Below are 72,089 nucleotides of genomic sequence, written 5' to 3' on the forward strand. Positions count from 1 at the left end.
TTTCCTTTCAGAATCCCTTTTAATCTCAAAGGACTTCCCAATTCTGGAAAATTACAGACATTGACTACAGAGACTCAAAGTAAAAGTCAAATTATTTAAGGATAGAGTTAGGTTGCCCTATCAAAGAATACTGGACACAGAATATGTCCCAACCACTGGATGCAATTGCTTTAGAGAGAAGGCAGCACAACCCAGAAAAGAAGACTGAGATGGAGAGACCTGCCTTTCTTTTCAAACTCTGCTGTGTGAACTATAGCAAGTGTTTTGGCATTTCTTTGTTTACCTTTCACGCTGTGCACAATTTGAGGATTAGTGTTAATGAAACTGTACTCTTCAAACCCCAGGACTCTGTCAAGGGCTAGAGAAGCTTGTACTTCATGTGGGTGCAGCAGGATGAAGTGGGACTCCAGCCCTGCTCCCTTAACTCAAAGTAAGAAAGCTCTGTTTTTATCAATCATTTGCACTTAGTTTCCACATCTGAATCTGTTGAGAAATGAGGAGGAGGGAAGAGGTCAGTGTTGGTTTCAAGGTTAAAAACAAAGAAGCTCAAAACAAACAGTTTGGGTCTATAATAATGTCATTCTAAATGGCTCCTCTATAAGCTGAAATACTCATACTCTAATTTCTGTGCTTGTGAATGGGCAGAAGTCACAAAGACAAAAAAAATAGTGCTTATCATCAAGGAGTGTGCTAGTGACTGGAAACAGGTCATTCCACAACAAGATGAGGTGAACGAATCTTATTCTAGGCTCCTCAGTCTCTCACTTCTGGACTATCTTCTTACCTATATCTTTTTTAATGGTGGTCTCTACCTATTTTTCCTTTATGTTCTCTCTGTTCTCCCTTCTAGTCTTGCCACTTATACCAAGGTATAAAATTTTATAAGCCTTAAAACATGAGGGCTCCATAGTGAGACTTGCATTTCAACGAGGACCAAATCTTTAAATGAAAGGAATAAAAATTGAATATGAGAAACTACTATAGATTCTTTTTCATTTTTGCATATTAATTAGAGACTAATGGGTTTCACTGTGGTTTATTTGTGCATGCAATAAAATACATTGATTGCATCACCCTATCACCTTCTTACTGCCTCTTCTCCACTCCTTCCTTTCTCTAATATTCTCTGTTACTTTCATATCAACCCCGTGCCCCCACCCACCACACACACACAGCCTAGATTCTACATATAAGGGAAAACGTGATATTCACCTTTCTGAGCCTGGCTCATTTTGCTTAACATTACTTTCTCTAGTTTCATCCATTTTCCTAAAAATTACATGATTTCACTTTTTATGAATGTCTGAATTATGCTATACTTTGTATATATACCATATTCTTTGTTTATTCATCTGTTGATAGGCTGACTGATCCCATAACTTGGCTATTGTGAGTTGTGCCATGTTAAACATGAATATGTTGGCATCTCTATTCTGACTTTAATTTCTTATTAAATGAATATCCCCAGGAGTGGTACAACTTGTTCATATGGTAATTATTTTTAGCCTTCTGAGGAACCTTTGTACTGATTTCTATAGTGGCTGTACTAATTTCCATTTCTACCAACAGTGTATAAGAGTTCCTTTTCCCATACTTCCTCATCAGCATTTATTGTTTTTTATTTTCTTGATGATTGCTATTCTGATTGAGGTTAGGTAAAATATCAGTGTAGTTTTGATTTACATTTCCCTTATGATTAGAGTTCTTAAAATTTTTCCTATAATTATTGAATTGTTGGCTATTTGAGTATTATTTGTTCAGTTGCTTTACTGTCGGGGTTTCCAGGACCCCCAGCCTTGGGCATGGTCAAGATGGCGTCTGACGCTGAGCCAAAAGCGGCCAGCTATACAGTAAACAACCAGCGAATTCCAATGATTGGCTAGTTAACGATGTGACTAGAGCATGCCCCCCTCATGTACCTATCCTATGCTTGCAGCTGTCCGCGTTTACCTCGTGTACTCTCCCCTGATTGGTTGAAGTGTATATAAGCCTGGTGGGTGGGAGAGTAGAGAGAGCAGAAGCGGAAGAAGCAGCGGAGGCGGAGGCTGAAGCTGAGCTGGAAGCTGGGAGTGCGCGGAAGCTGGAAGAAGCTGAGAGAAGAGAAGCTGGGAGTGCGCGGAAGCTGGGAGAAGCTGAGAGAAGGGAAGCTGGGAGTGCGCGGAAGCTAGGAGTAAGAGAAGTGTAGGAGAGGGACTGTGCACAATAAACTTCCAAAGCTTCAGACGTTTGTCGTGTCTCTCTCTGCGGGCAGAGGGAGCGCGATAACTGGTGCCGAAACCCGGGACATGAAGGGAAGATGAAGGCCTTATAAAAGAAAACAAGGTAAGATATTTGAAAAATTTTTTTTGTATACAAGTTAAACCGGTTATAAAAAAGTTAAAGGGTATCAGGATACGCTATCAGCGGTCCTGGGGACACGCGGAGTGTGGTCCGGTTGAAAGGTATCGGGACGCGCCATCAGCGGTCCTGACGCGTAGAACGCGGGTTAAAAGGTATCGGGATCCTGACGCGTAGAACGCGGGTCAAAAGGTATCGGGATACGCCATCAGCGGTCCTGACGCGTGGAACGCGGGCTAAAAGGTATCGGGATGCGCCGTCGGCGGTCCTGACGCGTGGAACGCGGTCTAATTAAAGTGAAAGTAGAAACACGTTTGAAGCGGTCCAATTAGGGTGTAGGTAGTACGTGAAAAGCCGCTATAAAAATTCTAATGCACACTTGATAGTTTTCCTTTCAGTAATCTCGTTGCTCCTGGCAGCTAGGCCACTGTTTGTTATTGTAACTGCCATAACTAAAGCTATTCAAATTAGTAACAATGGGGTCTGAATGCAGCAACCCCTCAGGGAACTATTAAAAAACCATGAGACGCCATTATTCAGAATGCAGCAACCCCTCAGGGAGAAACACTGGGGAAGGACTAGAAAATAAGGAAACCACTGTATGATCATATGTTCAAACCCTAGTAGAAATAAGCCCAGGGTTTATAGAAGAAAAGCTGCTCAGTGTGCCACAAGGGGGATCTTCATGAACAGGATCTAATAGTAACAGAAAAGAACTCTTAAAGAGAATAAAGTGAGGAATAACCAAGTGGTAGTGAAAACTTAAGAACAAGGGAAAAGGTAGGAGAAACCTAAGCCTAATAGAAAGAGCTTCAAAATTTGTAGAACCTGCCCGTATTTGAGGAGCAAATGGAAATACCATCAACCATTAGAAAAACTTTAAAGAGGCAGTTAAGACTATTTGGAAACAGGTATGCAGAGCAGTGTTATCTGGAGGACAATGTCTAATTGGAGAAGCTCAGTAGCAAGAAATAGCTGTTGAAACTGCTTGCAGAAACATAGTGGCAAGGTTTCCCGATAGAAATGTTGAGATGTTAATAGGAGAAGGCCAATACGCTTCAATAGATGCACTAAATCAGCAGCAAGGAGATAACGCCCTAACAAAAGATAAGAGATAACTATAGTAAAATCTGTTACACCTTATGCCCCAGGGCTATGTCCAAGATGCAGAAGAGGAAGTCATTGGAATAGTGCCTGTCAGCCTATTAGAGATAGGGAGGATAATTTCCTAGGGTTGAATCCTAAACTTCAAAAAAATGGGAGACAGGGCCCTCCCCGGGGCCCGCAACAAATATACGGGGTAATTCAACAAGTTCCCCGATGGTGGTATCCTCCCACAGAGAAGGGGAGCGCAGAGCCACCTCAGGAAGTGCCGGATTGGACATCTGTGCCACCTCCAGACTCATACTAACCCCAGATATGGGGGTGCAGATGATTGATACTGATTGGCATGAAAAAATCCCACAGAACAGTGTAGGACTATTACTAGGTAGAGGTTCCTCAACACTAAAAGGACTTATAGTACACCCAGGGGTTATTGATCCTGATTTCACTGGACAAATAAAAGCCTTGGTCTCTTCACCAAAAGGAATTACGGTCATCTCTCCAGGGGATCGCATTGCACAAATGCTTATATTGCCCAGTCGACATTCTTTGTGGCCCAGTAAAAATACAAATAAAAGACAAGGAGGTTTTGGATCAACAGGAACCACTTTAATAAACCTTACTATGGATATGGGACAGAGGCCCCTCCTAAAATTAAAAGTGGGAAATATGGAATTTACAGGCTTATTAGATACGGGAGCAGACAAAAGTATTATTAGCGCAATGGTCTGGCCAAAGCACTGGCCATTGATCACAGCAGCTCAGAGCTTGAGAGGCTTAGGAGTAGCAGAAAGCCCCAATCAAAGTGCTTCCTCATTATCGTGGAAAGATACAGAGGGACACACAGGAATATTTCAGCCATATGTCTGTAATGTTCCTATTAGCCTATGGGGACGAGACGTCCTGCAGCAAATGGATATGAAACTCACCACTGATCAGACTTACCAAGGGACTCCTGTAAGAAATATGTTACAAAATATGAACTATGATGATAAAAAAGGATTAGGAAGACATAGTCAAGGATCTACCCAACCACTGCCTTTACTTCCACCAAAAAATGATTCTCATGGATTGGGTTTTTCCTAGGGGCCACTGATAAACCATCAATCCCTATAATATGGAAAGATGATAAGCCTCACTGGATTCCACAGTGGCCCCTAACAAAAGAGAAGCTAGAGGCAGCTCATAAGTTAGTACAAGAGCAGGTACAAGCAGGTCACTTACAACATTCTACCTCTCCTTGGAATACTCCAATATTCTTAACAAAGAAAAAATCAGGAAAATGGAGGTTATTACATGATTTAAGAGCCATAAACGAACAAATGTACCCTATGGGACCCATCCAATGTGGACTCCCTCTTGTCACTGCACTACCAAAAAATTGGCCTACTATTATTCTGGATTTAAAAGATTGCTTTTTCTCTATACCCTTACACAAAAATGATTGTTGGAGATTTGCTTTTACTTTGCCCTCTCTTAATCACACTCAGCCTGACTAGAGATTCGAATGGACCGTGTTGCCTCAAGGTATGGCTAACAGTCCTACTATATGTCAAATATACGTAGATAAAGCGTTAACAACTACTAGACAAAAGTTTAAGAGATTGTTGATTTATCATTATATGGATGACATACTTATTTGCCATCCAGAAAAAGAAGTTTTGTTAGAAGCATTACAATTTATAACTCAAGCATTAGAAAAGAGAGGACTAACGATAGCTCCTGAAAAATTACAATTAGAGGAGATCCAAGAATATCTGGGTACAAGGCTCACTGCTACTACAGTCAGACCAACAAGGTTGACCATCAGGACAGATCAATTGAATACCTTGAACGATTTTCAGAAACTCTTAGGTGACATTAACTGGATCAGATCCTATTTAAAATTATCCACAGGGGAATTAAAACCTTTATTCGATATATTAAAAGGTAATCCTGACTTGAATTCCCCTAGGAAACTTACTCCCGAAGCACGGATATCCTTACAGCTAGTAGAGAATAGACTTCAGCAGTGTTACGTTGATCGTTGTGATCCTACTCAACCATTAAGTTTAATCATAATCTCAGAGAAGCATACCCCTTTTGGCATAGTTTGGCAAGGAGGACCTCTGCAAAGTATAAATCTCCCTAGCTCTCCGGCTAAAACATTGCAATCATATCCCCAAGCTATTGCTCAGGTAATATTCAAGGGAATAGAATCTTGCATTACTGTTTTTGGAATCCATCCGTCTATTATTATAACTCCTTATTCCACTCAGCAAATTAAATGGCTAATTAATAATGATGATGATTGGTCAGTATTATATTGTTCCACTTCAGCTCAGTTCGATAACCATTATCCCCAACATCCCTGGATTCAATTCTGTAAAAATACTCCCATAGTTTTTCCAAAAGTGACTAGTGTCCAGCCTCTTAAAGACTGTGTAACCATTTTTACTGATGGCTCCAAAAATGGAGTAGGTGCAGTACTTATCAGTAAACAACTTCACACCATAATAGTTCCACCCAACTCCGCACAGGTTACTGAACTTGCAGCTGTAATATTAGCCTTTAAATTAGCAGATAATCAGCCATTCAATCTTCTATCTGATAGCTTATATATCGTTAACGCTTTACAGGTTCTTGAAACGGTACCCCATATTTCTTCCATGTCCACGGTAGCTTCTTATTTTACAACGCTACAAAACCTTATCCTACAGCGTAAACATCTATTCTATGTAGGACATATTAGAGCTCATTCTAATTTACCAGGACCTTTGGCCAATGCTAATGACTTGGTAGATATGGCCACCAAATCAATTTTTGTTTTTTCCATAGAGGAACAAGCAAAACTCTTTCATGAAAAATTTCATGTAAATTCCACTACTTTGAGCAGAAAATTTCCTATATCTAAATGTATGGCTCGACAAATAGTAAAAAATTGTCAACATTGTGCTCCTTTAATCCCAGTACAATCCTTTGGAGTTAACCCCAGGGGACTGCTGCCTGGTCATATTTGGCAGATAACCCATATTTCTGAATTTGGTACTGTTAAGTATGTACATGTGTCAGTAGACACTGCTTCAGGGGTCATTATGGCTTCCGCTCATTCTGGAGAAAAGGTAAAAGATGTCATTCAACACTGCCTACAAGCATTTGCTGGCTGGGGCATACCTAAAGTTATTAAAACAGATAATGGTCCTGCTTATACTTCCAAAAGCTTCCGGTTGTTTTTACAAACATTTAACATCCAATCAGTCACTGGCATTCCCTATAATCCTCAGGGACAGGGCATTGTGGAAAGAGCACATCTTACTTTAAAAAATTGTCTAAATAAACAAAAAGGGGGAATAGGAGCCTCCTACAAGTCTCCTAAAGATAAACTTAATTTAGTTCTTTTCATTCTAAATTTCTTAACTCTGGATAGGGACGGCCGTTCTGCAGCTGATCGACATTATAATCCCCATAATACTCCTCAAGTATGGGCAAAATGGAAAGATATCCTGACAGGTTGTTGGAAAGGACCGGATCCAGTCCTTCGTTGGGTCCGAGGGTCTGTTTGTATTTTCCCACAGGATCAACAGACTCCAGTCTGGATTCCAGAAAGGCTAATCAGAGTTTTACAGCATGCAAGTGATGCTGCTCCTCCTCGCAATGGCGAGTCTGAGCCTTCCTCCAATAACAAAAACTCAGACGGAAAGGCAAACCCGGAACCTATGGGCCATTGTTAGCCTGGCCATATTTTTCACTTCTAACTAACACATTTTTTATCCTTCCTTTTCTTGTTTTTCACCAATTCCTCTACAAGCCTGTCAATTCTACTGATGATTTTTCAGGTCGTGCTGTTTTTGGTGACAAGGATATCTCTAGTCTTTCTTTGCTTTAACAGGAGGAATTTCTGCACTTTGCCGTTGGAATCATACTACAAATCAGACTCAGAGTACAGCAACTCATTCTGCTGACCTTAGCTGTAATATTGCTTTTCCTCCCACGTCAGCTTGTGTATTTCCTCCCTTCTATGTTTCTACCAACTAACATTTCTAATAACACCTCTTAACTGTTCACTAACCGTGTGCTATCTCTCACAATGCTGGAATGGTTCTTTTGCCACCCGTGCAATTTGCACATTTCTATCTTCCTACCAGTCCTAGTTTCTGTTGCAGATGTAGAACTGCCAGTGCTATTATCAAGAAACAGAAGAGGCTTTGACATTGCAACAGCTGTGATCATTGTCATCACAGTCTTTGCAGTAGCAGCATTGACACAACCATAACAACGATCATTTGGTCGAAGATACAGCTGCAGCCTTACAGACCATAGAGACTCTATCAGAGAGTGGACTCACTATAAGAACAAGTGGATACCTTGCAAGAACTTTTGGGACTGGGATGCGTTTATTCCCTGAGAGCTGTTTTGTGTTGCCCGTATTGTAACTCTACTGGGATGTATATTGTTTCTGTATTTAATATGGCTATATGGTTTTTCTTCTGCTTATAGATTTGTCAAACAGTGGGCAAGCTTAGGAGCTATGGTGGTACTCCTCTGCCTCGGCCTCCTTCTCTTCATTCATTTTGGCATGCATCTACGAGCTAGCCAGTAGAGAGATCAAATTGTCTTTCATCAGGCCATGACCGCCCTGAAGGCCGACAGCCCCCCATTAGTATGGCTCTTGATGCTGGACCGGTAGTCAAAGACGAGTAATGAAGGAGGTGGCTGTGTACCAACCTAAGACAGGAGCTGCAGCATGCTCTGCAGGCTCTGATGATGGGTAAGGACATATGCTGACCACTCAGCCTAAGACAGACACGGTCCCGAGCCTTAGTTTAATAGTAAAGAAGGGGGAACTGTCGGGGTTTCCAGGACCCCCAGCCTTGGGCATGGTCAAGATGGCATCTGACGCTGAGCCAAAAGCGGCCAGCTATACAGTAAACAACCAGCGAATTCCAATGATTGGCTAGTTAACGATGTGACTAGAGCATGCCCCCCTCGTGTACCTATCCTATGCTTGCAGCTGTCCGCGTTTACCTCGTGTACTCTCCCCTGATTGGTTGAAGTGTATATAAGCCTGGTGGGTGGGAGAGTAGAGAGAGCAGAAGCGGAAGAAGCGGCGGAGGCGGAGGCTGAAGCTGAGCTGGAAGCTGGGAGTGCGCGGAAGCTGGAAGAAGCTGAGAGAAGAGAAGCTGGGAGTGCGCGGAAGCTGGGAGAAGCTGAGAGAAGGGAAGCTGGGAGTGTGCGGAAGCTAGGAGTAAGAGAAGTGTAGGAGAGGGACTGTGCACAATAAACTTCCAAAGCTTCAGACGTTTGTTGTGTCTCTCTCTGCGGGCAGAGGGAGCGCGATACTTTACCACTCCATGATTGGGTTAGGTTGCTTTTGTGTTTGTGTGTGCGTGTTGAGTTCTTTATATCTTTATATATTGTGAATATTAATCCTCTGTCAGAAGAGTAGGAGCTAGCAAAGGTTTTTCTTCTGTTCTGTAGTCTGTCTCTTCACAACATTGTTTTCTTTGCCCTGAAGAAGATTTTTAATTGGATAAGTTTCATTTATTGACTCTTACTCTTTCTTGAGCTATGAGAGGTGTATTCAGGAAGCCATTGCCTGTGCTATGTAAGTCTTAAAGATTTTCACCTATGTTTTCATCTAGCAGTTTCAAAATTTTGAGTCTTATGTTTAAATCTTTGATCCATTTTGAGATTTTTTTGTATTTGGTGAGAAATAGGAATCTAGTTTTAATATTTTACATATGGTATCCAGTCTTCCCAGCATCATTTTTTAAAGAGTCTGTCTTATTTCCAATTTATGTTTTAGACACTTTATCAAGAATAAAATGGCTATAATTCTGGGAGTTTGTCTCAGTGTACTCAATTCCATTCCATTGGTCAACTGTCCATTTTTATATTAGTACCATGACTGGTTTTCATTACAATGGCTCGCAAGAATATTTTGAGATCAATTTTTATAAAATCTCCTGCATTTCTATTTTTGTTCAGAATTATTTTTTGCTATTTGGAGTCTTTTTTTGCCTTCATATGAATTTGAGGATTGCCTTTTCTAATTCTGTGAGAAATGTCAATGGTATTTTGATGTGGAGAGCACTGAATCTGCAGAATACAGATTAATATGAATATTTAAAGAATGTTAGTTCTTGTGATCTATGAGGATGGAAGATATCCCCATATTCTGGTGTTTTTCTAATTTTCACTGTAGAGGTCTTTCACCTTCTTGGTTATGCTTATTCCTAAGGTTTTCTTTGACCTAATTATGAATTGAATTGTTTTCCTGATTTATTTCTTCATGGAATCATTATTGGTACATAAAAATTATTGATATTTGTATGTTGATTTTATATCCTGATATTTTGCCAACTTTGTCAAATCTAAGTCTTCTGTCTGTGCCTTAAGGTCTTCTAAGTATAGAATCACATCATCTGGAAATAGGGATAATTTGACCCCTTCTTTTTCTTTGCTATTTTTGTGCCTTTGATTTATTTCTCTTACCTAATTGCTCTGGCTAAAATTTCAAGTATTATATCGAATAGGAGTGGTAACAGTTGACATCCTTATTAAATTTCTTCTTTTAAAGGAAATACTTTTATTTTTCCCCATAGTATGATGTTAGCTATGGGTTTTAAATATGTAGACTGTATCATGTTGTGAAAAGATGTTTATTTACCATCATTCTTTAAGGACTTTTAATATGAAGGGATGTTGAATTTTGTCAAAGTTTTTATTTTTCTTTTTTCTCCATCTTTTGAGATGATCACATGATTTTTATCTTTGGTTCTGTTTATGTGGTGTGTTATGTTGATGTGAACCATCCTTGAACTCCTGGAATGAAACCAAGTAGATTGTGGTGTAATCTTTTTACTGTGATGCTGAATTTCAGTTTGCAAGTATTTTATTGAGGATATTTGTATCTGTGTTCATAAAAAACATCGGGTCTTCCCCACAACTTCAAAGACCTACTGATCATTTGAAAATGTATTATTCAATTTCCACATAGTCATATAGTTTCTGTAGTTTCTCTTGTTGATTTTAATTTCTTTCCACAATAATCTTATGAGATAGATATGTTGCTTTGTGATCTATTTTGGAGAAAGTTCATGAGTTATGAAAATGTGTATACTGCTATTGTTGAATGGGATTTTCTGTATAGGTCTGTTAAGTTCATTTCATCTATGTTGTACTTTAAATCTGATTTTATGCTAATTTTATGTTTTTATGTTGATATTTTTGTTTGACCTATTTGTGACAGTGGAGTATTGAAATCACCTGCTATAATTGTCGTGAGGCTTACCTGTTCCTTTATGGTAAGTAGTGTTTGTTTTGTGGAATTCAGTGCATTGATATTCAATGCATATATGTTTATAATTGCCATATCTTCTTTGTGGATTGTTTCCTTACTAATAAATAGCAACCATCTTTTCTAATTTTGCTTTAGGTTCTCTTTGTCAGATATAAATATAGATATTTCTGCTTATTTTTGGACTTCATTTGCCTAGAACATTATTTTCCTTACTTTAAGTTCATGTATGATTTGCTGGTGGGATGTGTTTCTTATAGGAAACAAAAGTTGATTATTGATTTTATATCCACTCCATCAGTATGTTTTTTTAATTAAGGTGATTTGTATTCAAGGTCATTATTGAACAATATTACTTTGTCATGTTGTTGTTTATTAGTTTGATTCTTTACTATTTCTCCTTTGAAAAGCTACTCTCTTATTGAGATTTACTATTTTTTGTGGACTTGTGGTTGCTTGTTTTTCTCTTCTATTTATGGAATTTCTTTAAGTATCTTTTGTGATACTGGCTTAATGGTCATGGATTCCTTTAATTTAGGCTTATCTTGGAAGGTCTTTATTTATCTTACAATTCTGAAAATGCCTTTGCTGGATATAGCAATCTAAGTTGCAGTTTTTTCTTTCAGGGCTTGAAATATATCATTCCATGCCCTCCTGGCCTTCAGAGTTTCTTTTGGGAAATCTGATATTATTTTGATGGATTTTCCTTTATAAGGGACATGTATTTCTCTCTGATGTTTTTACTATTCTTTCTTTATTACACTATATCATAGGGAGTTTCTTTTCTAGTCTATTTGGGATTCTAAATGACTCTACTGCTTGGGTGTCCACTTCATTCCTAATATTTTGGAAATTGTGTTAAATAGGTTTTCTGTTTCATTAGCCTATATTTCTAGTCTTTCCTCAAGACCTGCAAGTCTTAAGTTAGTTATTTTAATGTTGTCCCATAGGCCTTATATATTTTGTTTCTTTTTTCCTTTGTTACTATTTCATTCACAATCATCTTCAAGCCTTGAAATTCTGCCGTTTGATCTAGTGTACTTGATAGGCTTTCCACTGATTTTTTTATTTGACTTTAACTTTTAATTTCTAATACTTCTATTTAGTTGATTTTCAAAATATCTATCCCTGATTGAATTTTTCACTCATATCCTTTATTGTCTTCCTTAAAGCATTCACTCATATTTCTATGTTCTCTTGGAATTCATTGCTATTTTTCATAATCTTTAATTTGAAAAATTTTGTATGATACTTCATCCACTTTGATATCTTTGGAGTCAGTTGCTAATAAATTATGAGCCTTAGGAGGAGTAAGAGCAACTACCCTACAAATTCAAGTGCTGTGCTCAATCCCCTCTATCTTGCAAAAAGTGAGAAATGAACAATAACAATAACAATAAATAGCAGTGAACCAGATACAGCAATAAAGTAAAAGCCAGGTACCAACTAAAACATACTCAACACTCACAATTACAACAAATGGAATGGTGGAGGCAGAAAAATCCAGTTGTTTTAAAGAGAAGATAACAGGGATAGAAAGGCATAATAAACTTTAGAATGTTCAACAAGTGAGAAGAAAAAAAGCAGAAGAAAAGTAGAAAGTAAAAGTTGTGATTAGAGAAAAATAATTCTTAAAGAAAAATAAAAACAGAACAAGAGAATTTGAATATTAGAAGGAAAAGAATAGCCCACAAAAAATAATAAAAACAAAAAATGATAAAAAAGAATAAACATATGTGAATATATGTATGAACAAATCAGCAAACACAAAAAATGTCTTTATAAGAAATGAAAGAATTATATCCACTAAAGTGATCAAAACTGCAGACAAGAGTGACTATTCACTACCCATGCCAATCTACACTTCTTTCCATGTCCTTTGGGCTATGCACTATTTAGAGAGAGCAAGGGCTCTCTCATTAACCCTTCCTCTTATTTCATTGCTTGCCAGGCTGCCAGCTGTGTCTAAAGCTGGTTGAAATGGCTCTCAGCTTCCCTGATCACCAGCAAGGTGGTGTGGAATGGGAGCTACTAGAGTTTACTCTGGACAGATCAGATAAATACACTTCCAAGTCTTGGCTGATACTGAGCTCTGAACAGGACATTCTATTGGCTGACACTGGGTTCTGGATGTGTCAGGTGGAGTCTACTCTCCACAGGTTAGACTGATGAAATTCCAGGGCCCAGTTGACTTCTAAGTGTCTGGGTCTTGGTTGCCCTCAGTCCTGAGAATCCTCCTTAGAGGATAGGTCAACCAACTACCCTGGTAGGCAGGACACAGCCAGTCCTATACATGCTACCATCCATGACTATGGCCTTTCTAGGTCCAGTCCTCACATGTAATAATGCATGCCTGCCTTTAGCTAGTGATCTCAAAGGGAAAGTGAACTATACTCCCTTCCATATCATTACCTCAATCTCACTGCATGTAATCTTTATGTCTGCCTCAGTAGTGTTTTACTTGGACCACACCTGTCCTGTAAGTATATGCTGGTGGGTACAGCTTGGCAATAATTGCTGCAATATCCAGTAGCAAGCTCTGGTGTGACCTCTATAAGATGACTCCACCTCACAGCCCTCTACTTGTAAGTTAGGAAACAGAGAACATTTCTCAAGTACCAGCCTATTGCCCAGCTCCTGGGGCAGTTAAATTAAGACTGCATTTTTGTTCTACAGCTTTTTCTGTACCAAATTTGTCCATTTTATCTGTTTTTCTTTCCCCTTGTATTACCCCTCCCCTCCTCTGCACCTTGGCAATGTCACAACAGACTCAGTGCTGATGTAGTCTTTCTTGCCCTTCCATAGGCCAGAATTTCTGGATCTAAGTCTCTCAACTGTTCATATTGAACTTCAGTGAATTTCCTCATTCATCCACCTTTCTGAGAATCTATTCTGCTGATTTAATTCTGAGCCTTTGAGGGAGCTGGTAGTATAGCTTACAATGACTTTGCCATCTTGGCTCCTCTAGATTCTTCTTAAGGGGGAAGTTCCTGAAATGTACTGTATCAGCGGCCATGTACTCCTTAAGGTTTATCCTCCTAGGAGTAGTACTATAATATGGTGTTTATGAGAAAGGACTCAGAAGCCAGTCAAATTGGGTTGTGATTCTAGATGCATGACTTCTTAGCTATGTGGTATTGAGAAGGTAGTCAGCTTTAGTTTCTTCATTTGCAAAATGGAGACTAACAACATAACTTACTGAATAGATAACTATCCAATATTAATGTTGTAAATATATGCAGATCCACTCAAGGCAGTGTCTTACATACAGTAATCATTAAAAAATGAAAAAAAAATTAGTAAACAATTATAAAATAAAGGACTTAATATCATGGTTTGGATTATAATGACTATAAAAAGAAGATAACAGTAAAGAAACATTTGTGGAAAAGACAAATCTTGGTTTTTTCCATTGAATCATTTGAGAACATATTAGACAGAGGATATTCTAGGCAGGGTGAAGAATAAGAATAAAGAAACAATGAAGCAATAAACATAGTGCATCCATGGGACCATAAATGCCCTAGAGTAGAGGATATATGATTCTCCATCATGGGAAAATGAAAAGAAGAAAATATTTAAGGAAAATTAGATGAAAATCAGTTCATGGGATAGTTTGAATCAGTGGGAAATATTAATTCAGGGGGTTAGTAAACCATTGGAATATTTGATATCTAAGGCAAGAAGTGTTTAAGTTATTTTTTCTTTTGATTCATTTTACACAAATGGGAGTACCACTTTCATTTCTCTGGTTGTATGTGAAGTAGAGTCACACCATTTGCATAATCATACATGTACACAGGGTAATGATGTTTGTCTCATTCTATTATCTTTTCTTCCCCCAACCCCTCATTTTCCTCCATACAATCCATCCTTCCTCCATTCTTCCTTCCCCCCACACCCCTCATTGTGTATCATCATCCACTTGTCAGAGAAATCATTTGGCATTTGGTTTTTTGGGATTGGCTTATTTCACTTAGCATGATATTCTCCAACTCCATTCATTTCCCTGAAAATGCCATAATTTTATTCTTCTTTATGGCTGAATAATATTCCATTGTATATATACCAGTTTCCTTGTCCATTCATTTATTGAAGGGAATATAGGTTGATTCCACAATCTATCTATTGTGAATTGAGCTGCTATAAACATTGATGTGACTGTCACTGTAATATGCTGATTTTAAGTCCTTTGGGTATAGACCAAGGAGATGGATAACTGGGTCAAAGGGTGGTTCCATTCCAAGTATTCTAAGGAATCTCCATACTGCTTTCCAGAATGGCTGCACCAATTTGCAACCCCACAAGCAATGTATAAGTGTATCTTTTTCCCCACATCCTTGCCAACACCCATTGTTGCTTGTATTCTTGATAGTAACCATTCTAATTGGGGTGAGATGAAATCTTAGGGTAGTTTTGATTTGCATTTCTCTTATTACTAGAGACGATGAACATTTTTTCATGTATCTGTTAATTGCTTGTAGATCTTCTTCTGTGAAGTATCTGCTCATTTTCTTAGCCCATTTGTTGATTGGGTTATTTGTATTCTTGGTGTAAAATTGTTTGAGTTCTTTATAGATTCTGGACTTTAGTGCTTTATTTGAAGTGTGTGTGGCAAAGATTTTCTCCCACTGTCAGCCTTCTGTTCACACTGTTGTTTCCTTTGCTGAGAAAAAGCTTTTTAATTTAAATCTATTCCAATTATTGATTTTTGCTTTTATTTCTTGTGCTTTGGGAGTCACAAATTCAATCCAATTCCATTTAAAACCTCAATGACAGAATAGAATTTCTCATATAATAGAGAAAGCAATCATGAAATTCATTTGGAAAAATAAAAGACCCAGAATAGCTAAAGCAATTCTTAGCGAGAAGAGTGAAGCAGGTGGTATCACAATACCAGACATTAAACTATACTACAGAGCAATAGTAACTAAAATAGCATGGTATTGGCACCAAAATAGACAGGTAGACTAATGGTACAGAATAGAGTACACAGAGAAAAACTCACATAAATACAGTTACCTCATACTAGTCAAAGGTGCCAGAAATATACAATGGAGAAAAGATAGCCTGTTCAATAAATGGTGCTGGGAAAACTGGAAATCCATATGCAGCAAAATTAAACTCTCTCACCTTGCACAAAACTCAACTCAAAATGGACTGCAGACCTAGGAGTTAGACCAGAGACCCTGCACCAAATAGAAGAAAAAGTAGGTCCAAATCTTCATCATGTCAGCTTAGGACCAGACTGTCTTAATATGACTCCCAAAGCAAAAGAAGTGTTTAAATTATTTTAGTGAAAGAAACTTAGAATTAGGAGAGTTAGGCAACTCTATTCGCATATCTGAGACTCAGCATCCCAAACATAAACTGGAGGTAAAATCCTCATAAGTTACCATGAAGATTATATGAACTGATGAATGCAAGAGTATTTTGTAGATTCTAATGTGCTATAGAAGTATTAGTACTGTCAGTGTTTATTCTTAAACCAACATAGCAGCAGCATTAGAAGTAAGACTATATGTAGGTCATAGTTTTAAAAATCCAGAAACAACTTGATTAGCAAGAATGAACAGTCATTTGGTCCTGCTTCCACATTAAATGGATCTTTCTTTCCTTAAGAAATCTGTTAGGATAAATCTTTTAAAAACATCTTGGTTTGATCATTTTTGTTGAAGTATTTAATAGGTATTTACCTAGTGTCTTTCTTTAAAATAAGTCAAAAACTAATAGTTTCCTTCAGCATTATTTCACATGTCACTGCGTGTGTTAGCCAACTTTCTGTTACAATAACAAAATATCTGACTAATTAATTTATAAAAAGCCTGGACCATTTGGGTTTGGATGCTCCAGTCTAAGTGAGTGACCACCTTTTCCTTGGGTCTCTGATGAGGAAGCATAATATGGCAGGAGTGTGTGGTGGAATAAAACCCCTCATCACATGACTGGGAAGCAAAGAAAGAGGAAGAGACCATTGTTCCACAATCCTCATCAAGAGCATGTCCCGAATGAGCTAAAGACCTCCCAGTAGGCCCCACCTATTAAAGGTCCCACCACTTCCCAGTGGCACCACTTTGGGGACCAAATCTATAACACATGGACCTTTGAGTGACATATACACAAACCTTAGCTTTATTCATTTTCATTGTCACAGTCATCCCTGTGATTATCAGTCACATTATATACATCATCTTTTTACCCTTTTATATGTAAAATACATATAAAACAGGTATAAATTTTCATTGATCCAGTAAAGATACTTTAGAAGTTTCTTTTTAAAACTTGATCTTTATTATCAGCTTACGCATCATCTGTGTCATCTCCATTTGTTCTTTCTCATCAGTGCTTGTGGCTTATAACACTGGATATGGGTATGGCTGGCTTGCTCTTCCATCTCCAGCTACTCTTCTTTTCACCTTTGCTGTGCTTGAAGGACCCTGCTGATAAATTTACCTGGCCAACATCATGGTCAATGCTGCTTTACCTCTGGTCTTTTCTTGATTACATGCACCTTCTCTGCACAATTAGGTTTATTTTTCTCTGTTCAAACAACTCTGCTTTCCCATCTGATGAAAATTATCTTTGAGTCAATTATTTTCCAAATCACCAAGAATTTACTATTGAATAGATACTTGGTGAAACTGACTTATTTAACACTTATATTTAATTTTGGAAGAAATTATTTTAAGTAAGCAATCATAACATAAGACATTTTCTAGTGATGAGGAACTACAGAAGTAAGAATCAGGACCTTTCCTTCTGTGTTCTGTGGGAAATGAATTACGATCCTAAATGCAGTGCAGGATGCTTAACATAAACTTAGTGCAACTGAAGGAGCAGTTAAGCATGAGGACACCCTACTATCCTATTATGTTAGGATTAAGCAGATAATACAGAAAGAAACTCAGGTGAGAAGTGTAAGGTTCATATGCCAAGGACAGGAACCCAGGAAGTCAGAGTCAGGACTGTTGAGACAAACATCACACTCAAGTCCATAGGGCAGGACCTGGGGAGGTGGGCTAGCTGGTCTGCATCATGGCAGGTCTTGAAAATTAACCTCTAATTACTTTGCCCACCTATTTCAATGCATTTGATAAGGAACATGGAATCATTTATTGATCTGAAAGTGCTTTAACTGAATTCTGGTAGTGATTTTGCAATAAACTGCTGACTAGTTAAAGGTTAATTAGCTCATTTAGTTCACCAGGACACATAGTTTTAAACCTATTAAATAGTTCTTTTACAAATGGATTTGTTAACAAAAACAGAAAAATAAAGATGAATTACCATTAAATGCTAATACTATTTTCAGAGCTCACATACTTGCAGTCCAAATCTGGGCTCAGAGTCAAAGAGATGTTGCTTGTTAATTGCATGATGTAAGAGAAGTTGCCCAAATCTCAAAACCTTGGCTTCTTTTTCTGGAAAATGAAAAAAACTTTTTTGATCCAATTATTATGGGAATGAAATGAGGTGAATTTCAGAAAATTGCATTAACAACATGTTTGGCACAAAGTGAGTAATAATTGAATGTTATTACTAAGGTTTTCCACAATAACATGTTTTAATCTTCTTTATTTTATTCTAAAAACCTTAATTCTTACCCTGAAATTTCCCTACTGAATGAAATGTGTGGTTGTGTAATTAAAGTTAACACAACTGGGGAGTGAGTATGACTTTTGAACTCAAGCAGGTGCTAAGTAGATGTTGCTATCCAGGTGCACTGGTCCTCTCCTTGCCCCCTAGCCATACCACCCCTATTAATTTTGCTGTGATATGAGCTCTTTCCTTTATAAAAAACATGAACTGCAGAGAGAAGAGTAAGTATGTGGGTTTGTATGGGTGGTGTAAGAATATATGTCAATTATCACTGGTAATATTCACTTTACATACAAAGTGAAACACTTCAGAGACTCCAGGACCAAGGACTGAGCTGTGTTTTTACTTTATTTATATGTATGGTTTTAGGCCATGTCCCTTTTATCTCTTTGAATCCATTGTCTACTTATCCTAATAACAAGCATAATAATGTCTTATTCAGGGTTTCCATGAGGATTATTGGGATAGTTTTTTTCTAGAGTATAGCAGATGTGCAATAAATGTCAGATTTTTTTCCCTCTCCCAGTCAATTGTCTGAAGAGGTCTCATGGTCAGGACATTTTATTCACTATTCCTTCTGCCCGCACAGAGAAAACACGACACCTCAGTTGATCATCAGAGCTCTTTATCCTCAGATGATGATTTTACAAGGCAGTTACAGTTATATATATATGAATTGTGAGACAATCAGGTTACAGAGCTCAATAGTACAATCAGGTTAATCAGGTTACAGAGTTCAATAGTAGGATTACAGTATATCAAAAAGTACATAGTGGGCACAGATACAGAAGAACAATCAGTTATAGGATATGCAGGGAGATCAAGATTTCAATATAATACAATCAGAGCAACTAAAAGGCATATGCAAGCATAAGTCACTTTTGTCCAATCAAAGCAGTTCCTCTTGGCCCTGGCTCAATGCCGGGGCCGTCTTCCCAGACAGCGTCAGCTGCTGGCTTAGTGCCGGGGCCAGTTCTCATGGCAGTATCAGTCATACGTTGCAAACCAGGTTGCCCCGGCTTAGTGCCAGTTCCTCAATGTTGCAGATCATGCTGCCCCGGCTCAATGCCAGTCCTTAATGTTGCCAACCAGGAGCCCCGGCTTGGTGCCAGGTGTCGCACTGAAGTCATTGATGTTCCTTGATGTTGCAGTCTGAGTTGCCCCGGCTCAATGCCAGGGTACAGTCCTTGTTGCAATTTATGTTGCCCCGGCTCAATGCCAGGGTACAGTTCTAGTTCAGTGTCAGTTCAGTGTCAGCCTACTGGCTCAGCGCCGGGGCTCCTTCTTTAAGCAGTGTCAGCTGTTTGTTGCAATTCTATGTCTCAGCATCTGGGCCACACTGATGTCCTGCATCAGGGCCACACTGAAATCCTCAGTGTCTCAGCATCTGGGCCACACTGATGTCGTGCATCAGGGACACACTGAAATCCTCAAGCCAGGCCAGGCTTAGGATGGGGTCTGCAGCCCCCGACAGCTCCCCCTTTTCTTTTATTTTTTTTTAAAACAGAAAAGGTTTGAGACTGTGCCTGTCTTAGGTTGAGGGGTCGAGCACATGTCCTTACCCGTCTTTGAATACTGTAGAGCATGCCACAGCACCCATCTTTGAATACCGTAGAGCATGCTACAGCTTCTGTCTTAGGTTGGTACATGGCCACCTCCTACATTACCCGTTATCGGCTTCCGGTCTAGCACTGCAGGTAGGTTAGGTAACAGATGAAGATGCTGGACAGGTAACAGATGAAGATGCTGGACAAGGCGATGGTGTAAGTAAGCGTTGTTGAAGGCACATAAGCAAAATCGGAGCTTTTCTTTTTGTGGCTGAAAAAAGAAGAGGCAAGGCCGTACCTGTAGGAGAGACTGATGCTGGAAAATAGTTATCAAAAGAAGATTAAACTTTGTGTTGGTGAATTATCATCATGGCTTGAATAGTGTCAAGCCTAAGTCTTATGAAATGGATTAATTTATTAAAAATACATGGCCTGAAAATCAGAATTAAGAGTAGGATGATAAGAGGGCCAGTTATAGTGGATAGGAGGGTGGTGAGCCAAGGAGATTTATAAAACCAATGCTCAAACCATCCTTGTTGGGATTCAAATTCCTTTTGTCTCTTAGCTAATCTCTCATTGACTTTTTCCATGGTTTCTCTAACTACTCCAGTATGGTCTGCATAGAAGCAACATTGTTCTTTTATAGCTACACAAAGGCCGCCTTCACGCAAGAAGAGTAAATCTAAGCCTCTTCTATTTTGTAAAACAACCTCTGACAGGGAGGTCAGAGATTTTTCTAGTGCAGAAATAGATTTTGCCATGGCTGCTAAGTCTTCATTCATAGCTGTTTGCAAAAGTAACAATTGGTTCTCATGTACAAAGGCGGCAGTTCCAGTCCCTATGCCTGCAGCTATTCCACCTATGCCCAGAAGGAGGGCTATAGTCATACTAATAGGTTCCCTAGGGTATCGATTACGTCCTTCAAGTGACCCTAACACATAGTCAGATGTTAAATAGGAAATACTAGGCCATAATTGGATTAATACACAAAAATCGGAACTAAAGTTTTAAAACTGTGGTAGATATGCAAGGAGTTAGTCCTGTACTACAAGCCCAATAAGTTCCACTTGGGCCCCAAAGATAATGGTTATCTTTATTAGTATTAGTTAAAGTAAAATTAATACTACATAAATGTGAGTGAGAAGGGGGTATATTCCCTATACAAAGTCCTTGTCCGGAGATTTTTGTGATGGTAAGCTTGGAGCTAGGTAAAATGGCACATTTAGGATCAGGTTTACTACTATAATTCCAAAAAATATTTATGGCAATTCCTTCATAATAAGGAGGACTGGAAGTAAGACACAACCAACATTCTTTGGTTCGGTTAGGATAAGTATGATTAAGAGCATAAAAAGCACTATTGATTAGGTTAAATAAATGATTTTCAGAACTAAGAGTGGCAGGCGTAGTTTTGAGTGAAATATCAGTTTTGGGATAAATAGAAGGAGTGATAATTTGGGCAATTGGTTGTTTAAATAAATGAAGTATAGATTGAGAAGAAGGTTTTTGATCTATAAGTACTGAATTAGGTCCTACAGCTATTGGAACAGTATTTTGTTGTAGTTTAATAGTGAACCAAAGGCCAAAATCATATCCGGGAGCATAAAATTGGAGACCCCAAGTTCTTCCTTTAAGCCAGTGGGGTAAATTATTTTCATTTTTTCCTTGATTAGAAAAGGAAATATTTAATGGATTGCAGAGAAAATTAGAGCCACAAATGGTTTGTGGTAATTTGGATGCATAACAATTATCTTTACCTGAAGGGGTAAAATTATGGTGTACCGTAATCCAATCCCAGGTGGACGAAGGGTTCCAATATGCATCCCCTGTAGTTTCACATCCCCAGGCAGCACAGAAAAAGGACTCTATGTCCCCACATAATTTCTTTTGTTGGGGGTTTCGGCCATCTTTGGGACAAACATAAAAGTCTGTGTTTCCAAGAAAGCATCTACGTTGTGGGTCTTGACACCCCCTATGGATCCACCCTTCTCCTAAATTATTTTTTATCTTAATATTGGGATTTTTTATTTCAGGTGAATCCCAGGTGTCCACTCCAATAGTTAGTTGACATATGTCTGGGTGTAGAGTTGGCCACCATGTTCCGAGGGCATGTACACCCTCCACTGACCAGACTACTTTACCAGTCTGGGAATAAACTTGCCATGTGAGAGATATAGGGATGTGGGGATTAATTCCTGATGTCAGGAAGGGAAGTAGTAGATGTAGGATTATCCTCCGGAACAGTATCAGAGGTGTCATCTTCAATGGTTTGTTCAGGCACCGCGGTGACTCGTATCAGTCGTTCTGGGACCCACACTGGAACTTGTTGATCCTGTGGAAAAACACAAACAGACCCTCGGACCCTACGGAGAACAGGGTCTGGACCCTTCCATTGTCCAGTGAGGACATCTTTCCACTTGACCCATGGTTGAGGAGGGGAATTAGGAGAACCATGACGGTCAGCAGCTGAACGCCTATTATCATCCAAAGTTAAAAAATTTAAAATGAAAAGAACTATGTTAAGTTTATCCCTGGGGGATCTATAGGAGACTCCAATGCCTCCTTTTTGTTTTAATAATTGATTTTTGAGAGTAAGGTGGGCGCGTTCAATGATACCTTGGCCTTGAGGGTTGTAGGGAATTCCAGTTACCAATTGTATGGCAAATGTATCAGCAAAATGTTTAAAACTTTTAGAGGTATAAGCAGGTCCATTATCTGTTTTAATAATTTTTGGAATGCCCCAACAAGCAAATGTTTGTAAACAATGTTGAATAACATTGTTTACTTTCTCTCCGGTTAAAGGAGAGGCCATAATAACTCCTGAATATGTGTCAATAGACACATGGACATACTTTAGATTCCCAAATTCAGGGATATGAGTGACATCCATTTGCCAAATATGATTAGGCAAAAGACCACGTGGATTTACTCCAAGTGATTGAACTGGAATAAGAGGTGCACAGTTTTGACAATTTTTAACTATTTGTCTGGCAATATCTTTTGAAATAGGAAATTTTCTGCGTAGGGTAGTGGAATTTACATGAAATTTATCATGGAAAAGTTTGGCCTGTTCTGTAACAGAGAATACATAGGTTGCTTTAGTGGCTATATCAGCTAAGTAATTGCCTTTTGTTAAAGGTCCAGGCAGTTTGGTATGAGCTCTGATATGACCTATATAAAAGGGATGGGATCGTTCATGGATCAATTGTTGTAAGCTATTAAAATAGGAGGTAATGGTAGAGTGTTGAGAAATATAAGGCACTGTTTCTAACACAGCTAATGAATTTTTAACATAACAGCTATCAGTAAGTAAATTAAATGGTTTATCTTTTAATAATTTAAAAGCTAGTATAACTGCAGCTAATTCAGCAATTTGGGCAGAAGAGGCTGGAATAATAGTAGTATGTACTTCTTTATTAATTATTACAACTCCAGATCCATTTTTAGATCCATCAGTAAACACTATAACACCTTCTATTATGGGATTAACCTTCGTTATTTTTGGAAAAATAACAGGAGTGTTTAAACAAAATTGAATCCAGGGATGTTTAGGATAATGATTATCAAATTTTGCATTTGTAGTACATTGAAGTATAGCCCAGTCTGTATCATTATTAATCAACCATAATAATTGTTTAACAGTATAGGGAGTAATAATAAATTTTGGATGTGTCCCAAATGTAGATATGCAGCTTTCTATGCCTTTAAATATTAGCTAGGACACAGCATTGGGGTAGGATTGAAGCACCTTAGAGGGAGAACTAGGCAAATTAAGGGTACATAAAGGACCCCCTTGCCAGATAATACCTGATGGACTGTGTGCTTCTGGAATGACAATAAATGACAGAGGTTGAGTTAAATCACAACGAGATACCTGAGAAGATTTTAGACGTTCTTGAACTAGCTGAATCGCCTGTCTGGCTTCAGGTGTGAGAACTCTTATAGAATTTAAGTTAGGATCTCCCTTGAGCAAATCAAAGAGAGGCTTTAGTTCTCCTGTAGATAATTTTAGATAAGGCCTAATCCAATTGATGTCTCCCAATAACTTTTGAAAATCATTAAGCATTTTTAAGTGATCTATTCTTATGGTAAGTTTTAAAGGTTGTACTGTAGTAGCTGATAATTTAGTTCCTAAATAGTCTTGTAAATTTCCTGTTTGTATTTTGTTTGGGGCAATAATTAGACTCCACGATGCCAATTCTTTGGTTATAAATATTAAAGATTCTTTTAAAAGGGCTATTTCTTTATGGCATAAGAGGATATCATCCATGTAATGATAAATTAAAAGTTGTTTAAATCTTTCTTGGGTAGATTTTAAAGCTTTATCCACATAAATTTGGCACAAGGTAGGACTATTAGCCATACCTTGGGGCAATACAACCCATTCAAATCTTTGATCAGGTTGAGCATGATTGATAGAGGGTAAGGTGAAAGCAAATCTCCAGCAATCATTTTTATGTAAAGGTATGGAGAAAAAACAATCTTTTATATCAATAATAATAGTAGGCCATCCTTTGGGCAGAGCAGAAACTAAAGGCAGGCCACATTGAATGGGCCCCATAGGGTGCATCTGATCATTAATTGCTCTGAGATCATGAAGCAGTCTCCATTTCCCTGATTTCTTTTTAATAACAAAAATAGGTGTATTCCAAGGAGAGGTAGAAGGTTGGACATGACCTGCATCAAGCTGTTCTCTGACTAGATTTTGGGCAGCCTCTAATTTTTCTTTGGTCAGGGGCCACTGAGGTATCCATCGAGGCTTATCATCTTTCCAAATTATTGGAATTTTATCTGTTTCAGTGGCCCCTAGGAAAAACCCAGTCCTGTGGTATTAGTTTTTGGAATAGGTATACTTGGAGGGGAAGTATTACCTTGATTGTGCTTACCTAAACCTTTTCCTTCTTTATACCCCATATGTTGTAACATATTTTTAATTGGGGTACCTTTATAGATTTGATCAGTAGTTAATTTAACATCCATTTGTTGCAAAATATCCCTTCCCCATAGGGAGATGGGTAAATCACATACATATGGCTGAAATATTCCAGAATGACCTTCACTATCTTTCCATTGTAAAGAAGCTGCACTCTGGTCGGGACTGGAAGCTACATCCAGTCCTCTTATGGTCTGGTTGGCTGTAACAAGTGGCCAGCTTTTTGGCCAGTCATTGGAAGAGATAATACTTTTATCTGCTCCTGTATCTAATAATCCTGTAAATTCCTTTCCCCTATGGTAAGTTTTAATAATGGACGGTCCCCAAGATTCATAGTGAAGCAAGCAAAAGGATCCCCAGTAGATTTAAATTCTTGAGATCCCCTAATTTTATCGTTTCTGGACCATAGGGTATGATTACTTGGTAGAATTAACATTTGAGCAATTTGATCTCCCGGAGATATTACTGTAATTCCTCTAGGAGATGAAACCATAATTTTTACTTTTCCCTCAAAATTAGAATCAATAACCCCTGGATGAACTATAAGTCCTTTTAGGGTAGGTGAACTTTTACCTAATAAAAGTTCAACCGAATTTTGTGGTATTTTGTCATTCCAATCTGAATCTATCATTTGAACTCCCATATCAGGAGTTAAGACCAGTCTGGAGATGGCACAGATGTCCAGTCCTGCGTTCCCTTTAGTAGCTCTGGATTCTCTCCTTTCTCCGTAGGGGGGTACCATTGCCTTAGAACCTGTTGAATTACCCTGTAAATTTGTTGTGGGCCCCAGGGTAGGCCCTGCTTCCCATTTTTTGTCAGTCTTGGGTTAGGTCCTAAATAATTACCATTTTTATCCTTAACTGATTGGTATACACTTGTCCAATGATTACCCTTTTTACATCTAGGACATAGCCCTGGTTTTAGATTTTTATTTGGAGTTTTATTTGGACAATTGGTTTTGTAATGTCCAAATTGTCCACAAAGAAAGCAAGTTCTGGAGGTTATTTTATATGATGGGTTGGTATTATAGGGTTTTTGTAACCCTTGTACAATGGCTGAAGCTAACACTTGTCCCTGAATAGTAGAATCATTTATATCTCTGCAAACCTTTAAATAGGCAGATAAATCTTTAGTTTTCCAGGGTCTAATGGCTTCCTTACACCATTTATTAGCTTGTTCATATGCTAATTGCTTGATCAAAGGCATAGCTTGATCAGCTTCCCCAAATATTCGACCAGCTGTTTGTATTAACCTGTCTACAAAATCTGCATATGGTTCATTAGAACCTTGTATTACTTTAGACAATTGACCTTGTAAATCCCCTGATCCTTGAAGAGTTCTCCAGGCTCTTACTGCGGCAGTAGCAATTTGTTGATACACCGCGGGAGGATATTGAATTTGAGCCTGAATATTATCATATTGTCCTTGCCCTGTGAGCATTTCTATATTCCATGCAGGATTGCCTGCTGCTGCATTCCTTCTGGCTGTATCTAAACAAATCTCTTGGTGAGTTGTTTTCCACATTAAATATTGCCCACCAGTCAAAGTAGCCCTAGCTAAATTCTCCCAATCTCTAGGGATCAAGTTTGAAGATGAAATAGTCTCTACAAGTGACATAGTGAATGCAGCTTGAGGACCATAAGTACTAGCTGCTTCTTTTAATTGCTTTATTAATTTAAAATCTAATGGTTGATGATACCTCTGATTTTGTGGATTTTCAAATACAGGAAAACAAGAACTAGTATTGGGCTCATGTTTCCACCAAGGTTGCTTCAAGGGGTTTTATGGGTAATACGGATTATATTCAGGAAGAGGTACCTTAGGAGGTTCCTCAGGTCCCGGGGGGGCAGGAGGAAAGAAATTGGGCTGTATATTAGAACCATAGGATGGTGGAACTAATCCTGGCACTTTAAAACTGAAGTCTTTAACTGAAGGATACAATTTCTTACCACTAGGTGGCACCGACTGTATATTGTCGGCTCTTGGTTTAGGTTCCTCATCTGATAGTTCCTCCCCTGACTCAGAATGGTTAGATTTAAAAGGGGGAAGGGAACACAATGACCTTTGTTCCTTCACTTCCTCTAGGATATTATTTCCTTCATCTAAAGAGGTTTGAAATTTCTCTTTTTTCTTTGAAGTTAAACAGTCTTTTACAAGAGACCATATAGCTAAAGTGCCAGCAGGTAATTTTTCCTGTTGATCAATTTTAAATAATTCTTCACCCAATTGTTCCCATTGAGGGATATCTAATAATCCTGTATCTAAAAACCAAGGAGATATAATTTCTACTGTTTGTAAAAATTTTCTTGCCGTGGAGGCTTTTAAAGGTGTACCATTAATTCTTAAAAGAGCATTTAAAGGCCCTTCCATACGAGCTCTAGACATTTCTGAACCCATATTCTAGTTGTTTTGTCTAATTGAGTCGACGCAAAGAAAAGAGACACCAGTTTTATAAATCAGTTTTATTGCGTCCTTCCTATTTTTTGTTCCTTTATTCTATAGCTCTTATGGCCGCCTTTTGCGTGCCCTTGGACTTTTTAATAAGTCCTGATCGCTTTTTTGCGATTGTAATCACTTATTATTACTTTTAATTGGACCGTTTTACACATGTCCTATTTTAATTATTATAATGTCCCTGGACTACCTTTCTTTGTTTAATTGCTTTGTAATGTCCCCGGACCACCCTCCGTGTGTCCTAATTGTCGCGAACTTTCACTTTAATTGGACTACTTTTCATATGTCTTAATAATTATAATGTAATGTTAAGGCTGCCTTTATTTCTTTTATATCATTTATCTATAAGACTTATTATAACATTAATCTTAAAAATTTAATCTTAAAAACTATTTAAAAACTTTAATCTTAAAAACTTATTAAAACTTTAACCTTAAAAACTTTATTATAACTTTAATCTTAAAAACATTTAATCTTAAAAACTTATAATATTAATCTTAAAAAACTTAAACTTAAAAACTTACTATAATATTAATCTTAAAAAACTTAATCTTAAAAACTTATTATAATCTTAAAAACTTACCTAGGTAGTTGCTTCAATTCCCGGGTTTCGGCACCAGAATGTCGCGTTCCTTCCGCCCGCAGAGAGAAAACACGACACCTCAGTTGATCATCAGAGCTCTTTATCCTCAGATGATGATTTTACAAGGCAGTTACAGTTATATATATATGAATTGTGAGACAATCAGGTTACAGAGCTCAATAGTACAATCAGGTTAATCAGGTTACAGAGTTCAATAGTAGGATTACAGTATATCAAAAAGTACATAGTGGGCACAGATACAGAAGAACAATCAGTTATAGGATATGCAGGGAGAGCAAGATTTCAATATAATACAATCAGAGCAACTAAAAGGCATATGCAAGCATAAGTCACTTTTGTCCAATCAAAGCAGTTCCTCTTGGCCCTGGCTCAATGCCGGGGCCGTCTTCCCAGACAGCGTCAGCTGCTGGCTTAGTGCTGGGGCCAGTTCTCATGGCAGTATCAGTCATACGTTGCAAACCAGGTTGCCCCGGCTTAGTGCCAGTTCCTCAATGTTGCAGATCATGCTGCCCCGGCTCAATGCCAGTCCTTAATGTTGCCAACCAGGAGCCCCGGCTTGGTGCCAGGGGTCGCACTGAAGTCATTGATGTTCCTTGATGTTGCAGTCTGAGTTGCCCCGGCTCAATGCCAGGGTACAGTCCTTGTTGCAATTTATGTTGCCCCGGCTCAATGCCAGGGTACAGTTCTAGTTCAGTGTCAGTTCAGTGTCAGCCTACTGGCTCAGCGCTGGGGCTCCTTCTTTAAGCAGTGTCAGCTGTTTGTTGCAATTCTATGTCTCAGCATCTGGGCCACACTGATGTCCTGCATCAGGGCCACACTGAAATCCTCAGTGTCTCAGCATCTGGGCCACACTGATGTCGTGCATCAGGGCCACACTGAAATCCTCAAGCCAGGCCAGGCTTAGGATGGGGTCTGCAGCCCCCGACAATCTCTTTGAATCCATTGTCTACTTATCCTAATAACAAGCATAATAATGTCTTATTCAGGGTTTCCATGAGGATTATTGGGATAGTTTGTTTCTAGAGTATAGCAGATGTGCAATAAATGTCAGATTTTTTTCCCTCTCCCAGTCAATTGTCTGAAGAGGTCTCATGGTCAGGACATTGTATTCACTATTCCTTTTCCTATGGCAACTGTGTTTTTATGATGGGATTATAGCATGCACATGCGCGCACACACACACACACACACATACACACAAAGAACCAACCCTGTATTGTGATATGGATAGGAGGTGTCTCCCAAAAGTTCCTGTTTTAAAGGAGGAAGGTTCAGAGGTGAAATGATTAGATTATGAAAGCTATAACCTAATCATCATAAAAATCAATTAGATGGCTTAGTAATTTGAATAGACTATCTGGGTGATAACTGTAGGCAAGTGGGGCATGACTGGAGAAAGTAGGTCGCTGGAGGTGTGTCGTTGGAGATTAAGTCTCCTCCCCCTGACTCCTCTTTCACACATACTCTTTCTCTGCTTCCCGTCTTCCCTGAGCTGAGCAGTTTTCTTCCACTATAGCCTTCTGCCATGATGTTCTGCCTTATCTCAGGCCCAGAGCAATGGAGTTGACTAATTATGGACTGAGATCTCTGAAACTGTGAACCCCAAATGAACTTTCCCTCCTCTAAACTATTCTTGTCAAGTATTTTGGTCACATCAATGCAACACACCCAATAACCAAGAAGGTGAGATTTTAGTATCAGAAATGTGTCACTCACTAAACCATAGAAAGGTAAGGCATCGTTCTTTATTTTCCAGCTGCTTCTTCAGAATGTATGTATTATTCATCTTTCAACTGAAAAGAATTCCTAAATTGCCTCCTGCTTTTCAAAGAAAATATCACCCAATTCATCAATAATTGCTTCTTGTATCTTTTCACTATGCTTCTTAGTAACAATGCTAATGAATATTTGGGGACTGTACTACATTCTAGATGCTGTTCTAAGAACTTCATGAGTGTTAATTCATTTAAAAAAATACCCTATGAGGAGATATCATTCCTGTTCTGATATAATGAATGTACAAGATAAGGCTGTACAGAATTCAAGTAACTTTCTCAAGATCATATATCTGGGGTGCCTGAGTTAGATTTCCAACGCATGTAAATTGGATCTAGGGACCATGTTGAAAGCCAATAATCATTAAGGTGTCCTCATCAAATGGAAACCTTTAATTTAAAATTTCCTTTTTAAAAATTTTTAATTTTTTTTATTTTTTACTTTTTTTATTTTTACAGACTGCATTTTGATTCACTGTACACAAATGGGGTACAAATTTTTGTCTCTATGGTTGTACACAATGTAGATTCACACCATTCATGTAATCATACATATACATAGGGTAATGATGTCTCTCTCATTCCAACATCGTTCAGACTCCTGCCCCCTCCCCCTCTCATTTCCTCCTACATAATCTAAAGTTCTGCCATTCTTCTCTTACCCCCAAACCTCCCACCCCCAATATGTAACATCATCCACTTTTCAGGGAAAACATTTGGTCTTTGATTTTTTGTGTGTGTGTGGGGGGATTGGCTTATTTCACTTAGCATGATATTCTCCAATTCCATCCATTTATTTACAAATGACAAAATATTATTCTTCTTTATGGCTGTATAATATTCCATTGTGTATATATACCACAGTTTCCTTGTCCATTCATCTATTGAAGGGCATGTAGGTTGGTTCCACAATCTAGGTATTGTGAATTGAGCTGCTATGAACATTGATGTGACTACACCACTGTAGTATGCTGATTTTAAGTTCTTTGGGTATAAACTGAAGAGTGGGATAACTGGGTCGAAAGGTGGGTCTATTTCAAGTTTTCTGAGGAATCTCCATACTTCTTTTAGAGTCACTGCACCAATTTGCAATTCCACCAGCAATGTAAATATGTGCCTCCTTCCCCATATCCATGCCAACATCTATTATTGCTTGTGTTCTTAATAACAGCCATTCTAATTAGAATAAGATGAAATCTTAGAGTTCTTTTAATTTGCATTTCTCTAATTACTAGAGATGTTGAACACTTTTCATATATTTGTTAATGGTTTGTATATCTTCTTCTATGAAGTGTCTGTCCAGTTCCTTGGCCCATTAATTGATGTGGTTCTTTGTATTTTTAGTGTAAAGTTTGAGTTCTTTATAGATTCTGGAGATTAGTGCTCTATTTGGAGTGTGTGTGGCAAAGATTTTCTCCCATTCTGTTGACTCTTTTCACATTATTGCTTCCTTTGCTGAGAAAAAGCTTTTTAGTTGGTATTTACCACATTTATTGATTCTTGCTTTGATTGCTTGAGCTTTGGGGGTCTTGTTAACAAGTATAGCAGTAAGCCTACAATGATGAAGATTTGGACCTACATTTTCTTCTATTTGGTGCAGGGTCTCTGGTAAAATTCCTAGGCATTTGATCCATTTTGAGTTTTGAGCAGGGTGAGACACAGGGGTCTAATTTTGCTTTACTACATATGGATTTCCAGTTTTTCCAGCATCATTTGTGAGCTGACTAGTTTTTCTCCATTGTATGTTTCTGGCACCTCTGTCTAGTATGAGGTAACTATTTATGTGGGTTTGTCTCTGTATACTCTATTCTATACCATTGGTCTTCATGTCTCTTTTGGTGCCAATACCATTCCTTTTTTATTACTATTGCTCTGTAGTATAGTTTAAATTCTGGTATTGTGATACCTCCTGCTTCACTCTTCCTACTCAGGATTGTTTTGGCCAAATTTAAAATTTTCTACATTCTGTTTACATTTTCCCATCCGTTAGTCTCCATCATAGGTATTTCTTGGCCAAAGTAGAAGCTGCTCCATGTATGGACATAACATGAGCATCTGTGCTACTTGCCTTCTGCTCACAGTTCCTACTCTGGGTTTCTTAAGGCCCAGTTAAGGCTTTTTGGAACCTTTATTGTTTACCTGTTAATTCATGGATTTGCTATTTGTGCACTAATTTATTTGTTTCTACACTAATTCATTTATTCTATAAACACTGTGAGTATATTATGTATCAAACAATATGAATATTTAAAGGTAAGTAAAACATGGCCCCTACTCATCAAGACTTTAGTCAGATTGGGAAGGCAGAGGCACAGGTAAAGTATTTCATGTGACTAATTTTTGTGGGTGTTACTTTAACCAAGGTACATTCAGTATATTATGGTAGCACAGAAGTACTGAAATTTGAAGAGGTCTAATGTTGTCCCATTGCTGAATCAAAGATGCACAGGTATTATATAGATATCCATCACAGTGATATGTGTATGGAAAGGGGAAGGGGAAAATAATTGGAGGAAGAAGAAAAATCATGGGAAAAGGTACACTGTTGAGACAAAAATATGGTAGTCAGGGATCTGCTATCCTGAATCTCACTGGGACAGGTGTGCTTCTGGGAGTGACAGGAAACGAACTTCTAAGGTAGTGTCTTAAGTAGGTGGGTTAATGTATTTTTTAACATATTAATTTTAGAGAAATTTAGTATTTGAGACTAGGGTCAAATTAGTGTTAGGAAGACTATTTAAGACACAATAGTAACAGTCCAGATAAGAAACTATGAACTTTATAATTGCTTCAGTAATGAGATGTGACACAGTCCCCTCAAGTGTGGATCTGGATGGATCCTATGGAATCTAAGATGTGTCCTGGGTAAGTGGATGATTGTGGTAACATTAATTGTGATCAGTAATTCAGGAAAATGACCAAATTTTTAACAGAGTTTCATTTTGGGCAATGAGGGAGAAATACTTAGCAAGTGGACGAAATGTGCTAATTCTTCAATAAAAATTTGAGTGCTTATTAAGTGTGCTGAATTTTTGATGTTTAAAATTTGGGATGTTTGGTTATGACATAATTTTACCTTAAAGAGGACATAGTCCAGTGGAGGGAGGCAGATATTGGATTGTAATATAGAAGAATATTGACCAATTAATAGGGTCTTTGGAGTATGTGACTAAGGAGAACTCAGTTTGGATGGTGGGTGAAGTGTGCCCTGGGCAAATGATTTTAGCACTCAAACACAATTTTTACAGAGAGGGAAGGCTGGATATGAATGATATTCTAGTTGAGGGAACATAAAAATTACTGAGGCATGAGAAAATTTAAGGCCTTTAGGGAGGTCATTCTGTGACTGGGATGTAGACATATATACAATTGTGGATAGGTGCTCATGGATTTGTGTTTGTTACAGCAGGACTTCAACTCAGATTCAACTTTCCTGCTCAAACTTTTTCTAACAATTATTGCCCAGAACAATAATTAAATTAGTAATGCAAGTCAGGAAATATAGACATGAAAATATCAGAGGCATTAATAGGATTGTTACTTTCATTTAAACAAAAAAACAAGTATGTTTTCTGAGGAAATCTCCATACTTCTAGGTGTGGGAAACCCAGGATTTTTGATTGAGTGATTGGTGGAATGCTTTCCTATCAAAATTGTCTTTAAAACAATTTATTTATACCATGGCTGTCTTACTTTCCAAAACCTTTTCTTTAGAAGCAGAAGTTAAAATGGGATATAATAAATGCCCTTTGAACTTAATTTGGGAGTCAATTTCATGACATTTGCATTAGTAGAAAACAGGTCCTAGGTTGTAATTGTGAATGAATAGCAAATTGTTTTGGAGAAGAGAAATTACCTTCTGACAGCTTAAAAACCAAGAAAGAAGAAAGACACAGGCTTTTCTTTTGTCAGCCTCTTTCCCTCCCCCATTTCCCCCCTCCCTTTCTCATTTACACTCCCCTGTCTCTTGAGAAGCTTGGATCTTGGCCAGAGCATGTATTCTCCAAGTCCCTGCAGAACCTGATTGAAGTGAAATTGGCAGATTTCCAAGTGGAAGGAGGTGATAAAGAAATTATGTTTTGTGCATTTAGAAATATGCCACAATGAAATGCACTATTCTGTATAATTATTATGCACTGATAAAAAAGGGTCAGTAGACTCCTACAACAATTAGCAGTTTATGATTTATGCTTTGGTGAATTGGACAGATGGTTTACCTACCCAAATGCATATTTCAATACCAGCAAGGCTTTTGACTGTTACTTTTATTCCAGGAGTCATTTCAGTGATAAAATCTTCAGTTCAAGTCAACAAAACTCTAGTACCTGAAAGGCACTGTACTAGTAAACCAATAAAACCAGTAAAAAAATATAAATTTATTTTCTTCAAGAAAGTAGCCATTATAATGATTATGTAGTTGTGCAGTTACTTGCATTTCAATACAACAAATTATAGAGTTAACTCTAGTTGACTAGTTCTTGATTATCTGTATGCTTATTTTATCCATAGTACAATTATTTTATATGTGTGATTTGGTATTCCATCTCCTGTCATGGCTCTAACCCCCAGCATGGGTTTTCAACCATCCTGACAAGTTTGAACTGGTTGATTAGCTGGTTTCTGCTGCCTCAAGTCACATATTTTTAAAATTTGCATGTAGCAGCTGTTGTTTCAAGTATATTTTGCTAATGTATTTTTACCAGTTTTACAATACCTAATCTGATGTAACTCTGAGTTATTTTCCAAGTCATGATATTCCATTAAAGAGTTTGGTAGCTATATAAGATCTATTTTCTCTTGGTATTTATCCATCATATGAAATATGTTTATTTGGATTACTTTAGTCATTATTTAAGAGATTGCCAATGATTAAATAGCTAGAAGAGATTATTTGTATAAGAAAAAAATCTTTCATACATGAATAATACAAATTTGTTAATTAAAACTCTGGAGTAGGGAGAATATATTTAAATTTAAGTCTCTGTTTCTGTGAGCAAAAACAGTTTTAGTAAAGAAAATAAAGTAGAACTTACATTACAAAGTTAATATGACTATCTGCATTGTCATTTGAATTTTTTAATTCTTTTTAGCTATGAATTGTCATTCTATTAGAATATTTTTAAGAATAGTCTTTATTGCCTTTTATTACTGCTTCAGTTATGTCTACCCATAAGCAATTTAGGAAAAGAAATAAAAATCTCTAAGTAAATTTGTATTTAAATTCAGATTATTCCCTTGACCCCTCGGCACTTTTTCATGCATTATGTGTTATAAATACTTTTGAAAAATTTTGAAAGTGGGATGAATTAAGATGGAATTTATATATTCACTTTAACATTCCTTTCTTTTCAAACAGTACAGGAAGACATGTGAAAATGAGAATGATTTGGGAATCCCTTCCTACAGGAATGTCTTTCACAAATGGAGCTTTGCTTCTGGTTTTCACTGGATACTGACCTGGTGGCAGAGCCACAGTTGCCTTTCTTGCTATTTCCAGTGATTCACAGAACATTTGAATAGTGATGCTTGCCTTGGTTTTACCGATTTTCATTCTGATACCTTATTTACGTTGTTGGGGCAGAAAAAACTTGGAAATACAACCAAAAAAAAAAAAAAAAGGGAATCATCAGCAAAAAAAGGATCAAGATTTTCTTACTGCTGGCCACACCAAACCGCCCAAATTTTTTAATACCTTGAAAAGCACTGTAAAGAAGATTGCAAAGTGTTCATCCATTCATCCACTCACAACTTATCTACTGAAGAAGATGATTCAAAGAAAGACTTTTCCTTCTCACCAACATTCAGTTACCGAGTGGTTATTGCCAATGGTCTGCAAAATAAAATTAATGTAACTAACAGTGATAATGAGGATCTGTTTCAAGAGCTATCTTCAGTTGAGAGCTCTTACTCAGAATCATTAAATGAACTAAGAAGTAGTACAGAAAACCAGTTACAGTCAGCACACACCACGCCAGTTACACACAAGAGGAAGAGCTCGGCAGTCTTGCACCCTCTGAGGGCAGTTCTAATGGGGAGTACACTCTGCATAGCTTAAAACTTGGGGCTTTATGAAAGCTAAGAAAATGGAAAAAGAGTCAAGAATGTGTCTCCTCAGATTCAGAGTTGAGCACGATGAAGAAGTCTGGGGAATAAGAAGCAAATCTTTAGACAGAACTGCCTGAAAACAAAAGACAAATGCTCTAGAGCCAGGGTTCAGTTCCTCTGGCTGCATTAGCCAAACACATGATGTCATGGAAATGATCTTTAAGGAACTTCAGGGAATAAGTCAGATTGAAACAGAACTTTCTGAACTATGAGGGCATGTCAATGCTCTCAAGCACTCCATTGATGAGATCTCTAGCAGCGTGGAGGTAGTGCAAAGTGAAATCCAACAGCTCCATAGAGGGTTTGTCCAGTCTTGGGGGGAAACCAGAGACATCCATGATTATGTTAAACAGGTCATATGGGTAGCAAACCAAGTCTGAGATTTTTAAATGTGCCTGAAGAAAGATTTGAATATATTGAAAGTGTGGTGTAACAAATTCTAATAGATAAAATGGGTTTCTCAGGTGCACCAAATGCTATTAAAATTGAATTTGCTCAAAGGATAGGACACCAATGGGACTGCCCAAATGCAAAACCTTGACCGAACTTGTATACTTTGAAACCCCTCAGCAAAGGATTCTGTCTTTAAAAAATCATATAAACTCAAGGGAACAGGCATTGGAATCTCAACAGATATTCTGACTTATGATATCAAAGAAAGAAAAGAGAAAGGAATTCCATCTTCCCAGACATATGAGAGCATGGATATGAAGTTATCTACTCCAGGGCCCAAAACCAAAAAGAAAAATTGGCAGTCACCTGATGATAGTGATGGAGAGGTAGAATCTGACCTTAATAGAAACAGTTATGCTGTGCTTTCTGAACCAGAGTTTCCAACAAAAGGAAGTACATCCAAGTCAAGCTCAAAATCACACAGTGCCAGACCTAAGAATAAAACTGTAAATAGCATAGTCCAAATAAACCAGATCATGATAAAATTCCCTCACAATTGCCAGAACCAAATAACTTGGAAAAGCAAACCACAACCCAATATGCAGATGCAATGCCTCTCTGGCATTCACAGAGTGATTTTTTACTGCTAAACTTAGTTGTTCTGAGTCAGATTTTTCCAAATTGTGTCAGTCTTACTTGGAAGAGTTTTCAGAAAATCAGTATTTTATTAGAACAAATGGGAGCTCCCTTTTATCATCTTCAGACCAGGAGCTTTGGCAGAGAAAACAGGAGGGTGTAACTACCTTGTATGACAGTCCTCAGGACCAGCATTTGAATGAGAGTGCTCAAGGTGTCCAAGTACAGAGTGAAACTAAGAACACAGAAACTGTGGACAGTGGAATTTGTAATAGCATGGTGTGTCCATCTGGAGAACAAAGTCATTATAGTTATTCTCAGTTCTGTTCCCCTGAGGATCTTTCTCCATGGAAGGAATGGAATCAAGTAGAGCAAGGAGCCGATTTAGGTTTAGACTCATACACGCAGAAAGCTTTTGATTATGACACAAATAGTTTATTTGACCAACAGCTGGATGTCTTCAATAAAGACCTAGAAGACTTGGGAAAATGTCACAGTGACCTTCAAGATGACTCTGAAAGCTTTGATTTAACCCAGGATGGCAACTCTTCTCCATGAGCTGGCCTAGATAATAAACCACAAGGTCAGTGGGTCGACCAATATGATTTGTATCAGGAAACTACTTCTAATGAATTATACCAAAACCAAAGCCAGTTGCCCATGATGTATCGAGGTCAAAGTGAACTATGAAGTGATGATTCAGAGGATGCCCCACCCAAATCTTGGCATAGTCAATTAAGCATTGACCTTTATTATACGACTTTCAGCTTCCCAAAATTTATGTCTACACTCCAGAGAGCTAAATCAGCCTTGGAAGTAGTATGGAACAAAAGCACACAGAGTCTTAGTGTGTATGAGGACAGTGGCTCTTCATTAATGGGACGATTTCATACGTTATCTCAATCAACTGCCAATGAATCTAGTACCACCCTTCACTCTGATGTCTACACAGAGCCCTACTACTACAAAGCAGAGGATGAGGAGGACTACAGTGAACCAGTGACTGATAATTAAACAGATGTGTCGAAGTCATGGAACAAGTCCTTGCAAAGCTAGAAAACAGGACTAGTGTTACTGAAATAGATGAACAAATGCAGGAATATGATCATCCTTCATACGAAACACCCTATGAAACCCCACAAGATGAGGGTTATGATGGGCAGGCAGATGATGTGGTTAGTGAAGGAGAACTGGAACCCTTACATGACCCAGCATCTGAAATGGAAATAAGGGAAGATGAAAAACAAAATATCCCTGATCAACTGGTGGAAATCACAATACCAAAAAGAATCCATCCTTCTTTCAAAGAGGCAGCTTTAAGGGCCTATAAGAAACAAATGGCAGAGTTGGAAGAGAAGATCCTGGCTGGAGGTACTCATGTTTAAATGCTACGTTATGAATTAATAGTGTTTTGCCATTGAGTGTTGCTGCTTAGAGCATGTTCTGTTTACATGGATGAAGAGTGTACTTGTGATGAATTTGCATGTCTTTTTTGAGAAGGATTGGGTTTCATGCAACTAGCTCTCCCAGCAAGTTGGGTTTGATAATCTAAAGTAAAAACATAATTCAAGTAGTTCATATAAAAAGGGCTCCAAATTTAACCCTACTCATTGGGGTATGATTCTTCAGCGTGACACAAACCCCATTTCATATTAACCAAGTGTGGCATCAGTTGTCAAGAAAATGAGGAGTGACCAGACTGCAAGCGACTTCAGGGACCAGGACAGAGCAGCCAGAGACTTCCCCAAGAAGCCCTGCCCCCTGCAGTGGGAGGTGCCTTTCAAGGCTAGCTTCTTGGAGCAGACCGCCCAGTGAGAGCCTTTCTACATAGAGCCAGTCACAAGTCCCTGAACCAATGGAGAGCTTCGATCCACAAGCAGCCTCTGGGATCAGGGAGGGCAGACAGAGACTTCTCCAGGTGGCTCTGCCCACTCCAGCTGCAGGCTCTTTCCACAGGGTGATCCAAGATAGTGGACTAGAGGGTGACTGCATCTCCAGTTGCTCCAGAACCCAGGAGTTAAGGAGGGGAGGCATCGAGAGACTCGGACTAAAATAGAGCCATGGGTGAGTCTGCCCACTGGGTAAAGCTCGGCCTGGGTGGCAGGCCCAGATAGAGGTAGCTTATCAGAGCAGGGCAGGGTAGCTAGAGTCTTCCACAAGCAGCCCTGCACACTCTGGTGGTGGGTCCCTCCCACACAGCCAGCTTCTCCAGGTTCTCAGAAAAGGCCCCCTAGTGAGAGCCTTTCTGATCAGAACAAGCTCCAAGTCCCAGTGCAAGTGCGGCATGCTCTGGCCCACAGGCATCTTCAGGGACCAGGACAGGGCAGCCAGAGACTTCCCCAAGCAGCCCGGACCCCTGCGGTGGGAGGCGCCTTTCAAGGCTAGTTTCTCGGAGCAGACCGTCCAGTGGGAGTCTTTCTACATAGAGCCAGCCACAAGTCCCCGAGCCAACGGAGAGCTTCGATCCGCAAGCAGTCTCTGGGATCAGGGCAGGGCAGCCAGAGAATTCTCCAGGCGGCTCTGCCCACTCCGGCTGCAGGCTCTTTCCACGGGGAGATCCAAGATGGTGGCCTAGAGGGTGACTGCATCTCCAGTCACTCCAGAACCCAGGACTCAGGAAGGGGAGGCATTGAGAGACTTGGACAAAAATAGAGTCACAGGGTGAGTCTCCCCCACTGGGCGAAACTTGGCCTGGGCAGCAGGCACAGTTAGGAGTGGCTTATCAGAGCAGGGCAGGGCAGCTAGTGTCTTCCCCAGGTAGCCTTCCTCACTCCGGCGGTGGGCTTCTCCCACACGGCCAGTTGCACGATGCAGGCCCCCAGTGAGAGCCTCTCCACACAGAGCCAGCTCCAAACCGGGAACCAGTAGGGGGCTAGGGGCACTTTCTTCGGAAGCACTGCATTATCAAGTTCCTCCAAGACTTCAGGCTACTGAAGACTAGGAGGTGATACACTGAAAATCTACCGGGACACTATAAGCCAATAGAGAAAATCTGCAATATATCAGGGTCCCACTGACAGCTGAACAATATGAGAAAACAAGGGAAGAAAATGTCCCAAACAAACCTAGATACTACATCAATAAAACCCAACGACAGCACAGCCAGAAAGGGAGTTCAGAATGTACATAATTAAAACAATCAGGGAAGTAAATGAAGAGATGAAAGAGCAAATGTAGGCATTGAAGGAGGAGATGAAAGAACAAATGCAGGCATTAAAGGATCACACCAATCAACAGTTAAAAGACAAATATGGGAAGCAAGAGATCATTTGAATAAAGAGATAGAGATACTGAAAAAAAAAACAAACTGAAATCCTTGAAATGAAGGAAACAATAAACCAAGTTAAAAACTCCATAGAAAGCATAACCAATAGGATAGAACACGTGGAAGACAGAACCTCAGACATTGAAGACAAATTATTTAATCTTGAAAACAAAGTTGGCCAAACAAAGAAGATGGTAAGAAATCATGAACCAAATCTACAAGAATTATGGGATATCATGAAAAGGCCAAATTTAAGAATTATTGGGATTGAGGAAGGCTTAGAGAAACAAACCAAAGGAATGAACAATCTATTCAATGAAATAATATCAGAAAATTTCCCAAATCTGAAGAATGAAATGGAAAACCAAGTACAAGAGGCTTATAAGACTCCAAATATACAAAATTACAACAGACCCACACAAAGGCACATTATTATGAAAATACCTAACATACAAAATAAAGACAGAACTTTAAAGGCCGCGAGAGAAAAGAATCAAATTACATTCAGAGGGAAACCAATAAGAATATCAGCAGATTTTTCAATCCAGACCCTAAAAGCTAGAAGAGCCTGGAACAACATTTACCAAGCCCTGAAAGAAAACGGATGCCAACCAAGAATCTTATACCCAGCAAAACTTACCTTCAAATTTGATGATGAAATAAGATCCTTCCATGATAAACAAAAGCTAAAGGAATTTACAAAAAGAAAACCAGCATTACAGAATATTCTCAGCAAAATGTTCCATGAGGAAGAGATGAAAAACAATGATGCAAATCAGCAACAGGAAGAACTAGCCTAAAGGAATAGCCAAATAAAGGAGAAATCAAATCATGTCAAAAACAAATATGAGTCAAATGACTGGGAATACAAATCATATCACAATAATAACCCTGAATGTTAATGGCCTGAACTCATCAATCAAAAGACATAGACTGGCAGATTGGATTAAAAAGAAAAATTCAAAAACATGCTGCCTGCAAGAGACTCATATCATAGAAAGAGATACCCATAGACTAAAGGTGAAAGGATGGGAAAAAACATACCATGCACATGGACACAGCAAAAAAGCTGGAGTATCCATACTCATTTCAGATTATGTGGACTTCAAGCTAATGCTAGTCAGAAGGGATAAAGAAGGACATTACATAGTGCTTAAGGGAAGCATATATCATCAAGAGATAACAATCATAAATATGTATGCCCTGAACATTGGCTCACCCACATACATCAAAAAAATCCTTCTCAATTCCAGAAATCAAATAGACCAGAACACAATAATACTAGGCGATTTTAACATACCTCCCTCACCAATGGATAGATCCTCCAAACGAAAATTAAATAAGAAACCATATTTCTCAATAACACAATCAACAATTTAGAGTTAACAGACATATATAGAATATACTATCCAACAAAGAACGAATACACCTTCTTCTCAGCAGCACATGGATCCTTCTCTAAAATAGACCATATTTTATGCCACAAAGCTACTGTTAGCAAATACAAGAAGATAGAGATACTACCTTGTACTCTATCAGATCATAATGGATTGAAATTAGAAATAAATGACAGAATAAAAAACAGAAACTTCTCCAATACCTGGAGATTAAATAATACACTATTATATGATGAATGGATAACAGAAGACATCAGGAGGGAAATAAAAAAATTCTTAGAAGTAAACGAGAACAAAGATACATACATCATATAAAAATCTCTGGGACACTATGAAAGCAGTACTTAGAGGAAGATTTATATCATGGGGCGCATTCAACAAAAGAAGTAGAAATCAACAAATAAACGACTTAACACTACAGCTCAAAGCCCTAGAAAAAGAAGAGCAGACCAATACCAAAAGTAGCATAAGAAATAGTAGTAGTAGAAATAGTTCAAATCAGAGCCAAAATCAATGAAATTTAAACAAAAGAAACAATTGGAAAAATTAACAAAATAAATAGTTGGTTCTTTGAAAAAATAAGCAAAATTGATAAACCCTTAGACACACTAACAAAGAGAAAGAGGGAGAAAACTCAAATTACTAAAATTCGGAATGAACAAGGAAATATCACAACAGACACGAGTGAAATACAAAACATAATTGGAAGCTATTTTGAAAATCTATACTCCAAAAAAACAGAAAACCTCGAAGACATCAACAAGTTTCTACAGACATATGAATCACCTAAACTGAACGAGGCACACATACAGAACTTAAATAAATCAATTTCAAGCAATGAAATAGAAGAGGTCATCAAAAGCCTACCAACAAAGTAAAGTCCAAGACCAGATGGGTTCTCAACCGAGTTCTACAAAACCTTTAAATAAGAGCTCATTCCAATACTCCTCAAAGAATTCCATGAAAGAGAAGAGGAGGGAACCCTCCCAAACTCGTTCTATGAAGCCAATATCACCCTGATACCTAAACCAGACAGGGACACATCGAGGAAAGAAAATTTCAGACCAATATCCTTAATGAACATCGATGCAAAAATTCTCAACAATATTTTAGCAAATCGCATTCAAAAACATATTAAAAAGATAGTGCACCACTATCAAGTGGGCTTTATCCCAGGGATGCAAGGTTGGTTCAACATTCGGAAATCAATAAATGTCATTCACCATATCAACAGACTTAAAGTTAAGGATCACATGATTACTTCAATAGATGCAGAAAAAGCATTTGATAAAATACAGCATCCCTTCATGCTGAAAACACTAGAAAAAATTGGGGTAGCGGGAACATTCCTTAACATTATGAAGACCATCTACGCTAAGCCCATGGCCAGTATCATTCTAAATGGTGAAAAACTGAAAGCATTCCCCCTAAAAACTGGAACAAGGCAGGGATGACCTCTTTCACCACTTCTATTCAACATCGTCCTTGAGACTCTAGCCAGAGCAATTAGACAAACCAAAGAAATTAAAGGGATACGAATTGGAAAAGAAGAACTCAAACTATCCCTGTTCACTGATGACATGATTATATATTTAGAGGAACCTGGAAATTCCACCAGAAATCTTTTAGAACTCATAAGTGAATTCAGTAAAGTAGCAGGTTACAAGATCAATGCTCATAAATCCAATGCATTTTTATACATAAGTGATGAATCTTCAGAAAGAGAAATTAGGAAAACTACCCCATTTACAATAGCATTGAAAAAAATAAAATACTTGGGAATCAATCTCACAAAAGAGGTGAAGGACCTCTACAATGAGAACTACAGAACACTAAAGAAAGAAATTAAAGAAAACCTTAGAAGATGGAAAGATCTCCCATGTTCCTGGATAGGCAGAATTAATATTGTCAAAATGGCTATACTACCTAAAGTGCTATACATATTCAATGCAATTCCAATTAAAATCCCAATGATGTACCTTGCAGAAATAGAGCAAGCAATTATGAAATTCATTTGGAAGAATAAAAAACCTAGAATAGCTAAAGCAATCCTCAGTAGCAAGAGCGAAGCAGGGGATATTGCAATACCAGATCTTCAACTCTACTACAAAGCAATAGTAACAAAAAAGGCATTGTATTGGTACCAAAATAGACAGGTAGATCAGTGGTACAGAATAGAGGACATGGACACAAACCCAAATAAATACAATTTTCTCGTACTAGAGAACAGGTCCAACAATATGCAATGGAGAAAAGATAGCCTCTTCAACGAATGGTGCTCTGAAAACTGGAAAACCATATGCAACAGAATGAAATTAAACCCCTATCTCTCACCCTACACAAAACTCAGCTCAAAATGGATCAAGGACCTAGGAATCAGACCAGAGACCCTGCATCTTGTAGAAGAAAAAGTAGGTCCAAATCTTCAACTTGTTGGCTTAGGATCAGACTTCCTTAACAGGACTCCCATAGCACAAGAAATAAAAGCAATAATCAACAACTGGGATAGATTCAAACTAAAAAGCTTTCTCTCAGCAAAGGAAACTATCAGCAATATGAAGAGAGAGCCTACAGAGTGGGAGAATATCTTTGCCAACCATACATCAGATAGAGCGCTAATTTCCAGAATCTATAAAGAACTCAAAAAACTGTACACCAAGAATAAAAATAATCCAATCAACAAATGGACTAAGGAAATGAACATGCACTTCACAGAACAAGATGTACAAGCAATCAACAGATATATGAAAAAATGTTCAACATCCCTAGTAATAAGGGAAATGCAAACCAAAACTACCCTAAGATTTCATCTCACCCCAATTAGAATGGCGATTAGTGTTGGTGAGGATGTGGTGAAAAAGGAACACTCATACATTGCTGGTGGGGTTGCAAATTAGTGCAGCCACTCTGGAAAGCAGTATGGAGATTCCTAAGAAAGCTTGGAATGGAAACACCATTTGACCCAGCTATCCTACTCCTTGGCCTATACCCAAAGGACTTAAAATCAGCATACTACAGAGATACAGCCACATCAATGTTCATTGCTGCTCAATTCACCATAGCCAGATTGTGGAACCAAACTAGATGCCCTTCAGTTGATGAATGGATAAAGAACCTGTGGCATATATATACAATGGAATATTACTCCACAATGAAGAATGATAAAATTATGGCATTTGCAGGCAAATGAATAAAATTGGAGAATATCATGCTAAGTGAGATAAGCCAATCTCAAAAAACTAAAGGACGAATGATCTCGCTGATGAGTGGATGAGGACATATAATGGGGGGTGTGAGGGGTTAGCCTTAGGTTTAGGGTTATGTTTAGGTTTAGGGATAAGGAGTGTGTTAAGAATGAAAGAAAGAAGGACTGTATAGAGTGAAAAGAGGGGTGGGATGGGTGGGGGGAAGGGAAAAAATAATGAATCAAACATCATTGCCCTATGTAAACGTATGATTACACAAATGGTATGCCTTGACTCCATGTACAAATAGAGAAACAACATGTATCCCATTTGTATACAATAATAATAATAAAAAAAGGACAAGAATGGATTTTGAATTTTGGATATAATTTAGATCCAGTTCTCCTCCTCAGTATGTCCTCTCATATTTTCAGTTTTTACAATCTTCTCTTTCTGACTTCAGGTTTCACCAACATTGGGTGTTCTTTGTGTATTGCAACAGAGTCGTTTTTGTTTAATAATCTAATATTGTACTCCACTTTTATGTCGAGATACATCAAACCAGTTTGTACTTGTCTCACTTTTTATACTTGGTCGTAGAGGCTATGATTTAAGGAATGCCATTACAGGTACACCATGTTCCTGTAAAAGTAAAACTGAAAAGTAAAACATGCATATTTTTAATTAGCTACCCCTTGGAAGAAATGGGATAGGAGCAAGAATTTCTAAGGTCACTCATGTTTTCTGCAAGTTGAATACATGTCAGTAATTTTCGTTGCTCACCAAAGATCTCCCCATTATTTCTTGCAGTCATGATAGAAATTATGTAGCTAAAGAAAAATTCTGGAATATTTTGTAAAACTATTAACAATAACATTATTCTTAGTATCTCTTCAGTTCACTTGGTTCTCATCTCCAAATCCTTTGTGCTTATAGTGCCACCAATATGTGCTCTTCTTATTCCCTTTTGAATGCTCAGTTTTCATCCTTTGAAACATTCCTCTCTTTCAGTGTAATGCATGTTCAAATTTTTTATTATGCCTTGTTAAACTGTGCTCATCATGTCATCATCTGGCACTTGTTTCATTCAGCAGTTCCACTTGTTGGGGTATGGTGGTGTCAGTATCTGTGACACTGGCCTGCAGTGTGCATCCTCTTGGGTCTAGTAAAAAGACCCTTGACATTGTCCCAGGGGGCCTTCTGCCAAACCCACAGTAGTCAGTTCAACTGAATGAACCTTCATGTGAAGACAGATTGGCCCAATTCTTCTGCATTTAAAGGTAATTGAAGGTCCCCTTTGAAACTGATACCATGATAATTTCTTTGTGGAACCTAGATGTAAGGCAGCAGCAAATAGGTGCTGCCTGCAATTTTGAGTAAGCACAGAACATCTCTCCTCCCTTAGTAGCCAATTTCAGACATTCTTCTCATCTCGTGAGTGATTGACTCTGTTCTCTCTTCATTAGGGATCAGAGAAGTTACCAACTTCCACTTAGAAGTTATACTTCCCTGGTGCCGGCTATCTCCTGCTTGGGCATTGAAGGAAAGGTGTGGCATCCCACCAGAATTGGTGTGATATTTCCCAATTCATTCATCACCTAACTCTGGTTTTCACAGCATGCTCCCCCTTCCTGAGATGTCAACAGTCATCATTCCTTGAGGCTGTTAGAATCTTCAGCCAGTTTCCTAAATTGTCACAGTCCTGGGTGGATTTAGACCTGGAGAAATGGGTTCAGATCACAATTCTGATTGTGACGCAGGCTAAGCTGGTTGATCCACAAGCTTTCTGGCACCACTCAGTCCCACCATGTCCACCAGAAGTGGTAAAGCTAATTGCCTGCAGCAGTATCAGGGTGTTCAAGCACCATGAGACCCAATGCGGCCAAATGAGAACAGAGCTACCTACCATTCTGGAGGCATCTTTAGGCTGTTAGGCTTCATGGGGAGCCCTTGTCCTGGAAGGACCAGGACCTCCCAAAGACGCTTGGACTCACTGCCCCAACACACTCAGGCTTCTCTTCCCTGGGCAAAGATGTTGGAATTGGATTTCTTGAACCGAGCTGACCCTGCACTCCCTTCTTCTCCCTTCTTACCATCACAGCTGAGATGTTGCTTCTCTGAAATCTTGGTCTGAAGCAGCCAAGACCTGAAGAATCTCTGGGTGCCATGAGAACTGTGAGGTCATTGTGCTGTCATACTGCCATTCTGTGAAATCAGGTGATATCTTCAGCACAGCCAGAATTTCAGGGACACCACACATTGAAATCCATGATTCCAAAATCCTAGAAATGCACATTGGAAAGCAAAAAAAAAACAATGGAGCCTGAAGACCCTCATCCGTCAAACCCGAAATGCCTTAAGCCAGTTGCTTTCACTTTCAATATTGGAACTATCACCTCTTTGCTCTCATGTCACAAGAGGACTGGTAATCAAGCAAGGCCATTCTCTGTAAAGGGTCAAATACCAATACAGGAGAATTTTGAAAGAAAATGTATGAGTGTTCAATGGATATGAATTTATGCATTTAATCTCACTGTATTGAAGATTGAGTATTACAGCAAACATATCTATCTATAAGAAGTTTGAAATTTATTGAGGATATATATACTTTTTCTGCCACCAATTATTTTTCCTTTGATCACAGATTCAGACAACCATCAACTCTTCCCTTCCCTTTCTGTGTATACAGAATGGGTCTAGCTATGTGGTTTAGGCTTTGCCTGTTTTAGGAAAACTGACTTTACTCAGGAGAAGTATCTTCCTCTACCTCCCCCCTAACTGAGTTGATAGACTAGATCCAGCACTTACACAGAGATGTGAATTTTTCCATCATATCTACTGCTTACATTTTTCAAAGGAAAACATAGAGAAGGAATAAGAAGAGAGAGAAAGATTAAGGATATTGTGATTTCAATTGCTGTGGTTCAGGTGTAAATGGCCTCAAATATCTCCTTTTATACTAATGACCTGATCATATGAGCTTTCCCATATAGGCCTGCCTTTCCTCCTACCCCAGGCCACCATGGATTACTATAATAACTTTCTGCTCATTGCTGAGTTACAACCTATCTCCTCCTTAGTGGGGTACCGGCAAATCTTTCACACATGATACACCAATGGACTGTGGGACCTGATATACATCAGAGGTTACTTGAAGGGTTTTTTGTAAAGGGCAAATTAAAATTTCATTAGCAATTGTTTGGTACAGACTTGGGTTGGTTTTCTTGAAAAGATTTTACAAAGTCAGATTGGAAGTGGATACAGTCACCTACCATAAAGAGCCTCTTCAGATAATGCCAAACCTGCAATGTCTCAACATTTGTCCTCTGTCAACTCAAGTGAATACATCATGGTTGGAAAAGTACCAGTTATAAGGGGAAGTTCATTCCAAAGATAGTTTTCAACATGGAGCAGTGGTTGAAGAAAGTAGTGCTTCCCCATTCACATGCATTTTGTAAAAATATGTATTCCTGGTGATTAGAAAACTCAGAGGAACTGAGAGTTTATATCATTCTCAGAAATATGCTAATGCAGGTATTTCCTCAGCAAGTTCTTGAAGAACAAAATTCTCACCAGGGTTCTATAGCATGAAACTCTATATGTCAACTGCAGTAATTCTTGCAAAGTAGCAGTCTTCTTGATAGTCTCCCAGACTCTTGGCAAATGAAGTGGACTACTACATCTTGTAGTTTTCGAAGTCAATATCAATATCAACTGGAATACTGAGAGGTGAAGATAAAAGAGAAATAAACTTGCCTCTGCATTCTCCCTTTTTTATATGTTTGGCATTGGAAAGAGATTATTATTGTCTTAAAGTGAATTAATTGTGCCTGTTAACATATCTTTCCTTTTGCTGATATCATTCAGGAGGCCAAGGATGTCTTTAAAACCTTTTTTCCCTCTACCTTAGGAAGTCTGATATCATTAATAGGGAAGCATTTTAAAGACCACTCAGTTTGATGGATGTACTTAAGAGATCATATGTAGAACTGGGTGAAAGATGTGGTGTACTTATATTAACATGATTTTGGGAATTATTTGATTGTGCTTTTTAGGTTAAGAAAAGACAGAAGAACCCCTATTTGAAAGAGATCACATTGAAAGGATGAAATCAGAGATCTTAGTTATGTGGCATGTATGAACGGGTATAAGCAATTACAAAGGAAAAGAATGAATTTTAAATTTTGGAAACAATTTAGGTACTGCTTTTCATGCTCAGTAATTCTATCACATCTTTATTTCTTATAATTTTCTCTTTTCAATTTCAGTTTTCGCCTATATTGAATCTTTTTAGTGTATTTTAAAAAAGAAGTTTTTGTTTCATTTTCTGATGTGCTGCACTCTTTCTTTCAAGAGTCATCATTCATTGCTGCATTGCCAAATTTGTACTTGTTGAAGATTACATACTTGGGTGTAGGTGCTGTGGTGTAAGGAATACCATTCCAAGTACATCAGGTGACAGTAATGAAAATCCAGCATATCTGTAATCAGCTCCCCTTTGCACCAAACAGAACAATGCTATCACTTACCAAGGGCACTTATGTTCTTTGCAAGTTGAATACTTGGCAGTGAGTTTCATTCCTCACACAATGATCTCCCTTTGACCTCTCACTGTTCTTGTAGTTTTTGAAGCAGAAGGAATGTACCAGGAATTTTGGGAAATTATTAGCAGTGACATTGTATTTAGTTTCTGCTCAGTTAACATGGTTCTGATCTCCAAAACCCAACTGCTTTGACTAGAACCAAAATGTCCACACTTATCCTTTTTTAAATGTTTAGCTTTGAAACTTTGAAACATTCTTTCTTTCAGTGTAATGCATGCTGAAATATGGTATTATGCACCATAAAACAATGTTCATCGTGCCATAATCTGACACTTGTTTCATTCATCAGTTTCACTTTATTGGTGTATTCTGGTGACAATATTTGTGACACTGACCTGCAGTCTGCTTCCTCCAGGGATTGGTAAAAGGACCCTTGGAATTATTCCAGTGGGCCTTGTTCCAAACAGGCAGTATTAATTTCAAGTTAATGAACAATTATGTGAAGTCAGTTTGGCCAAATTCTTCTGCATTTAAAGGTAAGTGAAGGGCCCTTGGAAACTCATACCAAGATAATTTATGTGTGGAGCCTTGTTGTAAGGCTGCAGCAAAGTAGTTGGGGCCTGCAATGTGGAGTAAGCACAGAACATCTCTCCTCATTTAGTAGCCCCTTCCAGTCATCCATTATACTTGGTGAGTAATAGACTGTTTTCTCCTCATTAGGGATCAGAGCAGTCACCCACTTCCACATGGAACTCAAACTTCAAAGGTAGAAGCTGTCTCCTGTTTGGGAAATTACAGAAAGAAGAAGTATACCACCAGAGTTGTTGTGATGTTTCTCAATTGAATCATCACCTAACACAACTGTCTTCACTGCATGCTTGTCTTTCCTGAGCTATCAACAGTCATCATTCCTTGAGGTTGTTAGAGGCCTGAGCCAGTTTTCTGTCTCATCACAATTTGCAGTGAGCACATACTTTGAGGAGAGGATACAGAGGGCTATGATGATTGTGACCTGGGCTAAGATGTGTGATTCACAGGTTTTCAGGCACACCTCAGTCCCTTCCTCATCCACTAGATTTGGTGGGGGCTAATTGCCTACAGTCATATTGGGGTGCTCAAGAGCCATGAGACCTGATGCATCCAAAGGAGAACAGCTACAAGTAGCTTTTCTAGAGGGGACTGCAGGCTATTAGGTTTCAGGAGGATCCCTTGTCCTTGAAGTACCTGGAATTCTCCCAACACACTCAGGCTCTCCTTCTCCTGGGTGAAGATGTTGGCATAGGATTTCTTGAAAGTAGCAGACACTGCACTCCCTTCTGCTCCCTTCTTAGAATCACAGATGAGCCAATGCTGGTCTGGAATCATGGTCTGAAGTGGCCAGGACCTGAAGTATCTCTGTTTGCCATGGGAACCATGATGGCATTGTGCTGTTATACTGCCTTTTTGTTACATCAGGTGGTATGTACAGCCCCAGCCAATATTTCAGGGATGCCACTCCTTGAAACCCATGTTGCCCAAGGCCTAGAAACACACTTTGGGGAGTAAAAATCCCTGCATACTCCCACAGGAGCTTGGAACAGCTCACTCTTCAAACCCAACATGCCCTAAGACAGCTGCTTCCACATTGAATGTTGGAATTTTAGCTTATTTTGCTCTCATGTCACAAGAGGACTTGTAACCAAGCAAGGCAATTTTCTGAAAAGTGTCAAAACCAATACAAAATAATTTTGGAAGGAAATGTATGAGTGCTCCACAGACCTGGTGGTTTAGGCTTTCTCTCTTTTAGGGAAACTGGCTTTGCCCAGGAGAAACAAATTACCCAACTGAATTGAGAGAATAGATCCAACACTTCCATGGGGATATAAATTTTCCCAAAGTATCTGTTGCTTACTATTTTTCAAAGGAAATGTCCAGAAGAAATAAGAAGAGTGAGAAAGGATTGTGGATATTGTAATTTAAATTACTTGTGGTTCACGTGTGAATGATCTCAAATATCTCCTTTTATATAATTTCCTGATCATATAAGGTTTCCCTCATAGACCTGCCTCCCCTCCTACCCCAGGTCACCATGAATTACTGGGGTAACTTTTTGCTTACTGCTGAGTTAAAACCTATTTACTCATCAAAGGGGCATGGACAAATCTTTCACTCATGATACACCTTTGGACTGTGGGTCCTGATAAATATCAAAGGTTACTTGCAGAATTTTTTGAAAAGGTGAAATTAAAAATTTGTTAGCAATTGTTGATTTAGACATGGGTTGGTTTGCCTGAAATAATTTCACAGAGTCAGACTGGAAGTGGATCAGGTCACCTACCTTAAAGAGACTCTTCAGATACTGCCAAACGTGCAGTGTCTCAACATGTTGCCCTCTGTCAACTCAAGTGAATACAACATGGTTGGAAAAGTACAAATTCAAAGGGGAAGATCATTCCAGTGAGAATTTTCAGAATGGAGCATCAGTTGCAGTCAGCAGTGCATCCTCAGGGACTTATATTTTATAAAAATAGGTATTCTTGGTGATTAGAAAACTCTGAGGAATGGGTAGTTTATATCATTATCAGAAAAATGCTCATGCAAGTATTTACTCAGGAAATCCTTGAAGAACAAAATTCTCATCAGGTTTCTATAGCATGAAACATGGAATATCAATTGCAGTAGTCCTTGCAAAGTGGGGGTATTCTTGAGAATCACCAAAATTCTTGGTAAATGAAGTGGACTACTACACCCTAGAGATCTCCAATTCAATCTCAATGACTTCTGGAATACTGAGAGGTGAAGACAAAACACAAAAGTACTTGGCCTTGCATTCACTCATTCCTATATGCTTGGCATTTGGGAGATATCATTATTTTGAAAAACTGATTTAATTGTGACTGAAGACTTATACCTTCTGCTGATATTATTCAGGAGGAATTCTTTGGCAAACTATTAACAATGACTTTTTTTTAGTGTCTATTCTGTTAACTTGGTTCCCTCTCCAAACTCCTTCTTTTATTGACATCAAAATGTTCTCTCCTCATTCCTTTTTGAATGCTCAGCTTTGAAACATTGAAACATTCCTCTCTTTAAGGGTCATGCATGTTCAAATGTGGTATTATTCCCTGTTAAACTATGCTCATCATGCCATAATCTGGCACTTGTTTCATTCATCATTTTCACTTTAATGGAGTGTTCTGGTGCTAATTCCTGTGACACTGGCCCGCAGTCTGAATCCTCCAGGGAATGGTAAAAGTACCCTTGGCATTTTTCCAGTGGCCACTGTGCCAAGTAGGCATTAGTCAGGTCAAGTGAATAAACCCTTAGGTAAAGCCAAATTGACCATATTCTTCTGCAAGTAAAGGTAAGTGAAGGACCCTGGAACTCATACCAAGATTATTTTGTGTGAAACCAGATTTTAAGGCAGTAGCAAAGTAGATGGTACCTGGAATACATAGTAAGCACAGAAATTCTCTCCTTACTTGCTTTTTTAGGAGAAATCCTAGTTCTTGGCTAGCAGCAGTGAATGTCTCAAGTAGTAAAGGAAAACTTTCCCACATTCACACTCATCAGGAAAACCTGTGGAGAAGAGCATTCCACTCTGGTCACCTAGAAAAGTAAACTGCCCCAAATTGACTAAGTGTTACCAAGTGAACCTGTATAGGAACCTGGTGGTCTAATCTCCTATGGCACATCATGATTGGGCAAGAAACCTATAAAATGTATGGCTATTCCCACAATAAAACAGTTTGCAGACTGCTGGCCACAAGTCTGTTTTCACCCAACTCCTGGATTCTGGGGATCTTGACTTCATGGCCCTTACCAGCACCTGAGCTAGCCTGGCACCTCTACATTTTGGCACCCATGTGCCTAGTCTACTCATGCACCTTGAGATTGGCAAGTGCCCCCTGATTCAGTAAAGGCCCCTTTGTGTTTTGTGTGCTGATAGTCCTGTGAGGGTGAGCACAGGACTTCTCTTCCCCCATTTCTTTACTGTTTGTCCTGATTGTCATAATCCCTGAAAAAAGGCACACACCACCAAGCGGCTCTACCTTCACTTTCGGTTCTCCTGGTGAATTCACATAAGGGATTGACACCCCCAAATTTGGAACCATATCTCCCTCTGTAGAAATTTTTGCCAGAGACACCACGTGGACATACGCCAATGACATAACGCTTCACGGAAGTACTCCGCTAAGCATGAGACATATTGGATCCTAAATGCTTCTCTGTATGTCAGAAGATAGGCCCCCTTTTTCTTCCCTCTGGGCCCCTATCTTAGGCTTAGGGATAGTCATGGCAGGTTACCTCATAGTCATTCTCTTTGTTCTTGAGAGATTTGTTTATGCCAACCCACAACTCAACACTACCCTTTCAGGTAACTCCACTTCATAACAATGGGAAATCTCCCTGCCATGCAGAGAGCTCTGCAGCTCACTGCTTTAAAGGCACTTCTCCCACAGTATGGGTTTAAAATGAAACCAAAAGATTGGAACTATTTTGGGGATGAATTGGTAATCATCACACCATGGATTAGCCCCCAAAAATTTGGGACCCCTAAATTTGGATGAGGGTTCTCTACCTCGCTAGGGAAAGAGAAGCTCATAATGGCCACTCCCCACTGGCAAAACTCATTCCAATTCTCCTAGCGATTATTGCCAGGCTTCAGAGCTCCTAAGCAGAAGATACTATTAAAAATCAAAACGATTCTCTCCATGACAAGAACATGAACTTGCAAGCCTCCACTTCAAGCGTTGTGACTTCTGAGGAGGAGGAGTCAGATGCTGATAATGTCAAAGACCTCCCACTGAGTAACAAAGGCCTCCCCCGTCTGCTCCTCCCCCTCTGTATCCTTGGAGTAAATTTCGCTCTCCCACATCCTTTGGAGTTCTCTCCAGAGTTCCCTTCATGAAGCAGGAAACTTTAAAAGGGTCTTCTTTTCCTCCCAAGAATCCATTTGCAGTGTACCCTGTCAATTTGGTTCCTGATGCAGGTGAAAAACCTTGGATCCCCACCCCACTTCCAGAACTCACCCTCCTTAGAAGGCATCTCAGGATTCTGGTCCCATCTCCCCTTACTCTGAAGAAATACTTAACCAGTGATCTGCTTGAAAGAACCCAGAAACCACTCCAGACTTGGGAACTCACATAAGAGAATTTATTATAAACAGAATGTGTCCCTGCAGAGTAAGAGAGAAAATGAGAGGAAAAGAGAGAGAGCACATGCAAGGAAGAGTGTGAAAAGTGAGGAGGAAAGAGAAAGAAAGTGAGAAGGAGAGAGAAAACATGAATGTGAGGAAAAAAAGAAGATGAGAAAATGGCAGGGAGCTATCCTTAAGTAGTCAAATTCCACAGGTTAATGGGACCAATAATGGAGAAGGACACCTGCAAGCTGACTGATGAACCAATAGCTAGCTAGGATGTTCACAGACTGACAAGAAGTTGGGAGGTGGGGAAATGACTGCAGTGTAAAGGGTGGGGGAGCAGCTTTATATTATATTACACTGCTAATCTTCAAACTCCCCTCGATTGCCTTACTGTCCTCAAACCCTGTTTAACTCATCTGCAATTTTTGCAATGGAAAGCCTCTTATGAGGAGGAAGCAGAACAAACAGCATGACATAATTTGGCTTATAATAGCCCCTTAATGTTGGGCATGCTTGCTGGGCATGGAAATTATTTTAGCCCACAAGCCCAGCCACAAATTTGTAACCTTGTGTTTTTCAACCAAGTTAAAAGCTTCGCTTGAAAGCCTTAGAAAACATTACACAGCCAAAAGCAGAGGTACTATTTCAAAATTTAATACAATCCCCTAATGAATGGATTTCTGACTTCTTGTCACAGGTTACAGAGGCCATAGTGAAGAGAGTTCCATCTGGCCCCACTCAGAATTCCTTGATAAAACAATTGGCTTGGGAAGGGGCAAATACTGAAACAAAAAATGTCATAGCCCCTGTCAGAAATGAGGCAATATCAAAATGGATTTTAGCAATGAAGGAGGTTACTCCTACGGCAGGTCCATATGTTGTGCCCAAAGGCTTGAGACCCCACAAGGACCACCAGAGACCACGATCAATGCAAGCAGCAAAGAGTCATTTATTAGCGAGTTCGAACCCGGTCCTCTGCGTCCTTAATCAATGACGCTAGGAGAGGCCCCGAGCCCTCATCAGCAGGGTTTTTATAAGGAAAAGCCAGCAGTTTTACAGTGTTCTTCTAATTGGCTAACATTCGAACAGCTAAACCTCCCCTGGTTGGGTCCGGTCAATCTATTTGATTTTCATTGGGTCCGGCCAGAACTGGACGGTCCTAGAGGAAGAAGTGGGGAGGGAACAGGTGAACTATTCAGGAGCTGAGTCGGGGCTAGGCCCTGCTCTCGTCCTTGACGGATAAGGTCTCCAGGCAGCTGCACATTCCTTGGACAATTATCTCTTAATAACCTTGGTAAGAACAGGGGCCCTGCAGTCCTGTCTGTCCTTGAGGCAACCCTGCTCTCAACATTCCCCCTTCCCAAGAACATTTAGAGAGCCAATCTTGGGTCTCTATTGTTCTAATTCCTGCTGCTTAATGGGCTGGTACTGGGCTTTTAGCACCATTAGCTGCACTGTATTTATTCTATTTTTAACATAAGCAATTAACTTATTGATTATACAAGGTCCTACAGTTAGGGTTAGTAACAACAACAATAGGGGTCCTATCATAGCGGACACCAGAGTAGTTAACCAAGGGGAAAAATTGAACCAGGATTCAAACCAGTTCTGGCTAGCTTCCCGTTCTTTCTTTCTGTTTGCTAGTCCTTCTCTTACTTTTGCCATGTTATTTTTAATTATTCCAGAGTGATCTACATAAAAACAGCATTCTTCTCCCAGGGCTACGCACAAGCCCCCTTGTTGTAAGAATATTAAATCCAAACCTCTTCTGTTTTGTAAGACCACTTCAGCTAGGGAGGTTAAAGATTGTTCTAAATGCGAGATTGAATCTTCCAACCGCTCCATGTCTGCATCTATTGCTGCTCTTAGATTGGAGTAATATGTGTTCTGAGTAACTAAGGAAGCTACTCCAGTTCCTAACCCTCCCAAGCTAGCTCCGAGCAGCAGACTAAGAGTTAATATGGTAATAGGTTCTCTTTTTTTCCGAATAAGGTTCTGTTTTAGGCCCCATCCTTGTTCAATCAAGGTCATAAAACTTTTGTACTCATGGTAAATTAGCCACGGAACCAATCTGACTAGAACACAGTAATCCTTTGACTGTTTTAACACACTCCAGTGGACGCAGGGGGTGAGTCCAGAGGAGCAAGCCCACCAAGTATCGTTGTGGGGGATTATAAAAGAATTATCTTCCTCCGGTTGGATTTTCCATGTCAAACGACAGAGGGATCGGCTGGCATAGGGCACTGCTCCTAAACAGAGCCCTTGCCCTGACACTTGTTCTAGGGTTAGGGACTGTGTAGATCGCCAGCGGCAATCCTGGAGCTTGGTGGAGGTAGTAACATGCGCTTGCACTGCTACTCCCTCATAATAAGGGGGAACAGTGTCATAGCAGAGCCAGCAGGACCTGGTCCAATTGGATAGGTGGCATTGAGCACTAGGAAGGACCGAGACAAAAGGCTCAGAAGGGGATGAGCTTCCATTAGAATTGAATCCACAATTGACTGTGTATGGGGTTGGTTAGTTCTTAAGTAGGGGGTACTTAAGGAGTGGGTGGTCGGTTGTGGGGTATTTGGGAGGCTAGTAACTAATTTAATAATTCTCGGACCTCGAGTTGGGGGAATGACTGGAACTCTTTGGGCTGGAGGGTGTAAAATAAGGTTAGGCCCTAAGGGCTGGGTGAAAAACTTTATAACCATCCGAACAGTGAACACTATCCCCATATCAGGTCCCTCAGTATACAGGCGCAACCCCCAGGATCGGGTTCTCATCCACTGTTTATCCTGCCTTCCCTTATCAGTAAAGGTGATGGAGACACCTATTATTACATGAAACTGTTTTTTTTCCTCGCTTGACTTCAATCAGGTCCCGAGAGGCTTTTATCCAATAAGCCTGCCCTGTAGTCTCACATCCCCACTTAGCACAGAAATAAGATTCCTCCCCTCCACATTCTTTCTGGTGGGAATAACCAGGACATACGTAGAAGGGGAGGCGTTGAAGTTCTTCCCTCCCACGGGTATGAGCACAGTTAAAGTTTCTTGTTTTCCCACTAACTGTATCTGTAAGGGCCCGCTTACTTAGATGTAATCCTTCGTCAACACTGATAGTGCCTGTTCCCACTGAAAAAGCCCCATTTGCTAAAGTGCAAAAGTCTACTTGCAGTTCAGGCCACCATGTCCATAAAGGGTGGTGTTCAGTCACAGTCAAGCTGGGAACTTTTGCCGTTGGGTTTGATATCTCCCAGGTGATTTCATAAGGCTGATATGGGCTAAAGTTGGTGGCTCCAAAAACTGGAGCCGCAGCTATGGTTGTGGTCAGAACAAAAGAACAAAGCAAAAGCAAGAACATATTTACAGCCTATGGCGGCAAAGCTTGATCTTTAGTGGGTTGTCCTTAGACCTGTTCACTCTCCAGGCAGAGTCGTCTAGGGCAGGAAGCACGATGTCAGAAAGGGGTTCAGCCAATTTGGCGTGGGTGTGATGAATCCAGGAGGCGATGCCGTCGACTTTGAGGGCGGTGGGTGTAGTCAAAATGACCATGTAGGGGCCCTTCCACCGCGGTTCCAAGTTGCTCTGTCGATGTCGCTTCACCAGGACCCAATCACCCAGGTGGAAGTTGTGAGGAACAGGAGGCGGGCCTGACTCGTACAGACTTTTGAGCTTAGGCCAGACTTCTCTGTGGGCCCTCTGCAGGGCCTGGAGGGAAGATAAAAGTTCAAAATCATCTACATTTTCTTCTTTTAACAGCCGCTCAGCCAGATCAGGGAGTATTGGAGGTGGGGTCCCAAACATGATTTCATAAGGGGTGAGTCCCATCTTATAGGGAGAATTACGCACCCGATATAGGGCATAGGGAAGGAGAGCCACCCAGTTACCGCCAGTCTCCAGGGTTAATTTGGTTAAGGTCTCTTTTAAAGTTCTGTTCATTCTCTCTACCTGTCCTGAGCTTTGGGGTCGATAAGCACAATGCAGTTTCCAATTTGCCCCAAGTACCGAAGCCAGCCCCTGACTTACCTTTGAAGTAAATGCTGGCCCGTGGTCAGACCCTATCATCACAGGAAATCCATACCTTGGCAGGAGGTCCTCTAAGATCTTTTTAGCCACTGTCTGTGCCGTTTCCCGCTTGGTGGGGAATGCTTCAACCCATCCTGAAAAAGTATCTACAAAAACTAATAGGTATTTATACCCATACCTTCCAGGTTTTACTTCAGTGAAATCAACTTCCCAATATGCTCCTGGCCTATCCCCCCTTAATCTATTTCCTGATTCACACTTGCTATATCCAGCATTGGTTAACTTACAAACTCTGCAATTTTTGACAATTTGTTCTACCTTATTTTGCACACCTTTAATTTTTATTCCTGCTTGTAGCACCAAGTCCTGTAATTTCCTTGTCCCCATGTGGGTGGTCCGGTGGAGCCTGCACAACACTTTTTGCCCCATCAGTTCTGGAAGTATTATCCAATTTTCAGAGTCTTTCCACCATCCATCTAAGCATTGGGCTAGTGGTTGTTGGTGAATCCATGATAAGTCCTCTTCCGTGTAGGTTGGGTCTTTTGGGAGGGTTCGTGGGCCAGAGTCTGGGAGTTGAGCAATCGTGATCAAGTCTCTCTGGAGGGCTACGTTACGTGCCACCTTGTCTGCCAAGCAGTTGCCCCTTGATACTGGATCAGATGGTTTTTGATGCCCAGGGCAGTGTAAGATAGCCAATTTTTTTTGGTAACCAGAGGGCGTCTATCAGGGACACAATTTCCTCCTTGTTTTTAATAGATTTCCCTTCTGCAGTCAGCATTCCCCTTTCCCTGTAGACAGCCCCATGGATATGGGCAGTTGCAAAGGCATAATGACTGTCCGTGTATACAGTCAATTTTTTGTCTTTTCCCAACGTTAGTGCCTTAGTCATGGCTATCAGTTCTGCCTTCTGGGCAGAGGTGCCCATTGGTAGGGGCTCAGCCCAAATTACCTCTGTCTCAGTCACTACTGCTGCACCCGCATACCTTTGACCCTGATGTAGAAAGCTGCTCCCATCTGTGAACCATACTGCATCTGTATCAAACAGCGGATGATCTTGAAGGTCTTCTCTAAGCCCATGAACCTGGGCTAGGATTTCCGAGCAGTCATGTATAGGTGAGTCCAGGTCAGGGTCAGGAAGCAATGTAGCAGGGTTGAGGGCTGAGGGTGCCTGAAAAATAATTCTGAGAGGATTAAGCAATAGGCTCTGATAATGTGTGAGCCGAGCATTACTGAGCCACCGATCTGGAGGTTGTCTCAGGATTCCTTCAATAGCATGTGGAGTGATCACATGTAATTCTTGTCCCATTGTTAATTTATCAGCATCTTTTACCATTAGGGCTGTGGCTGCAATCATACGTAGGCATGGGGGCCAGCCCGCAGCCACTGGATCCAGGTTCTTTGACAGGTATGCTACTGGTCTCCTCCAGGGGCCTAGGTATTGAGTTAAGACTCCTTTTGCTATCCCTTTACTTTCATCTATATAGAGGGGGAACGGTTTAACGACATCGGGAAGCCCCAGAGCTGGGGCTGACAATAGGGCATCCTTGATTTGTTGGAATGCTGTATCTGCTTCTGTTGTCCAATTGAAAGGCTGCTTGTCTTTTGTGGTCTCATACAGTGGTTTTGCTAGTTCCGCAAACCCTGGAATCCAGAGTCGACAGAAGCCAGCCAACCCGAGGAATTCCCTTACTTGGCATGGGGACTGGGGTTTTGGGATTCTTAAAACAGTTTCTTTACGGGCTGGGGTCAACCATCATTTACCTTCCCTTAGGAGATAGCCTAAGTACGTTACCTCGGGTCTGCAGATTTGAGCTTTCTTTGCTGACGCCCGATATCCCAAGGTGCCCAGTGTCTGGAGTAGATTTTCTGTTCCTTGGATACATTCATCCCGGTTTTCTGCAGCTATAAGGAGATCATCTACATATTGTAACAAGGTTAGGTTGGGATGTTTTTGCCTGAACTCACCCAAGTCTTCGTGTAGAGCTTCGTCAAACAGGGTGGGAGAATTTTTGAATCCCTGCAGCAGTCTCGTCCAAGTAAGTTGTCCATTGATACCCCCGTCAATGTCTGTCCATTCAAAAGCAAATAGCTCTTGGCTCTTTGGAGCTAGAGGCAAGCTGAAAAAGGCATCTTTTAAATCCAGCACCGTGTACCATTGTCTGTAAGGAGGAAGCGCACTCAAAAGTGTATACGGATTAGGCACAGTAGGGTGTATGTCTGCCACCCTTTTGTTTACTTCCCTTAGTCCTGAACTGGGTGGTACTCGTTCGAGTTGGGCTTCCGTATTGGAAGCAGGGGGGTGTTCCATGCCGATCGGCAAGGGCGTAGAACTCCTTGGCTCAACCGTCACCGGATATGGGGGGTTATTCCTGTTCGAGCTTCCCTGGGCATGGGGTATTGTTTAACCCTAACGGGGTTAGCTCCTGGTCTTATTTCTATATAGAGGGCAGGCCGATGTTTAGCTAACCCGATTCCTCCAGTTTCTGCCCAGGCATCTGGGAACCGCCGTACCCAGTCTGCAATGTTTTTATCAGGGGAGTGCGGCTGCTGGTGTAACCGATATTCATCCTCCAAAGTAAGAGTTAGCATAGGTAACAATTTCCCAGATCCATCAGTTACCTGGGCACCTTCGGGGTGAAAATGAATTTGGGCCCCGATTTTGGTTAATAAGTCTCTTCCCAACAAGGGATAGGGGCTGTCGGGTATGACTAAGAACGAGTGGGACACTTTTCCCGTTCCCAATTCTACAGTTCTTTTGGTTGTCCAAGGGCACTTTTTAATCCCTGTAGCCCCTTGCACCCATGAGGTGCTTGTTGATATCTCTCCTCTAGGGTCAGTCAAAGCTGAATATTGAGCTTCTGTATCCACCAAAAACTGCACTGGAGTCCCCTCCACTTTCAGAGTTACCCTAGGTTCGGGGAGGGGTTCCGAACCCCGTCGCCCCTAATCGTGCATTTCATCTTGGGTGACCAGGACCGATGGACTCCTAGGTGTCCATTTACTATCTCTGGTTCTATGGTTTCTCTTTCTAGGGCAATCTTTAGCCCAATGGCCTTCCTCCCTACAGTAGGCGCACTGATTTCGACCCAGATCATGCGCTCTGGAGTTCCCAAGTGGTGGTCGATTACTCGGGAGTCTGTTTCCTTCTTTCTCTGCTCTCCCTCCCTGCACTGCTACTGTTAATGCTTTGGTTATTTCCCTAGTAGCCCTAAGCTGCTTTTCCTCTGGTGCATCTCTGTTATTGAATACCCGCTGAGCTATTCTCATTAAGTCTTGAATGCTTTTCCCTTCTAAATCCTCTATCTTTTGTAACTTACGCCTTATGTCCGGTGCTGCCTGGTTAACAAAGCTCATTACTACAGCTGCCTGATTCTCTGGGGACTCTGGATCCATAGGAGTATACTGTCTAAATGCCTCCATTAATCTTTCTAAATAAGCTGAGGGTGATTCCTGTTTTTCTTGCATGACTGAATACACTTTGGCCAAATTAGTGGGTTTACGAGCTGCTGCCCGGAGACCCCCCATTAGAGTCTGGCGATAAACCCGGAGTCTCTCCCTACCTTCAGCTGTATTGTAGTCCCATTCATCTCGCGGGGGCCTGGACAAGGGGAAAGAAGCATTAATTAAGTCAGGGTTTACAGTAGGTTGTCCATCGTCTCCAGGAACCAACTTTCTGGCCTCCATCTGAATTCTTTCACGTTCCTCGGTTGTGAACAGAATCCGGAGTAGCTGTTGACAGTCATCCCAAGTAGGCTGATGAGTGAACATGACACTATCTAAAAGGGAAATTAAATCTTTAGGGTTGTCAGAAAACTTAGCATTTTGATTTTTCCAATTATATAAATCGCTCGTAGAGAAGGGCCAATATTGAAGCCGGGGATTGCCAGCATTATCTGGCGGCCCAGTTTCTCGGAGCGGCAGAGCGATTGTGGAGTCTGGAGTTTCTGGTTGGGAGGGGCCGGCTGCTCGTTGGGCTCGGCTCCGCGTTCGTCTTGCCAACCCTCCCGAGCCAGTTTTTTCTTCCTCATTTCCTGTTGCAGCCGCTTCTCTCTGTTCTGCCCCCTCCAGTCCTGGGTCCTGAGGAGAAATAGGGGCTTGCATATAAGGAGGAGGATTAACAAGAAGGGGGTCTGGATCTTCCTCCGGGAGAATAGGGTAGGGAGCTGTGGGCTTTTCTGACAAATCTAACTTCTTTAAGGCAAGCATCTTAGTTGTAGGGGAGGGCGGTGGCGGTAGGAAGGGAGAAAGCCAGATTGGAGGGTTATTCTCTACTAAATCTTCCCAGGTTAAAATGTAGGGGATTTGAGCTGGGTGGCCAATTTTTCCTGATTGGAAGATTTTATTTTTGACCTTACGGATAGTTGGAAGGTGGAAGGTTCCCTCTGGGGGCCATCCCACTTGAAAGGTGGGCCAGTCCGACTTGCAAAAAGTTATAAGTTTTCTTTTACTGATTTCAACTGACAAATTACGTGCTCTGGCTTGAACCTCCTCAAAATGGCTGACCATAATGGTCAAAGGAGTACTATGGGTTTGGCCCATCTCTATAGCAATTAAGTATCCAACTATCGAGAGGAGGAGAGATGTAAGGGTTAGATAAAAAAGAAACTGGGCCAGGCGATGCCGATGTGGGTTGGAGATATCGTCACAGCAGAGAGCTGCCGCTGGTCGTCTATCCGGTTGAAAACCTGTTTCCTGTATAATTCCAAAAGGATGGAATGAATTTGACCATTGATTAGTACTGCTCCTTTCTATCAGGAGATCTATAGACCCGTTTTCCTCCAGATTGGAGGTGTGAAGTTTGAGAGTGAGGAACGGTGGATTGTAACAGACTAACACAAAGAAGAACTTAATAGAAGGCAGGAGTAAAGACCATATAATACAATACACAAACAGACAAACACGTAACTCGCCGAGTCAAAAATTGGCTAGCTGGTGTTTTGTAGTTTCCCAGGTGCCACACAAAGCCCAAATGGGACAAAGAGTTAACCAGATGCGGCCAGTCGTCCGAATGCAATACTGAAGCTGCTCAGAAGCAGCGCAAACTCTGCTCAGATGTGACAAATTCACCCAGAATGCAGCACAAACTGCTCAGATGTGACCAGAATGCAGCACAAGCTGCTCAGATGTGACAAATTCACCCAGAATGCAGCACAAGCTGCTCAGATGTGACCAGAATGCAGCACAAGCTGCTCAGATGTGACAAATTCACCCAGAATGCAGCACAAACTGCTCAGAATGCAGCACAAGCTGCTCAGATGTGACCAGAATGCAGCACAAGCTGCTCAGATGTGACAAATTCACCCAGAATGCAGCACAAGCTGCTCAGATGTGACCAGAATGCAGCACAAGCTGCTCAGATGTGACAAATTCACCCAGAATGCAGCACAAACTGCTCAGAATGCAGCACAAGCTGCTCAGATGTGACCAGAATGCAGCACAAGCTGCTCAGATGTGACAAATTCACCCAGAATGCAGCACAAGCTGCTCAGATGTGACCAGAATGCAGCACAAGCTGCTCAGATGTGACAAATTCACCCAGAATGCAGCACAAACTGCTCAGAATGCAGCACAAGCTGCTCAGATGTGACCAGAATGCAGCATAAGCTGCTCAGATGTGACAAATTCACCAGATGGGTCGAGGGGACATCTCCTGAGACCCTGCTGGGGTCCTATAGTGCGTCCGCCAGGACTGTGCCAGCCCAGAACCAGAACCTGCAGGTAATTCAGACCAGAAAACACACGGCAATGCCTTACTCACCGGTGGAAGATGTCACTTATGACTCTATGATCAGGTGTCTGGGTGGGCTTGGGGATCCCGGACGAGCCCCCATATGTTGTGCCCAAAGGCTTGAGACCCCACAAGGACCACCAGAGACCACGATCAATGCAAGCAGCAAAGAGTCATTTATTAGTGAGTTCGAACCCGGTCCTCTGCGTCCTTAATCAACGAAGCTAGGAGAGGCCCCGAGCCCTCATCAGCAGGGTTTTTATAAGGAAAAGCCAGCAGTTTTACAGTGTTCTTCTAATTGGCTAACATTCGAACAGCTAAACCTCCCCTGGTTGGGTCCGGTCAATCTATTTGATTTTCATTGGGTCTGGCCAGAACTGGACGGTCCTAGAGGAAGAAGGGGGGAGGGAACAGGTGAACTATTCAGGAGCTGAGTCGGGGCTAGGCCCTGCTCTCGTCCTTGACGGATAAGGTCTCCAGGCAGCTGCACATTCCTTGGACAATTATCTCTTAATAACCTTGGTAAGAACAGGGGCCCTGCAGTCCTGTCTGTCCTTGAGGCAACCCTGCTCTCAACACATACATGCACTAGTAGCTGCAATCAAATATTGATGCTTGAGCATGGAGAAACACCCTAACATGACAATCTGGAGCCTATATGCTGGGGTCATAATAAAAAAGGACATATAGCAAAATACGTCCATGAGATAATAGACCTTCAATACAAAAAATCCTTGCCCTAAATATAAGCAAGGATATCATTGGGCAAAGGACTGCAAAAGGAACAATTTAAACTTAAAAGGGGCAACCCTCAGCCCCACAAGTAAGAGGGACTACCACACATCTCCAGGTGCACTGGACATTGCCAATCCTGGATACAAAACCTAGAATGACCATCCACTTAGACAGAGTCCCCATTAAGGGTCTAGTGGATACTGGAGCAGATATTACCATCATTGACTCTGATACCACCTTAAAAATGCAATAAAAACAATAGCTGGTCCTAACATTCAAGGAGTGGGTGGTCTCCAACCCACTCATCAAGTGTCCTCCTCTGTGATTTGGCAAGATCACTGTTGTTCCCAACACTTTATGGGGACAGGATATATCAGGAATGATAGATACTATTTTGACAACAGACAATGAGGCCTTCTATGATGAGATAATTGTACATGCAAAAATAGGTCTTTCAAGCACACAGTCTCCCCAATTCTAAAGGCCACTGTTCCACCCCTCCTGAAGCCTGAACCCATTCCCATACAGTGGGACACCCAAGATGACATATGGGTAGAACAATGGCCCATTCTAGAGCCTAAACTTACCATCCTAAAAATGCTAGTGGAAGAACAGTTAAAACTCAGGCACGTAGAGCCTTCCACTAGCCCACATAATACTCCTGTTTTTGTCATCCCAAAAGGGAATGGTAAACTCATGCAAGAAATTAGACCTGTTAATAAACACATGAGAAAGATAGCATCCCTTCAATTAGGACTCCCCCACTCTGCTAGCATTCCAAACAATTGTCATGTAAGTACCATTGACATAAAAGCTTGTTTTTTCTCAATTCCTGTTGCACAACAGGACAAACCATATTTTGCCTTCACTGTTTGGCAACCTAATACTGGAACCCCAGCACAAAGGTACCAATGGACAGTACTGCTGCAAGGAATGAAGAATACCCCCCCCCCATGAGCCAACACTTTGTTTCACATGTATGTAACCAGGCCTCTCATTAAACAATGTTTAATAATGCACTATATGGATGTTATCTTACTTGCACACAGAGATAGCACCACATTACTAACTTGCTTTAAGCAACTTTTGGCCAACCTCACTACCTTGAGATTACATGTGGCAACTGACAGGGTTCAGTACCAACCACCCCTTGAGTTCTTAGGATATAAAATCTCATAAAAAATTAGGTCCCTTGGACAAACTATACTTATAAAAGCTAAAGATACCATAAATGAATTACAACAGCTTTGTGGACAGGTTAATTGGCTCAAACCCTTTCTGCCCATCCCCCTTTGAACTCTTTATTCAACTTGTTCAGGCAAGACTCCTGCTCTTCCAAGGAAATTACTCTAACTCCACAAGTTCTGCAAACAGTTAGTCATATCAATAACTGTCTTGCTGACCTTAAAATACAACATTATAATGAAAGCTGCCCCCTGCTAGGGATTGTCTTATTGTCCCCAGGGGTGACCCTTGGTGTCATTTGGCAGCAGGATGGCCCTCTGTTCTGGGTGCATCTTTCATGGAGTCACTGCCACAAAATCACAAACAAACTGAAAAGCATTATTCTTTAAAAGATATTACTGTAATAAGATCTTCAATACTGATCCAGATACTCTGGTACTTCCATTAACACGAGTTGAAATCATACACCTCATACAGAACAACACTCAATTTCAAACCTTGATCTCTGACTTTCTGGGACAATTAGATAATCACCTTCCTCCTAACAAGATGCTTCAGACACTACAATCCCTAGATATTTCTCCTCCAAAAAATGCCTTCCCTTCTTCACAACCCATACCCAATGCCCCATGTGCATTTACTGATACCAATAAGCAAAAGTTTGGGGTACTTATAAAAACAGTAAATGGACCAGACATCACACATCTAGAAAACCATACAGGGTCTGTTCAAGTAGGTGAATTGAGGGCTGTAATCCAAGTATTTCTTCTATGCCCAGAAACCCCCATAAATATGTTTTCTGACAGCAAATACTTTGTACAAGTGCAAAACACCCTGCTTTTCTGTATTCAGACTGACCAATAAACCCATTTATCAAGCCCTCCACTCCTTAAAGGAAATTACTGAAAGCAGACAATTTTCATGATATATTACCCATGTGCGATCCCACACAAATCTGCAGGGATTATTGCTCAGGGTAATGATAAAATAGACAAACTCATCTCATGTTACTCCATTTTGTTGAGTACCTTAGAGCAAGCATGCATACTGCATATTAAGTTTCACATGTCGGCCAACAATTTGAAGGTCTTTTTTTCCTAAATTCACTTTGGCAATGTAAACACAAGGTGCAAGCTTGTAAACATTGTGACCCTATGGCACCACTTGGTCTCTTACAACCTCAAGGAGTTAACACTATCCCCTAACACACTCTGGCAAATAGATGTTACCCATATTTCTTCCTTTGGCAAATTAAAATATGTACATGTCATTGTGGACACATATTCCAAGCTCATTTTGCTTTTGAACAATCTGGAAAAAAATCTCAAATATAATAAAAGCTATAAAAATGACTATGTTAATGATGGGAGTCCCTTGGGCCATAAAAACTGATAATCATCCTGCCTACACTTCTTCCAACTTCCAACAGTTCTTAATATCATGGGGTATCTCCCAGACAACTGGCATTCCATATAACCCACAAGGGCAAGGAATAATTTAAAGGACCAATCATATTTTAAAGGAAACATTGCAAAAACAAAAGGACATTCATGTGTGCCTAGACCCTAACCTCACACTCACACACTTTCTATTTAACTTAATTTTCTCACATTTGATAGCAACAGAGTGAGACCTGCATATAAACATTGGGGCTCCTTTCCTTCTTTGACACACTTACCCCTCATACACTGGAAAGACACACTCATGGGCGCATGGCAAGGACCACACACTCCTATCACCAAGGGTCGAAGGTTTGCTTGTGTTTTCCCAGAGTACACTTCTAACCCTATTTGGATACCAGACAGAAATGTCAAGCCAGTCACCTCTAGCCAAATTCCAAAGATTGAGCCTATTGTACAAGAGTCAACACCGACAACCCCCATATTGGAGAGCCCACAAGATAACATGGGGTGACATAAAGGTGTTAGCCACCCAAGCCATGGAGATGTCACCATCTGGGGACCATAGCCAAGGCACTCTATTCTTACTCATGTGTGATATTATAACTGCTAAATATCAGGTAAATAGTTCACAGGTAATTTCTCCTCCCCATCTTTGGATACTTATTCATCAACTCCCCGAACTTCAGATTGTCCATAATCAGGTTTCTTCATTTCCTAGGTTTTCCACTGTGCCAAATGCCCCAACAAAGTCATCCATTAACACAAGCATTGATATAAAGAATTCTGTAAGTTTCTTGCTTATAAAAACAACTTTTACAAACACATCACTTTACACTAATGATTATGTCCAGTTCAATTATCCAAGTAATGGAGACGACTTTCTACAGTATTGCTGGTCTAGTAACAACCTTTGTCTCATGAAAGATACAGAATCCCTAGAAAGATGCAAAGTGTGGGACTTGTCACCAAAAGGCCAGCAAATCAGGCCTTGGCTGTCCTACATTGGTTAATATCATTTACTTTCTGGAACCACTAGATGTCATAGATGCTACAGATCTTTATCCAGATGCACTCAATGACACAATGAATCTCCCCAATCCCCAGTGTACCCTTCCTAATTGCTCCAAACTTGACACATTTAATTACCCTCCACCTCATGTTCTATGCCATGAACCCTAAGTAACTGGAATTAATGGAACTCTGACTTTTCATGAAGTAGTTGTCCTTGTGGTCTTCACTGATCCATCATTCAATGATTCATTTGAAGCCACAGTATTTCACTTGGAGTCTGATAGTGCTAGTAACCCCTTTGGCATAAAAAACCAATGCAATCAGTATACTTGCACAGACCTATCTCCCCGGAAATTCCTGAAAACCACTGTATATGGAGATAAAGGCCATTACTACTGGCAAGATAAAGTGTGCAGCCTCCATTTTATGTTATCCAAGTTTCAAACTTCAATTTGACCACCCTCACAGGTACTATTATTACCTGCTCACAATTAAGTTGTGCTCTTGTTAACCATCTGGATATTAATATCCTACTCCATATCATGGTTCATAGCCCCTCCTTTCTGTATACAGTGGTTACTGACACAGATAAAATATTCCCTATTATGTTAACAGGACCACTCCCATCATGACCATCAATTGGATCCTGCAGATGACAAGACTTTGGAAACTCTGCTATCATAGCTGCTGCCTTGATTGCCTCCACCGCTGCCTCAGCTGCCTCCACTGCTGCCTTAATCCATCTGGATCCACCACTGCTGCCCTTCAACAAACCATACACTCCTCCTCTGATTTGTTCTATGGCCTTATATCATTAGCCTTGCTTACCTTTTGTCAGGGACTTAATCCCCCTTGCTCTTCTCAACCAGTGGCAAGGGAAGGGGACACTCACCAACAAGGTCAGACCAGGATAGGTAGGGCTGACTGCCTGCTCCCAGCCCTCCAGGTGGAGGACAATCAGATGTGTCAGGGATACCAGTCACAGCAGGTACTCATTTATTGAGCAAGTCACACAGTTTTTGTGTAGGGTGGAGGCTAGGCAGGAACCAATCAACTTAAAGGTCAGCAAGGCATGGGGGGGGTTCACACAGGCGAGAGTCCCATAGGACTATATGGCAAGCACAAGCTGATCACATTCACAGAACTGTTGTTAACCAATTCCTGATGATGGTCTGATTTATCATCATTAACTATTGAAACCGTCTTTGAGGCCTTGATCTTGCTCACTTGCCAGGGAGTAAGGAGTCAGCCTGAGTTAGTTAACGTGTCATTAGTCCCAACATATCCCCCTTTTTTGTTTCATATTAAGGGTGTGTCTGTCTTAGGTTGCCCCTGGGAGGGTCTTACCCATCATGGAACATCACCCTAGCAGTTTGGGGGTCTGCCTTACTCGAAGCTGTGCCTGTCTTAGGTTGTCCTCCTCTGAGGATCTTACCCGTCACTGACTACCACCTTAGTGCTTCAGGCAGGCCCCTCAGGAGGAGCAGGGCTTAAGGGAGAGACACTTAGACCCCAGCGTCCTGATATGAGTGATCCATGATCCTATAGGGCTTCCAATCATCATTATGAAGGGCGGTATAATGCTGTCGGACCACCATGAACTGCATAGACTTAGCCTAGCTTTTCAGGAAATGGATAAGCTTATTGATTATGCAAGGCCCAAAGGTGAAAACAAGGATAATGGTGATTAGTAGTTCCCTAAGTGGGAGGAGGTAGGAAAGCCACCTCTATAACCCAGTCCAGAGGAAATTAGAGTGGAGCTTGCTCTTATGATGTTCCAGATCTTCTTGTAGGTTTTTGATTTTATCTTGTACAATGCCAGAGCGGCTGGCGTAGAAACAGCACTCTTCACCAAGGAAAAGGCAAAGCCCTCCTTCCTTTGCCTTTAGCAGATCCAAACCATGACGATTTTGCAGGTTGACAGCGGCCAAGGAATCAAGTTGAGCCTGTAGATCTAAGATGGTAGAGCTGCAAAGTGCAATATTAGGAGCTCTGTGTAGCTCTCAAGGAAGTCCACTGATGTCATAAGGTCAGAGACCCCAATCTCAATCACTGCTGTCCCATTTTTGTTCCTGTGCATTACACTCTTTCTTAAATGTCATTTCAAGAAGTTTACATATATTGACTCCTGAGTCTATATGAACATTAATTAACACAATTGAACATTATATCTAAAACATGAATTAAAGAAAGGCTGAGAAAACTTTTAACTTTCCTTTTGTGTGGCAAAGTGGCACAACCTTTAAACAAATCAGGCTCTAACTTTTAGAAATACATTTACATTTAAAATTCTTTATCTCAGTGTAAAAAGTAACAAATTTTACATATACCCTATTGATACAGGTCCTATAATAGAACAATAAATGACAGAAATAAATCCCCAATAAAATTTACTCTTGTTTAGTTTGGAGAATAGCAGCTTGATAAATTTCCTGTTTTAAAAACTTGTATACCTGGAAAATATGAACACACTTAATATACAAAGAGTGACCATTGCACAATTACTTTGACACTTTTATATTACTGAATTTAGCCTTTTAAAGAAAAATTTAGACTCTAACATAGTACAATACTCTGTTGTTTAACCATAATTGTATAAACCCCAATTTTTAAGACTAATTGTTCTAAAGAATAAAACTTAATAGACACAAAGTTAAGAGCGAATTAATGTCTCTAAAAAATCCTTGTCATTTTACCATATAGATTAAACTTTGGTTTATATCACAACATTAGTATTTCACCTTAGGAAAAACCTCAAATAGCTTTAACTGTGTCACATACATACAACCAACGTAGTTACATGCAAACTTGTTGAAACTTGCCCTTTACAGACTTTCTTAGTACTTACTTAGACCCTCATGTATTTCATCACATAAATTCTTATCTGGAGACATTTTGTTCTTCACTAAATGTATTTCCATATCTAGAACCTTTTATTTTTTTCTTTCCTATGTGTTGACCTTTCTGTTCACATTCTGAAACAACTCTTAAGAAATTTATAAATTACTCCATTTTAGTAAGATTAAATATTTTGTTATTTTTAGTACTCTAATTGAAACACAGTTGAAACTTTTGCTACCCTTCATATATAGAATTGTACCTGTTAGGACATAACTCTTAGTAACCTTGTTTTTAGTGACACAAAGCAATTTAAACCCTTTAATTTGCCAACCTATGAAAACACGAATAATGTTTAAGTATGTTACCCCATGGAATTTAAGGAGTTAAGAGTACTCAATGTTATTTAACAATTATCATTTTAACTTTGTAAATTAATCATATGTCTCTACAAACACATTTGAGTACTCCCATACATGTTAACTCTAATTCACTTATTTTCTTAAAAAAAACCAAGATATTAGACAAGTGTCCTGAATAGTATTTGCCATCTTTTTCTTGTTGAAGGAAAGTCCTAGAAAAATTGATGTTAGACATTTTATTACCATCAACATTTTATAATTTTGACCACCTAGAGACTTGTGAGTTAATTTTAAAGACATTTTACCTTTATTAGTTCACTCAATTTGAATTGAACCTTTTTAAATCACATAAATTAAAAGTATCTGGATCCATTTTAAATTTTAATTTTAGGAGTTCTCAGTTTTGATACAGACAAAACATAACATCAGACAGCACGACATACAAATAACACAAAATCAAGCGCCTTGTAATTTTTTAGGTGAATCTCCATTGCAATGTAACAGATGTTCAAAAACTCTAGTTGAATAAAAAAAT

The 72,089-nt window shown here is 39.9% G+C and overlaps 1 pseudogene; it reads left to right on the forward strand.

Moving 5' to 3' along the window:
- The first annotated feature begins 31,896 nt into the window (after window positions 1-31,896).
- Window positions 31,897-38,151, forward strand: LOC124974485 (protein unc-13 homolog C-like; annotated as a pseudogene).
- Window positions 38,152-72,089: the final 33,938 nt, after the last annotated feature.

The sequence above is a fragment of the Sciurus carolinensis genome, unplaced genomic scaffold, assembly GCF_902686445.1.
Source record: "Sciurus carolinensis unplaced genomic scaffold, mSciCar1.2, whole genome shotgun sequence".
In the NCBI taxonomy this organism is placed as follows: Eukaryota; Metazoa; Chordata; class Mammalia; order Rodentia; family Sciuridae; genus Sciurus; species Sciurus carolinensis.